Source organism: Salvia miltiorrhiza, chromosome 1 (assembly GCF_028751815.1).
Source record: "Salvia miltiorrhiza cultivar Shanhuang (shh) chromosome 1, IMPLAD_Smil_shh, whole genome shotgun sequence".
In the NCBI taxonomy this organism is placed as follows: domain Eukaryota; kingdom Viridiplantae; phylum Streptophyta; class Magnoliopsida; order Lamiales; family Lamiaceae; genus Salvia; species Salvia miltiorrhiza.
In genome coordinates, this window is record NC_080387.1 from 3746966 (window position 1) to 3819054 (window position 72089).

General features: G+C 40.2%; 2 protein-coding genes and 4 long non-coding RNA genes across 7 annotated transcripts; 4 read left to right on the plus strand and 2 right to left on the minus strand.

The window, feature by feature from the left end:
- Positions 1–19683: 19683 nt before the first annotated feature.
- On the plus strand, positions 19684–20667 carry LOC131007313 (uncharacterized). Its single transcript, XR_009096022.1, has 2 exons — positions 19684–20205; positions 20302–20667. It is a non-coding gene; the product is annotated as an uncharacterized LOC131007313 (long non-coding RNA).
- An 8617-nt stretch (positions 20668–29284) lies between these two features.
- On the plus strand, positions 29285–30358 carry LOC131007315 (uncharacterized). The gene is made up of 2 exons (XR_009096023.1): positions 29285–29806; positions 29903–30358. It is a non-coding gene; the product is annotated as an uncharacterized LOC131007315 (long non-coding RNA).
- LOC131007316 (uncharacterized) lies at positions 30166–31209 on the minus strand. Its single transcript, XR_009096024.1, has 2 exons — positions 30579–31209; positions 30166–30496 (listed from the first exon to the last, which is right to left on the minus strand). It is a non-coding gene; the product is annotated as an uncharacterized LOC131007316 (long non-coding RNA).
- A 5904-nt stretch (positions 31210–37113) lies between these two features.
- Positions 37114–39981, plus strand: LOC131007317 (uncharacterized). Its single transcript, XR_009096025.1, has 2 exons — positions 37114–37794; positions 38250–39981. It is a non-coding gene; the product is annotated as an uncharacterized LOC131007317 (long non-coding RNA).
- Positions 39982–45774: 5793 nt separating this feature from the next.
- On the minus strand, positions 45775–46612 carry LOC131007318 (uncharacterized). The gene is made up of 2 exons (XM_057934453.1): positions 46233–46612; positions 45775–46157 (listed from the first exon to the last, which is right to left on the minus strand). The coding sequence occupies exons 1-2, from the start codon at positions 46332–46334 to the stop codon at positions 45855–45857; spliced, it is 405 nt and encodes a 134-aa protein (XP_057790436.1). The 5' UTR covers positions 46335–46612; the 3' UTR covers positions 45775–45854.
- A 933-nt stretch (positions 46613–47545) lies between these two features.
- Positions 47546–52434, plus strand: LOC131007319 (uncharacterized). 2 transcript variants are annotated; one of them, XM_057934455.1, is made up of 6 exons: positions 47546–48338; positions 49261–49472; positions 50949–51189; positions 51291–51376; positions 51471–51562; positions 51811–52434. In XM_057934455.1, the coding sequence occupies exons 1-6, from the start codon at positions 47934–47936 to the stop codon at positions 52065–52067; spliced, it is 1293 nt and encodes a 430-aa protein (XP_057790438.1). In that variant the 5' UTR covers positions 47546–47933; the 3' UTR covers positions 52068–52434. The 2 variants fall into 2 exon arrangements, with proteins under 2 accessions (XP_057790438.1, XP_057790439.1); XM_057934456.1 differs by having other exon boundaries at positions 47560–48338; positions 51471–51607; positions 51811–51951.
- Positions 52435–72089: the final 19655 nt, after the last annotated feature.

Consider the following 72089-nt stretch of genomic DNA (forward strand, 5'->3'; position numbering starts at 1 on the left):
CCGCATGAGATGAATTACCCGACGCATGATATAGAGCTTGCAGCAGTAGTACACGCCTTGAAGATTTGGAGACACCACCTCTATGGAGTTAGGTGTGAGATTTACACAGATCACAAGAGTCTCAAATATTTCTTTGAGCAAAAGGATCTGAACATGCGACAAAGAAGATGGCTGGAGTTGGTAAAAGATTACGATTGTGGAATCAATTACCACCCAGGAAAAGCCAATATCGTCGCCGACGTGTTGAGCAGGAAGAATCAAGTGGAGTTAGGATTTCTCCTTACTCAAGAGAGGAGCTTGATCAAAGAGTTCGAGAAGATGAAATTAGAGGTAGTAATACCACCCCAGACGGCAGAAAGCATGATTGCTATGCTAAGTATTACCCCCGACCTACGATCGAGGATAGTCACAGCGCAAAGGGAAGATGAGAAGTTTGAGAAGCTACGATCGAAGATCCGAACCGAGAGAGTAGATGGATATCATGAAACGGCCGATAACGCCATCATGTTCGAGGGACGATTGTGTGTGCCTAGTATAGAAGTGTTAAAGAATGAAATCATGAGCGAAGCTCATGACACACCCTACGTTGCACACCCGGGGAGTACAAAGATGTACCAAGACTTGAGAACAAAGTTTTGGTGAGAGGGCATGAAGCGAGAGATAGCATCTTTTGTTGAGAAATGTTTAGCATGTCAACAGGTGAAGGCACTTCACCAACGACCCTATGGCAAATTGCATCCACTAGAGATTCCCGAGTGGAAATGGGACCATATTGCTATGGATTTCGTGACTGGATTGCCGAAGTCGAAAAGAGGGAATACAGCTATTTGGGTGATCATTGATAGATTGACGAAGAGTGCACATTTCATCCCAATTTCGATCACCTATGGATCTGACAAGCTAGCCCAGATCTATATTCGCGAGATAGTGCGATTGCATGGAGTACCGATGACGATCACATCGGATAGAGATTCAAAGTTCACATCGAGATTCTGGATGAGCATGCAGAAGGAATTGGGTACTAAATTGAATTTTAGTACGGCGTTTCATCCGCAAACGGATGGACAATCAGAGAGAACCATACAAATCTTAGAGGATATGCTTCGAACTGTTGTGTTGGACCGAGGAGTCCAATGGGAGCAAGTTTTGCCCCTAATTGAGTTTGCCTACAACAACAGCTTCCAATCAACCATTAACATGGCTCCATACGAAGCCCTTTATGGAAGAAAGTGTAGATCCCCACTGTATTGGGATGAGGTAGGAGAAAGGAAGATACTTGGTCCCGAGGCCATAGATGAGATGATCACCGTTGTCCGACAAATTCGGCAGAGGATTAAGGAAACACAAGACCGACAGAAGTCTTATGCGGACACCCGGAGAACAGAGATTTATTTCGATGTGGGTGATAAAGTTTTTCTTAAAGTTTCCCCATCCCGAGGAGTACACCGTTTTGGAGTCAAAGGGAAACTGAAACCGAGGTATATTGGACCGTATGATGTACTAGAGAAAGTAGGCTCTGTAGCCTATAGACTTGCGTTACCGTCGAGTATCGCGAATGTCCACGACGTTTTCCATGTTTCGCAATTGAGGAAGTATGTGTTTGATCCCAGACATGTCATCCACCAGGAAGAAGTATCTCTTGAACCAGACTTGAGCTATGAAGAGAGACCCGAAGCCATTCTGGACAAGAAAATTCAACAACTACGAAGCAAAGCAATTTCCCTGGTGAAAGTACAATGGAGACATCACGACAGAGAAGAAGCAACATGGGAACTTGAGGAAAAGATGAAGGAGAAATACCCCGAGCTTTTTCCCGAAGGTGAGTACCACAAATTTCGGGACGAAATTTTCTTAAGGGGGGTAGGATGTAACACCCCGTATTTAGTTACCTTACAATAGTATCGAAATACTATCGAGAGTTAAAGACTAACGGACTATAGTCGTGAGGGAGTTATCGATGGATGGTGATATGAGTAAGATAGAGATGTTATGATAATTGAGAATGATGTTAGATTGAGATGGAGATGTTTGTTTTCGAGTTGAGACGAAGAACGAGAGATAGAGTTGAGGTAGTAATTGAGAATTTCTATAGAGAGGATTAAGCTAGAATGACCATTAGATTAATGGCGAGTGATGATCTGTTATAATGTGATAATTTTGTGAGTTATTTGTTTGATGTTATATGATTTATATGTTATGTGCGCACTTATGTTATTTGAGTCAGTTTGATTTTCAAAATCTTGGCTTATATGATTTTATTGCCGTCGCACACCCCTACACTCACAATCTTATTTATAATTCCTTTTCCCACATGTGTGATTAGCCGGATGAGACTTGCTGATTAAGGGGAGACAATTCACTATTCACGCATTTAATGCTTCTAATCCTTTGGGATAAGAATATTGTTAAAACCGAAGCGTCTCTCTCTCTCTCCGTCATTTCTCATCAGTCTCAGCCCTTCAACTTCTTCTCTCTCCCTCACGATTTTTCTCTCTCTCCTCCATTGGAGACTAAGCTCAAAGCTTCACCAGTCACAACTGAGACCAAATACTCCGCTAAATCGAGCATTAAACACTTTCCATGTTTGTTTCAAGAAGATTTGTTGAACTCTAACCGGAAGAAATCGAGAAGAGACGTCTTTTTCTTGAAACTCTTTGCGTAAGTGTTCTGTGTTTTTGGAGTCCAGACTTGTGTGAGAAGTATGTGGTGATTTATGTGAGTTTAAGATGTTTTAAGCATGAGAAACTTCCCCCTTCTTCTCTTTTCTTCATTTTCGAAAAACTTGGGTTTGTGCCCTGTAAAATCCTTATTTTCTTAAAACCGAGATGAAATGTGTTATATGTGTTGTTCTGTGTGTTTTGTGATGTTTTGAAGTGATTAGCATGTGTTTTACAAAATTTAGTCTTGAGCATGAGATTTTGCAAAACTGAGTCTGGAGATGGAGTTTTTACAAAATGAGTTTGATATGTGATTTTGGGAAAAATCTGTTAGTGAAGTCTTGTATGATGTTTTGGTGTGGAGTAAGGATGTATGAAGGAGTAAATGTTTTGATGATTTTGAGTTTGTAGAGTTCTTGAGTGAGTTATGTTGATGCATGCTAAGTTTTGATGTTTTTGAGTGTTTGATGATTTTTGAGGATGACAAAGTTGACGAGTTTTTCGAGTTGCTCTTTAGGGCACTGTTCTATTTTGAGCTTTGTTCTCGAACCGAGAAGTCATTTCTCGGGCATGCCAGAGAATTCGTTTTCCCGCTGGCATGCCAGAGAAATCGTTTTCCCAAGTTTGCCAGAGAAATCGTTTTCGCAAGTTTGCCAGAGAAGATGTTTTCCCGGGGTATCACAGAGAATTCATTTCCTCGCTGCCCTACCAGCGAGTCCTTTTCCTCGGAGTTTGAGTCCTCTGGAGTTTGAGTCCTCTGGAGTTTGAGTCTTCTGGAGTTTGAGTCCTCTGATATTCGATTCCTCTGACGATTGAGTCCTCTGATATTCGACTCCTCTGACGATTGAGTCCTCTGATATTCGATTCCTCTGACGATTGAGTCCTCTGATATTTGACTCCGCTGACGATTGAGTCCTCTAATATTCGACTCCTCTGACGATTGAGTCCTCTGGCGACAGAGAGTTCGCCATTCCTCTGGCATTTCTCCGCTGCTCTGCCAGAGAGTTCATGTTTTCGCTGCCCGGGCGAGTTGATTCCTCTGCCCTGGCGAGCGTTTCTCTGATGTTCTGCCGAGCTACCCCGCTCTACTCGACTGAGTTTTTCCACTCTGACCACCGAGCATTCCTCTGCTCTAGTCTCCGATTCAACTTATGTTTCTTATTTGTGATATGTTTTTAAGTGAGTTATGTGCTTAAGTGTGTATGCATGCTTATGTGCCTGATTGCCCTTAGTCTAGCCTTTAAGAGTTAGGTTGAGAATAAGATTAGAGTTTTGTTATGAGGTTGAGGTTAAGCTTTTTGTGAGGAAGTCTCTAACTGTTTCTCACTTATCGCATGCACATTCCGACGATACAACTACAGAGACCAGCCGAGGACGTAAGTAAAGATCTTTCCGAGGTACCACCTGCACTACGCCAAGTTCCTACAGGTGGGCAGTATGTTGAGAATATGATGAGTATGAAATTACCGAGTTTTCTAAAATGAATTATTGATGTTATGAGCTTATCAAATGTTGAGCTAAAATGATGCTTATGAACTGTTTGACTTGCCAATATTTCTAATGATGAACTTGTGTGTTACCCTCTACTGATGAGACGAATTCGGATCCTGCCACAAGCGGGGTTGTGTACACAGAGGTGACTGTGAGCCGTCTTCGGGTCGGCCGGTCACGGTGCTTGAGAAGGAGGCCTACTTCTCAGTACCTTGATGATGATAATTTGTAGATGCGGTACATACTTGTTGATTATTTTGTCTGCAGACACTTTTATATGATGCTTGATTATGAAAACTGCATACACAGCCTCTTTGACGTTAACTTAATTTTCTGTGTATTGCTGATGTTATGGCAAGCTTCAAACATATAGCTCTAAGAGCACTTTTCTTGTTTTTCGGCGCCTGCCCACTGAGTATTATGTACTCACGCCCTGCATATAGTTCTAAATGTGCAGGTTAAGCATGTTCGGAGGATGGCATGGTGTTGGCAGGGATTGTTGTTTCGAGTGATCACCTTTTGATGCTTTTCCGCCTCTATGGCAGCATGATGCTTTTGAAGTCATTCTTGGCTTAGTTAAGAAATATACTCTCGGCTATATGTCTCCATACATATAGTTTGATCACCTTTGGTTGTGTAACTCTGTATATATATTAGAATCCTTGTACATGTATGAACTACGACCTTTTGTTTATGTTAACCCAAAAATTCCGATGCTTGACCTTTATAAAAATGCCAATGTTTATAATCTAGAAGAATGTTAAAATTGTTACGAGTTGTTTACGCTTCCGCACAAAGACGAGATTAGTTTCCACCCTTCGTTTCCTACTTTCATTTAGTCGTATCGATACCCGGTCTACGCTATCAATGGCTAGGCAGCGGGCTGCGACAATAAACTATTTATAAATTTGAAGAAATTCAAGAACTCCTAAATATGAGTATATACTATTTAAAAAGTCAAATTCAAATTCAAGAACTCCTAAATATGAGTATAAACTATTTAAAAAAAAAGTCAAATTCAAATTCAAGAACTCCTTAATATGAGTTTAAACTATTAAATAAGTTCGAGACTCGTCCATTTCCAATATTCAAGATCTCCATGAACAAGTCTCGATGGGGGCAATTAAATTTATAGCCTATTAAATTCCGCCATGTGGAAATTACAAATTAAATATGAAATTATATATTTTATTTTATATTTTGGAATTAAATTAAATATTATTCCAAGATTAAATAAATATATAATTAATGTTTGATTATGTGGATTTATTGACCAATCACAAATTGACATGTGGAAAATCTACATAAAATATTAAATATTTTATGTAGATAAATATAAATCTTGAGGAGCCAATCAAATCGCGCCACCTCAGCCCTAAAAGTCCAATATGAGGGCCCAAAGCCCACCAGCCCACTCCATTCTTCACCTATAAATATGGGTCATTTGTGGAGTCAAAGAGAACAGAAATCATTTGGAGAGCTCAAGCATTGAAGGAGTAATTCTCTACAACGAAGTCATCTCCAACAATCAAGGCGTTCTACAAAGAAGATCAAAGAGTTCTTCATCAAATTCATAAAGAAGATCAAAGAGTTCTTCATCAAATTCATCTAAGTCAACGTTTGATCAAAGAGTTCTTCATCAAATTCATAAAGAAGATCAAAGAGTTCTTCATCAAATTCATCCAAGTCAATGTTTGATTCAGAAATAAGGTGGAAGCTCTCTGGATTGACGTTATCAAATCAAATTCAAGTCAACGTTCAAATCAAAGGAGATCAAGAAGGTGTACTTCCCTCCAAAGATTTGAAGAAATTCGAAGAGGAGAATCAGAGGATTAAAGTAAAGAATCGCAACCCGCAACAAATTCATCTCAATCCATATATTTTGGATTTGTACACATTTTTGTATTTCATTTATTGAATACAATAAAATTTGTGTTTACAGAGGGCAATTGTGATGGTCCAGCAGCTGAGATAAGATCAAAATGAGAACTATTTAGTTACTGTTGCAATAATTGAAGTATATACTCTAATTAGATTTATCTAACCGTTGTTCAGAGATTGACGCTGCACTTCAACATCCTTAACAGATCCATTTTCATTGTACATAGTGGCAAGAAAGGCTTTTTTAGTAATGATGTGCAACAGCAGTTGGTCATTTGCAGACAACTGAACATACTCTTCAAATGGTTGAATGTTGCTTAAGTACCAAAACCTTTCACTTCCAGATTCATTTTCATACCAGCATAGTTTGATGTTCCATTTCTTTTTAGGAGAGCGAAGTTTTAACTTGAGTGAGTGACTCAAGTTGTGTGCGTTCTTTTCAACAAAGTCATCAGGGATAATCTGAAAATACCATTACAAAACAAAAGTAGTAACTCTCAATATAATTGGAAATTAAATAGCTGGCAATGTAGTTCAGTGTTTGAAGTATGAAATACCAATATTCCTCCACGTCTGACATGAGGATAATTGAAGTTGAGTTTGATGAGGATAGATGGCGAATTCATTGTTCAGCTATCTCTAGAGAAAACAGGATGAATAATACATAAGAACATTGATACGGTTATTTGAATAAGGTGCTTAACAAGTGTTCTCATATCAAATGTGTTCTCTAATTATGTTGAATGCACACAAATATGTAAATATAACGTACATAATAAAGAAATTGATTGCAGAAACAGTATATAATGAGTATTCTCTATATGTTTTAATGATTATGTGCTTGCTCTGTTCAAACTCTGGTATTCCCTTTCATAACTTTAAGTAAGACTGAAAGAAGAAGTCTTTTAAGTCTGGTGCTGTTAATGAGCGAAGAGGAAGTTGATGTAACGAAACTGTTGGATATAAGACTTCAGATCTTTAAAAAAAAAATATGAATCTGGATGCGAGGACTTCAACAGGACTGGTAGAACTTTGATTAATTACTTAGGCATTGGGAAAAGTTAAGTGTGATGTTTTTTTTAGGTTTTCATTACTGTCTGTGCTGTGAACTAACTAACAAATTGTGTTCTTCTAATTTTAAGAACATGAATCAGACAATGTATTAACAGATTAAAGTGTGCTTAAAAAAAAGAGATTACGGTGTTTCTTTTGGAAGGAGTCAGACTCACCCATTGTTCAAGCCGATCGAGGTTTCTGGAGCGGAACAGTTGGTGCCTGAGTGTTGTGATGGAGAAGTGAGGGAAGAAGAAGTTGCAGATTTTTATGGAAGTTTACGAAGTGTATTTTACAAATACAACGTGTCTTTTCATCTTCCTTTAGTTGGTGGCTTCATTTAATGTACTTTGATTTGCCATTTTATTTATTTGGCTTCAGTTTTGCAGAATTCAGATTGGAAATTGAGCGTGGTTCTTGAATCACTGCAAATAGGTAGAGGGTAGTTATTAATGCGGTATAATATAGAATGATATAATGTTAGTATAGTATGGTAGTTATAATCATCTACTAATCTTATAGTTTAGAGTAAAAAAATGAGAAACATTAAAGCTTTCGTAATTTTTCAAGACTTTGAGCTAATGAAATGATGATTTTATTTTATTATATACGTTAAAAAACAAAATTAAGTTAGCTCATTTTCGTTTTTATAATTAAGGACTCTACAAAAGTAATTTGGTTAGCTCAATTCGTTGAGCATTGGTCCAATTCGTTTTATTTGGTATTTACGTGCATTAATTGGTAGAGCATAGGCCCAAATTGAGTTTTGATTGTATTTGCTTTCTCACTTTGTTGTGGGCCTTGTGGCTCATGTTTGCATACAACATTTGATTTTATAATTAAGAACTCGACAAAGGAAATTTTGGTTAACTGAATTTGTACAGCATAAGTCCAATTAGTTGGTAGTTTTAATAAATGGCTAACCAATTAGTTGTGTTTGTATAAAGCCCTAAATTATAAGTTCCTTATGTTTATTATTAAATTAATAAATTTGGAGTAAATTAATTTGTGAAAAGCCCAATAAAAGATATTTGTTGAGCCCAACAAGAAATGATTGATTTAGATGGTAAAATTGTAATGTTTAATTTTTATTGATTTAATATTGGATTAAATACGAATGTTTGATATAATAATTTACTAATGTTAAATGCTTTTGGAAATAATGATCAGATTATTTTGTGCAATGTATAATTATTAATGTTATAGGTTTTTGTGAGCTTTATACGAGCTGCAACATGATATAATTTGAAATCTTTGTTGAGTTTGCATTATTCATGTTATAGGATTGCATTTTATGACAAATAGTCCCCTAAATAAAGAATAAAGACTAAATGAAGGCCATTCATTGAATCTCAAACAACGATCCAGATTGCACCCGGATTGTATTTTGGATATAATTAAAAATAGTTGATTAGCATTTATTTAACTAATCTCATAAATTCCTCTCTTCCCATTGTAGGACTTGATTTATTTTGATGAACATATCGATGAACATTAGTCTGTTCATTTGTTTTTATTCGAACATATTGATGAACATTAGTATGTTCATTTGTCTTAATGAGGATATTTATAAAATATAGCATCATATTTTAATGTAAGAAATATCAAAAATTATTTTGAAATATCTAATAGCTTCATACTCTATGGTTATGATAAACTTATAGTGCATGGTATCAAGCTGAAGAATAATTCTGATATATGACATTGCGAAGGCTGTTCAAATATTGAAATCATGCAATTAAAATGTATTAAGAGTGAAGCTTACGAAGATTACAAACAATAGGTACACAAGTTATGGAATTATGTTTCTATTACATAGCAAAATATTTAGTAGTGCTTTCTATACAAAACAAGGTTGAATATTTAGTAGTCCCTTCTATATTAATTTTTACGATTTTTTGAAGTCCAGTTGTTATTGCCCATAGTGGCATGCTTGTGTTAGCGATGTGAATTATTTGGTATATTTTAAAGTGAATATTTGGTATATTTTATATTTGGTATATTTTAAGATAATCGTAAAGTGAATATTTGGTATATTTTAAGATAATTGTAAAGTGAATATTTGGTATATTTTATTTCGTTTAATATAGTAAATTTTTTCACTTCTATATATGTGTTGGAATTTTACAATTGTGCTGCTAAAGAAATATGTACCATGATATTATATGTGTTTAGTAAGACAATATTTGTCGCCTTATAATAAAAATTGTATAATATGAAAGTTGCATTTTTTTTCTCTTTACATATAAATACGTAAGAATTATTGGACCGTGCGTAGCGCGGGTACAATACTAGTATAGCAGAGTCTAGTAATAAGAGTTTGTAGTTTTTGAAAGCAAGAATTTTGGTTCGTTTTCTAATGATAACGCTACTTTTAACTCTTGATTTTTTTTTTCTACTAAAATATCAATCGAATTTTATATACGGTAGAACATATACAGGAGTGAGCGTAGAAAAATTGTTTGACATGGGTTGTATTTTTTTAAAATTTTAAATTTCAAATTTAAGATTCTAGAAGACATTTTCCCTATGATTCGATTTGATGATATGAATCATTTTCATAAACATTCACATAAAAGAATTGAATTTTATGGAAAAAAAAAAATGATTAGTACTTTTTTTTTACTTAGCGGGAGCTTAATAAGCCCATCTCCCTCTCACCTTATTGTGCTCGTTATTTTTTTTAATTACTATTATTTTTTGATAAATTTATAATATTAAATAATGAAATTAAATGATCGCGCCATAGGGAATTCGAACCCAAGACCTTTGGCCTTAGGCATTAACCCATTACCGCTTGGTCAACACACGCACACTATTGTGCTCGTTATTGAACATATGCGGTGTGGCTCACAAGATGATGTTATTTCGATCAAAATTGTATGATATGTTGGAATTATCTTTTTTCCAAGATGAACATCTTATAACTTATAAAATATGTTGTGTTTTAATTTTATATAGGCACAATTTATTTATTTTATTATTATTAATATTGTTAATATTTTTTGGATTTGGTGGAATTTGAACTCTAAACTTGCATATAGATGGAAGTCTGCACCACTTGAAATTCTCCTTTGGAACTATTATTAAAATTGTTATTTACAAGAAAACTTAATTAGCGATCCATATGAGTATCGACATAAAATTAAATAATAATGTATTAGTATTATTTTTCCTTTTGCCTATTATTCTTTAAAACTTGTTTTTATATACACTTTTATCCTCATTTTTACAAAATGCAATGAATGCAGATAAACGAAAAATAAAAATGTTGTCATGATAGCTAGTTTATTAAGGGGGTATTGGCCAATAAATACATCAACTTTCCCAATTTTCTAGAATATAACATCACCTTTAGTTTTTGCTCCATAATACACCACCTTTATGATTCTTCTAGTTTCTCCCATGACTATTTTCTGAAAATTCTAAAACTACCCCAAAATAATCAAAATTGCAGAATAACCCCAACATATTACAAACCAAGACAAAATACCCTTATTATGATTTCTAAAATAGTTTAACAATTTAATCAGGCCCAACATGCTTCCGTAACACTTCGAAATAATTCTTAAATTTAAACCAACATTATACCTTTGTCGACTGGTCTTCTTCAGGAGTCAGTTCTTTTGCGTTTTACGGCTCGTCTGCCCACCCGGCACGCGCCAACCACACACTCGCAAGAGATGGTTGCAACCCTTCTCCTTCACTAAGTGCCGACTTAATACTTTGTTGGAAAAATAAAGAAAATATTTTTACTCAACCCGGAATAGTTGGACAAAAACTAAGCGTTTATAGAGGAATTATATAAAATTTAATTTATTTCATAAAATACTCCCCAAGGGAGGAGACTACTTGTTTAGCTATACATAGCTAATACTTGTGTACATAAAAATAAAAAGGAACTAAAACTAAAACGAAAAACTTTGAAAACAAAATTAAAAATTACAAAGATAATTTCTAGAGAGAGGAAGTGGTGTGTGAAAAATGTTGTGAATTTTCTGATGATCTTCTTCTCTCCAGCACTTGGGTTTATATAGAGGTTTGCTCCCCTCTATAATTGCTTGGTTGTTGGCCTCGGATTCCATCCTCGTGGCCAGCTTGCTTGAATATGACATCCACCTTCTTTTGTCGGCCTTGATTGCCGACACTTGTTAGTGGCATCACATGGTGCTGGACCCTTGCTTTATCGTCTTGTGATAATGCTGGTAGGGACCGGCTGCTTTTCTCTCCACTCACTTTTGTCCTGGAATGTTTGGTGAGTGGTCCTCCTGTTCTTCCACCCACTTTTGTCGTTTCTTTTGTGGGTGCGATCCTTGCTGTGAATCACATGATTCACTTAGCTTTGTCGGCCACCTTCCTTTTTTGGTGCCCGAGGTGTCCTTCCCTTTGGAGTCTGATGCTTATCATGTTCATCAGACCGGAACCTCCTTTTATCCGGCTTTGGAAAGAATCCTTTGCCGAATTCTGGCTCCTTCTGCGATGAGCATTGATCGCAGACTTTCTCGATCCAATGGCCCAGATGAGCCATATTGCAAAACTTGCGACGAGTCTCCTGGCTCCCCGCAATCTTGTTCTCCCACAACATTAGCCGTTTCTTCTCGAAAGATTGTTCGGCAAAATGAGTTGTTGTTCCTGTCATGGTATTGACTAGGAACGTTCCCAGATCCGAGCTTTGGTAGAACTTGAATCTGGACTTCATTTTGTCCATCTCTGTGAGACAGACCCATAGACCCCATGCTCGTCTAGTGGAGATTTGATCCTCCGTGAATGTTGAGACGATTGCGGCCTGGAAGTCGGGAACTTTGATCCGGTTAAGGGCTCCCGTATCAGGTCTCCGAAGCTTGATAAAGTGAAAAGCTTCACGGATTCCTTTTCCGACTGGCTCTGGCGCTGCACTGAAACAATACAATTCCAGAACATCTCCCCTTTTGAGGGACTCGTTGTTTTCCCATGTGTCGAACACCGTTTTCTGGATCCATTTTGGTAGACCCTTGATTTCGGTGAAGGCTGGGGCGGTGGTATAAACTGAGGCCAAAGCCCCAAACTCATACCATTCCTTGACATCGTTTGGATTGGCTCCTGGAGTCGTCCAAACCCTTGGATATTTTCCGGCAACATCAACCCGACAATTTCCCGGATTAATACCCTTCCTTGTGAGAAGTTTCTCCCACCTGTCCTGGTACATCTGCCAAGAAGGAGAAATTTCAATAAAGTCAGTATCAATCTTAACTTGGCCTGTCATGGGCCTAAGATTGATCTCTCCCTCTTTTACCCCAGAGGTGGAGGGTTGACATGTTGATTCAGGGTGTGACCCCTTAACAACATCTTTTCCTCGAGAGTCTGGCTGTGAAACCATTGTCTCAGGACTTGTGCTAGGGGTACTTGAATCCCCTGCTACAGGTAATCCGCCCTGTACGGAAAGCATTGCTTTAGCCCGATTTTCACGGACAGCGCGCAAGAGCGGCTTGTTGGTTGCTTCCTGAAGATTGAACATCTTCATGAAACATACATCGATTTGGTTAGATACTTGAGCTTCATCAGCCGCTTGTATCTTTCCTGCTTGTTTAGCATGTAGCACACACTTGTGCCACTCTTGTTGTAGCAGCTCTAGACTTTCAAAGAGCTGCCCCTGTATTGCCTCGATGGCCTCCACTTCAGGGAGCTCCATCCCTTGTAAGGAAATCTGCAAGAACATTCTGATCAGATTTCAAAACGACAATATCATAATCATAATATTGGCATTCTGCTTGCCATCTAATCAATCTAGCCTTTTCAGGTTTAGATTCAATCTTTTTAGTTAAGAAAGCTTTAACGTTGGTGTTATCTACTTTCAAAACAAATTTTTTAGCAAGTAAGAATAGCGGCCATTTTTTGAACGCCTTCCTGACTGCAAAAAACTCTTTCTCGTTTATGTGCCATCGCACAGCCTCGTCGTTGGAGAAAAGACCGCTACAGTATCTGCAAGGTTCTTCTCCATAAGGGGTGATCTTTGTGAGCACTGCTGCCCACCATGAATCACTCGCGTCGGTATAGAGGATCAAGTCATCCTCGTCTTGTGGTATTGAAAGTTTCGGGAGATTTTTGCAAATCTCTTTCAACTTCTTCATACCCTCTCGATGTTCCTCCTTCCATATGAATGGAACATCTTTCTTTAGTAATGGACTGAAGATCTTTCTGTGTTCTGCAAGGTTTTTGATAAACATCCCTGCAAAATTGACAACTCCGAGAAAACTTTGGAGCTGCTTCTTCTCCTTGAGATCCTCCGGAAAATTCTGTACCTTCTCCACAATATGGCCTTGTAGAATAATTCCAGATTCATCGATCTCAATCCCCAGAAACTCTATCTTCTGGGTGGCTATGACTGCCTTCTTTTCAGACAGCACTAGTCCTTCTTGTTGACAAACATCCGCAAAGATCTCCAGATGCCTGACATGTTCATGAATGTTTTTTGATGCAATAAGAATGTCATCAATGTAAACAAACATAAACGAAGAATAATCTTTAAAGAGATTATCCATCTTCCTTTGGAATATCTGAGGCGCGTTGGCTAACCCCATTGGCATGACATTCCATACATAATGTCCTTGTGGAGTTGAGAAGGCTGTAAACTTCTTACTCCCTTCCTCCATGCGAATCTGGTAGAAGCCTGATTTGCAATCGAACTTCGAGAATACCCTTGCACTTCTGATGCAGTTGATGAAGTGTTCTCTACTTGGGATGAAATATCCGTCAAACTCAAGAATGTCATTAATCCCTTTATAATTAATGACCAATCTTGGCTTTCCTCGCTTGATCTCCCCATGATTTCTCACTAGAAATCCAGGACTGCTGTAGGGTGATCTTCCTTCTTCGATTAGTTTTAAATCAAGGTGTTCCTTGATTATACTCATCATATCCTGTTGATCTTGAGGATTCATCAGGATAGGTCTGTACCTTACGAACTCATGCTCCTTTCCAGTTTTAACTTTCAAGGTTGCTCTGAGCTGGTTCTTGTCCCACCATGCCAAAGGATCCTCGTGGTAACACTTCTGGATTCTCCTTTTGACGTCGGCTATGGACAACTGTTCTTCTTCCTTGATATCTTTGTGTGATATCAGGGATACTTTGAGGATTTGAGTTTCTTCCTCGGAGAGATCTGGGAATCCCTCAGTTCTGCATTTGAGCAAAACTTCTCCGAATCTCCTTTGATCCTTCATTTGGGGTCTCCGGAGTCTACCATCATCACCACGCTTGCTGCGAAATTTGATTGGCATTGATCGATGAAAGGCTCCATTAAGCCTTTGCACAATGATCTTGTGGTCACAATTGGTTGTGAACACTAGCCTCCTGGCTTCATTGTCTTGTATGTATCGCTTGAAGCTTTGCAGAAAATTATTTCCGAATAATATATCTGCTCCAGTATCATGGAAATAAATTGGTGGAGTTTTAACCTTGTACCAAGGTGTCTGTCCTGCTCCGCCGATCAATATTTCCGTTTGTTTTACTCCCTTTGATAGAAGCAAAATCTTTTTGGAGAAATCCCTTCCTGCAATTCGAGGTAGATCTTCTTCAACTTCTGCTGGAAAGACTCCTCGTTTTGCTGTACAGATTCCTGCTCCTGAATCCACATAAACAGCGAAATATTCTGCTTTGTATTTCTCGTATAACATCCCTACAGAGATGTATATCGAGAATGGACTTGTCATTAGATCATCAATCTTTGCCGTCCGATTGTGATCTCCATTCTTCCTGATTTCCATGACCATGGCTTATATTTGTCAAGGAAATCTCGTCCTAAAATTAGGACGTCTGCTTCTTGTCCGGCTTGGCCTTCGGTCTGAATTTCAAAACCTCCAACCTCCAGAGTTCCGATGTATCGGTTGTCACCTGGATTTGCCAAATAATACAACGAACTACAAGGAAACTGGTTTTCCCTGCTTGTTGTATCAAATCTTGTGGAAACTTGTCTCCATCCTTCGGGACATTTGAGCTTAATTCTCATATCCTGAGCTTGTGTTTCCTGGATCGTCTTTCTCTCATATGATTGAGAGAAACTTCTTGTTATAGGCCCTGAAGTTAGCCTATTTCCTTGGAATGATAGCCTTGGTGCTCCTAGTCTGAGACTCTGAGTATGGCTAAGCACTGGCTTGTCTCCAAGGTCGATGTCGATTTCTCTGATCTGAGGAATCTCCACTCGGTTTGGATTGACTGCCTTGGCAACCTCCTTGAATATTTCTGAAATTTCAATATATTCTTTTCCCAGAAATAATTCCGTGTGATGGGAATTTGATAAGGCATACGAGACTTGATAAGTCAGTGAGTATGGCCTATTTCCATCTGTCATGTATTCCTTCTTCTTGTAGTCCTGATAGAGAGTCAGGGCTCGGCTGAAGGATGAATCTTGCAGATTATAAGCGATTTGTGGATAGAACTCGGTTATAATCTTCTTGGCATAGAGATTGCCCGAAAAAGCTCCAAGAACTGATTCTCTGGCATCTCTGACCCTTTTATCGCAGAGTGCGACGTCAATTGGTTGGTCTGTCCCTGGGAAAAGGGAAGATTTGATTACCAACTGAATTGCTCCAATATGAATCCATTTCATCGTACTTGCGACTTCTGGCTTCATTTTCTTGAGATCCTGCTTAATATCTTCGGCAGGAACCAGCTGGATTTCCACCTGATTACTTGTGATCTCAATTGGAAGCGCCATTTCTTGGCTTGTAACGCCAAAATAGACATGATGCTTCCTTTTGGTTGGAATCAAGCTATGAAAAACTCGATTCAATCTCCCATTGGAAAATCCTTGGTACGCTTGCACCTCTTCGGTTTCCTTCTTGAGCTTTTTCACGAGCTTCTTCACCACTTCTTCCTGTGGAATCAGAAAATGGCTAGTAAATCCATTCTGATCCTCTTTCTGGGTGTGATGAACCTCGTGCTCTTCTTTAGTCTGACTCGTCTCCGGTTGATCCATCGGTCATTTCCGAATCTTCAGAACTAAAGACTTCTTCCTGCTCATATATACTCTCATCAGAGGATATATCTTCGAACTGATACACGGGTATCAATTCTTGATGATAGATGGCGTCTTCGATATCCGGTGTGGATTCGAATCTTCTTATCATCTTTTTCTCGTTGTCTGGGCAATTGGTAGATATATGCCCTTTTGCACCGCATGTCCAGCAGTTGCAATCTTTAAAACTTTCATTTGTTTTGGCCTGGGTACGCCTGAAAGTTTTCCTTGTCGGGATTCTTTTCTGAGATGAGAATCGGTTTTTTGATGGTCCGCTCCGTTGGCCTGATTTGTAGGAGCGTGCCTTCTGTCTAGTCCACATAGTTCTTGGCTTCCAAGAACTTCTTCTGGACTTCCTTTCATAGGGTTGGTACCTATGTTTCTTTCGGCTCCTCTTTTGATACAGCAACTCAGCACCAATCTCTGTTGGAAGATCAATGTTGTCGCACATCAATGGGGATTTCTTGTTGAGTCTCCTCAACCTTTTGAGATTCCTTTGGTCCGCTGCCTTTTGGCACCATTCGGACAGCTTCTTGTGAACATAAGACATCCTCCTCGAAGCACTGTCAAGTGGATATCCTCCTGGTGAAACATACTCATTGATGAGCATTTCCCTCCATGGACTTGGAAGCTTTGGAAAGAAAAGGTCCATGGCCGTCTGATCTTCCACTTCCCCCATATGGACATATAGGGTGTACAGACGCAGAAATTCATTGAGAGCTTTTGGCTCTAGCACTATCAACCTTAGATTGTAAAGTGCCTGTTGATATTTCTTGCGTTTCTCCTCTGCGGATCCTTCGAAAAAACCCATTCCCAAGAAATGGATTTTAATCTGTTTAGTAGTTTCCTTAATGACGTCATATAAGGACGTGCTACTAAACAACTCCTCCCTGGTCAAAACTTCAAGTTTTTCCCAGTATTGTTTTGCCATCCCTGCCAAGCTAGCTTCGAAGACTCTGGCAAATTCTTTTTTGTCGTAATCAATTGTGGCAATCACGACTTTTAATGATGAAGCCCATTCGTCGATGAGACCTTCCCATTCTTTGAAACTGGCTTCGTCGAGGTTGAGAATCAATCCGTATGGATGGATTGGTTCCAGCGTGACCTTTCCTACAGGAGTATCCTGCATCTGATGCTTCCGTCGTCTAGTTCGTTGGAACTGGCTTGCCTCGTCTTAGGCTGACCCTTTCTTTGACGATTCTTCTTCTTGAGGCTCAGTTTTAGGAACCTCATCTCCTTGGTTCATCTTTAGATCCACCATATTGAGGTTAGCAAAAGATTCTGCTAACTCCTGTAGATCTTCTAATCCGATTCTGTCAAGGCTCATGATATTTGCCTTTCATGATTCGGATTATGTCCTTCGGCTGCAACTCTTTGGGTGTTGCATCAAATATGGATGGATTCGTCGGGTCTTTAGACCATTGGTTCCGAATTTTCCCGGAACATGGTTTTCGCCTTTCGATCTCTTCCACCTTCTTCTGGATATCACGCAAGAGGGTTAGGATTTCCTCTTGTTTGAGTGATATTTTGCTCATCTCCATCGGTAGCTCATACAGCTTGTTGCCGTAATACTCCACCGTCTTTTGGATCTCCCGTAGGTTAACATTCTCGGAAGAATCTGCCTCGATCTTGTGGTAGCCTGGATAAGCTACTCCTGCCTTGTTTTTTGGTTCCATCAAGTATGATATTGTTGATGGAGGTTGTCTCTCGCTCGTCGGTTTGCCGATATGGTGTCACAGCCCACTATCCCAATGACGGGTTAACCGGGGTTATGACTTGGGTGAACAATAAGAAATGGAAATTAAAAAGGGATTTACTAAATAACCAACATTAATAACAACAAACTAGTGGTATATATATATATATATAACCACTTGGGTAATTAACAAATGAGCCAGCCATAACGACTAAACCCCAAATGAGAGTTAAACAAAATGAAGGAGTAATAAGTTCCACAATACGATAACAAATTCAGAGTGTTTGTAGCGGAAAAACGTGTGAGTTATGCATATGGAGATGCATACTCAAGGTTTCATTACATAAACATCAAAAGGGAAATCCGCTCAACACCGATCCATTCCATCGCCTGCTCAACCTGCACATTTAGAAATACATGCAGGGCTGAGTATAAAAATACTCAGTGACATAAGCCGAAAATACAACATGCATACATATATAAATTGAACTGCCATAACAGTAACACACAGGGGTTTTCATAAATGACCTGCGCTTACTAAAACATTTCATTCATTTTCATAAAGGTGGATGCATCCCATTTTCAGTCTATATGATCCATATCTGTCCTTTCTGTCACGCGCCGGGAAGGAGGCCTCCTTACCACGGACGCCAAGACCGGTCGCAAGCGACTCGCGGTCTCCATGAGTGTACACGTTAACCCTAGCTAGCGACCTTTGTCTAGCATAGGATCCCAATTGGATTTCCTTTAAAGTTGGCGAACCAACACAGATAGGATACATATAAAAACATAAACATTTTGGCAGTCAATCATTTCATAAACATTTCATTTTCATAACATTTTCATTTTCATAAAGGGCATTAAACATATAAACATTTCATAAGAACTGAATAAATAGTCAAAACATATCATGCATATATATTCGCATATGAGGCCTACGTCACGCAGGGGATCTCTATATACGTAATAATAAAATAATGCCCACCTCAATTGTTCTTAAAGTTGGCGTGGAATCGTTTCTTCTTCTGCTTCACTTTCTGTCGCTCGGACCTTCATTGATGAAGAGTCGATAAGTTCGTGAAGAAATTGTCATAAGACAAAGTCTAATTCTACGTGCCTAAGGTATCTTTTAAAGTTTTAGGGTTCTAGCATCCATATTAATCTCGTTTCATTCAATCAATAAAATGTAACCAATTATCATGTAACTATCATATAGGTTCGAACCCATTTGTTCGAACATCAACATGTACATAATCCATAACCTCCCTCTATACCCGTCATTTAGTCAAGTACTCCATCAATTAAGAACAAGCCATATATTATCACCCTGAAAATTATAAATCATGCTTTCCAATACTTCGCACATTTTCATCACTTAAATAAATAAATCATTTAAAAACACATGCTTAGTAATTTAATATCTCAATTAAATCCCAAGCTCATTTGTTAAAGTAAATCATATACTTAATCATTCTATAACACAATTCCACATTTTTTTTTTATCATGAAAATAAATAAGAAATTCCATTATTCATTTATAAATAATAAAACATTTTAAAATCCATTGATATGAAATAAAACATTTTAACCATAAACAAAAAATCCATACTCGTAAGCTTTGAAAATAATTTTATCATATAATAAATGGGGCTTAATCCCAAAATATTTGCTTTAAAGTCCATTAATAAATTTAGATAAAAGAACGGACTTCATTTAAAATAAATAGTCCCAATTTTCAATATTAAAATTAAGTCAAGAGATTTAAATTCACTAAAATAATTTAGTGAAAAAAAATCAAGCATTTTTAAATTAAATTAGGCCAAAATTCGTAGGCTTCATTAATCAATAACAGCCCAAAATTAATTAAAATGAGCCCAACAGAAATAAAATCGGCCCACTCGTTTTTTTTTTTTTTTTTTAAAAAAATTTCGGCCCATCCTCATTATAGGGCTTTGAGCCCAAGCCTAACCCTAATCATACATACATATACATACACACACAAAACACATAACACACGCACACACACAGCACGCCTCACTCTCCCTCTCTCTCCCTCTCGGTCTGCCTCCCTCTCCCTCGCCGGACGACAGCGGCGCCGTCAGCAGCGAGCGCCGCTTCGCCGGCCGCTTCTCTTCCCTTCCCCTATTCTCTCTTTCCCCTTTGGTTCTTCCCTTTTCGTCCGTCTCTATCTCTCGGAAACAACCACACGCCGCCTCTGCCTCCTTCGCGTGCCACTGCCGCCTCCGCCGTGGCCAAGCACGGCGCCGCCTGGTCGTCCCCGGCCTTGGAACAGGGTGGCAGAGGCCTCTCCGCCGCTGCATGTGCCTTCTCCGGCCGTTGTGAAAAGCCGAGCGTCGCCGCGCCGCTTCCCCTGTTCTCCGCCGTCTCCGCCATGGCCGGAATCGTGGTGGATGGCCGAGCTTTGTCTCGCCGGAAAGGTAAGCTCCAGATCTGAGCTCCCTTTCCTCTCCTTTCTATTTTAAAAAAAAACAGATCTGAACTCCTCCCTTTTCTCCTCTTTTCCGGCCGAACAGAACCGCCGTTCGTGTCGCTGCGCCGCTGCTTCCGCCGCGTCGTCGGAAAAGATAAGTCTCTCCCCCTTTTTCCCGTATCTCTCTCTCTTTTTTTTATTTTTACAGAAGCCCTAACCATCTCTCTCTCGTTTCAGATAGACAAAGGAAAAAGGCGGCGGCTGCCGCCGCGCCGCCTCCGGCCGCGAGCAGCCGTCGGCTGCTCTCACCCCCCCCAAATTCCAGTCACACGCACAAAACACACATAGAGCACTTAGGGTTTCAATTCTGTTCATTTTCATTCATTTCTATTTACAAAAACTGATCTGTACTTGTAATAGATAGAAATATAGTAAAATGTGTGCGTGTGTATTATTCTGTTGGTGGTTCTCTGATGGTGATAAGCTAATGTAATTGAAACAATAATAGTCTAAAAGAAGTGGTAATGGATGCGTGTGTTCTATCTGTTTTCATTTGAATCATAGTTTTGTAATTTAACAAATGAATGTATGGAAAAAGTAAAGTAGGAGGTAACCTTGATAATTTTCTGAACTCACAAAGTTGGATCTGCGAATCAACAATTTAACAATGAATTTGGATCTGAATCTGCTTGATTACTGGAATTTGGAAACATAAACATAGTTAAAATGGAGGGTTGTATCCCCAAGGAAGAAGAAGAGAATTGGTTGGAACACTTACCTCTGCACTTTAAACTTTGTTGGGTGTGTTGAAAAGAGAAGGAAAGAGCGGATGAACTAATAGAATGAAACTTAGCTTTTAAAACTTGGCTTTTGTCTAATTGAAATGGCAGAGGATTGATGATAAGATTTGCTAAGATTATGAGGATTTGATTGTCTGCATAAAGGAGAGTTGGTGGTGAAAGTTGGTAGTGAAGTGGAAGATTAGGTGTAGTGGTGGGGAAAAAGAAAGAAGAAGAAAAAAAAATGTAATGGTGGGGAAGTAGGCTACGGTTAAGATGTATCAAATTTAAATAGAGCTCTTGACTCTGATCAATTAAAAGATTCTTTATGAAATCCTTGCAGTAAAATTATTGAAGTAAAACACTTTATAAAACTTAATATCCCATTTAAAGGAAATTTCATGGCTTCATGCCCACTAAAAAAAAAATCCATAAGGCTCATATAATATGCTCAAACCACTAATTAAACTTGTGCACCATATTTATAAAGATCCTTTAAAAATTCAAACGGATTCAAATAATAATAAGAATTAAGCACATCAAGACACATATAAAACAATTAAATGACATCTGATAAATCAAACCATTTTTATTATTAATGGATGCCGAACCCTAATTATTAAGTCTTTAATCAATGATTAAAAACTGGGATATGACATACTATCCCCCTTAAAATAAATTTCGTCCCGAAATTTGTACCTCAGGAAATAATTCTGGGTATTTCTCCTTCATGCTAGACTCGAGTTCCCACGTCGCCTCTTCTTGATCATGGTGCTTCCAAAGGACTTTTACTAAGGGTATCGACTTATTCCTTAGTACTTGAACCTTCCGATCTAGAATAGATTCGGGTCTCTCTTCATAGCTCATATCTGGGCTAAGGATAACGTCGTCTCTTTGGATCACGTGTTTTGGATCATAAACATATTTTCTCAACTGCGACACATGAAACACATTATGCACATTCCCAAGGCTTGGCGGCAACGCCAGCCTGTAAGCTACCGGGCCCACCCTTTCTAGGATCTCATAGGGTCCTATAAAACGGGGTCTAAGCTTACCCTTTACGCCAAATCTTGTAATCCCTTTAGAGGGAGAAATTTTCAAAAAGACTTTATCCCCACACTCAAACTGCAAGTCGGTTCGACGTTTGTCGGCATAAGACTTTTGTCTATCCTGGGCCTCTTTAATACGCTGTCGAATCTGACGGACGATTTCGATCATCTCGCCTACTGTATCTGGCCCCAAGATTCTTCTTTCGCCGACTTCATCCCAGTAAAGCGGCGATCTACATTTCTTCCCGTATAACGCCTCATAAGGTGCCATGGCGATAGTTGCTTGATAGCTGTTGTTGTAAGCAAATTCGATTAGTGGCAACACACGCTCCCAATCTTCTCCTCTATCTAGCACAACAGTCCTTAACATATCTTCTAGCGTTTGAATTGTCCTTTCGGACTGACCGTCGGTCTGCGGGTGGAAAGCTGTGCTGAAATTCAACCTTGTTCCCAATTCCTTCTGCAAGCTTATCCAGAATCTGGAGGTAAACTTCGAATCTCTGTCGGACGTGATTGTCTTCGGCACCCCATGTAAACGCACGATCTCCTTGATGTAGAGTTGGGCTAACTTATCTGATCTATACGTGATAGGGATAGGCAGAAAGTGTGCACTCTTTGTGAGTCTGTCTATAATGACCCATATTACCGTGTTACCTCGTCTTGTTTTTGGCAATCCTGTAACAAAGTCCATTGCAATATCGTCCCATTTCCATTCTGGAATCTCCAAAGGTTGTAGCTCGCCGTAAGGTCGTTGGTGTAAAGCCTTTACTTGCTGGCAAACTAGACACTTTTCGACGAATAAAGCCACGTCTCGTTTCATTCCTTCCCACCAGAAATTTTCTTTTAGATCTTGATACATCTTAGTGCTTCCCGGGTGGGCGACATAAGGAGTGTCATGGGCTTCGCTCATGATCTTGTTCTTGAGTTCATTGTCATGAGGGATGCATATTCTCTTCTCAAAGAAAATAGCATTGTCGGCTTCTTCGTGATAGTTCTTGAGATTTCCTTCTCTTATCTTAGCTCGTAATTTCTCCAATTTATCATCCTTCCTTTGAGCTTCTACCACCAATTTCCTCAAATTCGGTATAATCGCGACCACCCCCGCTATTGTAGCAGGTGGGTTTATCACCTCTAATTTCATCCTATCAAAATCTCGTATGAGCTCTTCTTCCTTTGTAAGGATGTATCCCAGTTTCAATGGGACCTTGCGGCTCAATGCGTCGGCTACTACATTGGCCTTCCCCGGGTGATAATTTATACCACAGTCATAATCTTTTACTAATTCGAGCCACCTTCGCTGTCTCATGTTGAGATCTTTTTGCTCGAAGAAGTACTTCAGACTTTTGTGATCGGTGTAAATCTCACACCTGACACCATATAGATGATGTCTCCAAATTTTTAGTGCGTGCACTACCGCCGCTAGTTCAAGATCATGGGTCGGATAATTCAATTCGTGTGGCCTAAGTTGCCGCGATGCATATGCAATCACTTTGCCTTCCTGCATCAAAACGCATCCTAGTCCGTTCTTTGATGCATCCGTGTAGACCACATACTCCTTGTCTGGTTCCGGAATTGTTAGCACTGGCGCTGTAGTTAGCTTTTCCTTGAGCAGCTGAAAACTTTCTTCACACTCGTTAGTCCATGTGTATTTAATTCCCTTTCGGAGCAATTGCGTCATCGGCCTTGCTATCTTGGAAAATCCCTCAATGAATCTTCGATAGTAGCCAGCCAATCCCAAGAAACTTCTGATCTCGTTTGGGGTAGTTGGCGACTTCCATCCTTGTACTGCTTCCACTTTGGCGGGGTCCACCTTAATACCTTCTGAAGATACAATATGTCCCAGAAATGTAACTTCTTTGAGCCAAAACTCACATTTGCTGAATTTGGCATAAAGGCATTCATCCCTTAGCGTTTGTAACACAGTTCTCAGATGTTCCATATGTTCTTCTTCATTCTTGGAGTAGATGAGAATATCATCAATAAACACCAAGACGAACTTATCCAAATAGGAATGAAATACTCTGTTCATGAGGTCCATGAACACAGCTGGTGCATTTGTTAGTCCGAACGGCACAACTACGAACTCGTAGTGACCATATCTTGTTCGGAAAGCCGTTTTGGGTATATCTTCATGTCTAACCTTTAACTGATGATACCCAGACTTCAAATCGATTTTGGAGAAAACACTCGCGCCCTTGAGTTGGTCGAATAAATCTTCAATTCTGGGCAATGGATACTTGTTCTTAAGCGTTAGCTTGTTCAGCTCTCGATAATCGATGCACAATCTCAAGGTGCCATCTTTCTTCTTGACAAACAGCACCGGCGCTCCCCATGGGGACACACTAGGCCTGATGAAGCCTAGGTCCAATAACTCTTGTAACTGGATTTTCAACTCTTCCAATTCCTTCGGGCCCATTCTGTACGGTGCTTTTGATACCGGCGCCGCTCCTGGCTCTAGATCGATGGTGAATTCTACTTGTCTGTCAGGTGGTAATCCTGGCAAATTTTCTGGGAAAACATCTTGAAAATCCCGCACGATCTCTACATCTTCCATTGTCTTTTCGGTCTCAATTCCCCCGTTCAGGTATACGAGGAAGGCTTGGCAGTCTTTCTTGTTCATCATCTTCCTTGCCTGTAAAGCTGAAATAGTCGGCACTCTGTTCCTCCTGCATATTCCGTGGAAACTCAAAGCGTCCCTTCCTGGAAAGTTGAAACCGATTTTCCGCTCTTGGCACAATATCGTGGCATAGTTCTCCGCTAGCCAGTCCATTCCCAGGATTATATCAACGTCCTCCATCGATATGACGTGCAAGTTGTTTGCTATAACCTTAAACGATCCTATGGTCAGTTCTAGGTTCGAGCAAGCATGTGTTACTACTGCTATTCCTCCTATTGGTGAAGAAATTCTCAAGTCCTGATTAGTCTTTTCAGGTTGGAGCTTTAAAGTTTTTACACATACACTTGCAATAAAAGAATGCGAGGCACCCGTGTCGAACAGAAGTATAACAGGTGTGTCAAGTAATGTGCCCATACCTGCCAAATTCCCTTGGTTATTTCCTTGCTTATTCTTGTGCAATGCATAGGCTCTTGCCTGTGGAATTTGCGGTGGACGTGCCGCAGGTCGATACTGTTGCTGTGGTGGTGGGTAGAGTAACTGTTGGCCTTGGATAGCCCTGAGTGGTTGTACTTGGCCCGGCTGATTCGGCCCTTTCATTCCTCCTTGTGGTTTTCCTTGGCAGTCTCTGGCAAAATGGCCCTTCTGGCCACACTTAAAGCAGGTATTGCTGCCAGCCAAGCATATGCCGTGATGTGACTTGGAGCATTTGGGACACAAAGGTGCCCTGAGCTGGCCCTGATTGTTTCCAGCTGATCCTGGATTGACTGGTCGTCCTTGCCATTGCCTTTGTGGCATCATGTTTCCTTGCCATGGCCTCTTGTTATCTTGGTTGTTGTAGTAACCCCTATTATTGTTGTTGTTGCCTTCCCATTTTCTCTTCCCACGATCGTTGTTTCCCGGAGCTTGAGTCTGGGTTGGGCGGTCTTCAGGCATTGCTGCTTCAACATCCAGGGCTCTGCTAAGTGCTTCAGAGTGGGTGAGATCACCATGACTAGCAAGCGCCATCTTGATCTCATGCCTAAGGCCTGAACGAAACTTCTCGGCCATCTTTTCATCAGTGTCGATCAGATGAGGGGCATAGCGAGACATGTCGCAGAAAGCGCGATCGTATTCCGTCACGGACATCTTGTTTTGTTTCAGATTGAAAAACTCCGTCTCTTTCTTCTTTCTGTAGCTCTTGGGAATGTATTTATCGTAGATCTCCGTCTTGAAGTCTTCCCAAGTCAGGTTTTCCAATTGTTCGAGGGTCATTGCCCTCTTCTTGGTTTCCCACCAAAAATCTGCCGACCCAGTTAGTTGGAATGCAACACAAGAGAGTCTCTCTTGATCAGTACAGTGAAGAAAGTCGAAAATCCTTTCCATTGCTCTAATCCAGATTTCGGCATCAGTCGGGTTGCCGGTCCCGTTGAATGTTGGTGGGCTCTGTTTAAGAAAAAGTTCCTCAACCCTTCGTGGGGGTTCGTTTGCGGTTCCCACATTGTTTCTTGGGGCTCTTCTGGGAGGCATTCTGTGCTTCAAAAATAAAAGATCCTCAGTATATTCCTTACCTCAATTCATAACATATTCCTCTTGATTTAATCATGAAAGCATCATAACAAAACATCTAAATCCTTATTGATCACAAGAGGGTACTAGGACAACTCAACAATTGTAAGGCTCAATTCTTGAACGATATCAAAACAAAGTGGTGCAGAAAAAAAATTTGTTGAGAAACTCAAACGAATAACCAGATGGTAGAAAGGAGTAACTACTAGGTCGAACAAAATGATCTAGAATAAAAACTCATCTGGCTTTTCAACCGAAAGTTGAAACACATGGGTTTTCAACCCAAAAGACGTCGACTGATATTTGGATCATGTGGACTGGCTAGGTCCAATCATCATCACCTCCCAATCACACGGAAAACATCATCCCAAACTTAGAAAGCCGTGGACAACTATTCATAATAATAAAACTCAAGTTCGTACTGGCAAACCAAAAGCTTAATTTAAAGTTCTATGTCCTATTGGACCCAAACCCCCGCTATAACATGTACACAAATATATACATATATATATAGGCAAAGCATACTGTTCTTAAAATCTATCGTGTACTAAAAGTCGATTCGGTGTTCCATCGCGTGTGAACATTTGAACGTAGAGACTATGCTCAAACCCTTGATGCAGCGTTTGCCTTGAATTCGTCTTGTATCATCATCCCGTGTTTTTCCTTCAACGTGTACATGTCTTTTCATTCCTCTTTGTAGTTCAAAAGAACCATTGTTTTCTTGTGGGAGTTTGAAATGCTCTAAGTTCTCTTTCATTCTTCTACATCATCACTTTAAGAATCTAGATTGTAGAGATATCCTACTAATCCAGCAGTCTATGTTCTTTTAGAATAGTGATCATGCAACTTATAGCAATCTATGTTTTCTGGGGAAAGCATGTGTCAATTCTCTATCATTCTTCTCTTATCATAACATCATAACTGCAATGATATGCCATGAAAGGCAAAACATTCAACATTTCAATGAAAGGCAAAACTTTCAACATTTCATCATAGCATGCTCTTTACATAAACATTTTCATGAAACAGTTTAGAATAATAACATCTTTAAAACATTGTAACTGCAGTTACCTTTTTCCTTGATTGAGCACGATGCAATGGAGTGTTGAGCGGTGTCGTATGATCCCACATATGTCAAGTGAATCAATCTAGACATGACTTTTTAGAATAAGGTTTCTAGGGCCAGAGCAAATGAACTGCTCTGATACCACTCTGTCACAGCCCACTATCCCAATGACGGGTTAACCGGGGTTATGACTTGGGTGAACAATAAGAAATGGAAATTAAAAAGGGATTTACTAAATAACCAACATTAATAACAACAAACTAGTGGTATATATATATATATATATAACCACTTGGGTAATTAACAAATGAGCCAGCCATAACGACTAAACCCCAAATGAGAGTTAAACAAAATGAAGGAGTAATAAGTTCCACAATACGATAACAAATTCAGAGTGTTTGTAGCGGAAAAACGTGTGAGTTATGCATATGGAGATGCATACTCAAGGTTTCATTACATAAACATCAAAAGGGAAATCCGCTCAACACCGATCCATTCCATCGCCTGCTCAACCTGCACATTTAGAAATACATGCAGGGCTGAGTATAAAAATACTCAGTGACATAAGCCGAAAATACAACATGCATACATATATAAATTGAACTGCCATAACAGTAACACACAGGGGTTTTCATAAATGACCTGCGCTTACTAAAACATTTCATTCATTTTCATAAAGGTGGATGCATCCCATTTTCAGTCTATATGATCCATATCTGTCCTTTCTGTCACGCGCCGGGAAGGAGGCCTCCTTACCACGGACGCCAAGACCGGTCGCAAGCGACTCGCGGTCTCCATGAGTGTACACGTTAACCCTAGCTAGCGACCTTTGTCTAGCATAGGATCCCAATTGGATTTCCTTTAAAGTTGGCGAACCAACACAGATAGGATACATATAAAAACATAAACATTTTGGCAGTCAATCATTTCATAAACATTTCATTTTCATAACATTTTCATTTTCATAAAGGGCATTAAACATATAAACATTTCATAAGAACTGAATAAATAGTCAAAACATATCATGCATATATATTCGCATATGAGGCCTACGTCACGCAGGGGATCTCTATATACGTAATAATAAAATAATGCCCACCTCAATTGTTCTTAAAGTTGGCGTGGAATCGTTTCTTCTTCTGCTTCACTTTCTGTCGCTCGGACCTTCATTGATGAAGAGTCGATAAGTTCGTGAAGAAATTGTCATAAGACAAAGTCTAATTCTACGTGCCTAAGGTATCTTTTAAAGTTTTAGGGTTCTAGCATCCATATTAATCTCGTTTCATTCAATCAATAAAATGTAACCAATTATCATGTAACTATCATATAGGTTCGAACCCATTTGTTCGAACATCAACATGTACATAATCCATAACCTCCCTCTATACCCGTCATTTAGTCAAGTACTCCATCAATTAAGAACAAGCCATATATTATCACCCTGAAAATTATAAATCATGCTTTCCAATACTTCGCACATTTTCATCACTTAAATAAATAAATCATTTAAAAACACATGCTTAGTAATTTAATATCTCAATTAAATCCCAAGCTCATTTGTTAAAGTAAATCATATACTTAATCATTCTATAACACAATTCCACATTTTTTTTTTATCATGAAAATAAATAAGAAATTCCATTATTCATTTATAAATAATAAAACATTTTAAAATCCATTGATATGAAATAAAACATTTTAACCATAAACAAAAAATCCATACTCGTAAGCTTTGAAAATAATTTTATCATATAATAAATGGGGCTTAATCCCAAAATATTTGCTTTAAAGTCCATTAATAAATTTAGATAAAAGAACGGACTTCATTTAAAATAAATAGTCCCAATTTTCAATATTAAAATTAAGTCAAGAGATTTAAATTCACTAAAATAATTTAGTGAAAAAAAATCAAGCATTTTTAAATTAAATTAGGCCAAAATTCGTAGGCTTCATTAATCAATAACAGCCCAAAATTAATTAAAATGAGCCCAACAGAAATAAAATCGGCCCACTCGTTTTTTTTTTTTTTTTTTAAAAAAATTTCGGCCCATCCTCATTATAGGGCTTTGAGCCCAAGCCTAACCCTAATCATACATACATATACATACACACACAAAACACATAACACACGCACACACACAGCACGCCTCACTCTCCCTCTCTCTCCCTCTCGGTCTGCCTCCCTCTCCCTCGCCGGACGACAGCGGCGCCGTCAGCAGCGAGCGCCGCTTCGCCGGCCGCTTCTCTTCCCTTCCCCTATTCTCTCTTTCCCCTTTGGTTCTTCCCTTTTCGTCCGTCTCTATCTCTCGGAAACAACCACACGCCGCCTCTGCCTCCTTCGCGTGCCACTGCCGCCTCCGCCGTGGCCAAGCACGGCGCCGCCTGGTCGTCCCCGGCCTTGGAACAGGGTGGCAGAGGCCTCTCCGCCGCTGCATGTGCCTTCTCCGGCCGTTGTGAAAAGCCGAGCGTCGCCGCGCCGCTTCCCCTGTTCTCCGCCGTCTCCGCCATGGCCGGAATCGTGGTGGATGGCCGAGCTTTGTCTCGCCGGAAAGGTAAGCTCCAGATCTGAGCTCCCTTTCCTCTCCTTTCTATTTTAAAAAAAAACAGATCTGAACTCCTCCCTTTTCTCCTCTTTTCCGGCCGAACAGAACCGCCGTTCGTGTCGCTGCGCCGCTGCTTCCGCCGCGTCGTCGGAAAAGATAAGTCTCTCCCCCTTTTTCCCGTATCTCTCTCTCTTTTTTTTATTTTTACAGAAGCCCTAACCATCTCTCTCTCGTTTCAGATAGACAAAGGAAAAAGGCGGCGGCTGCCGCCGCGCCGCCTCCGGCCGCGAGCAGCCGTCGGCTGCTCTCACCCCCCCCCAAATTCCAGTCACACGCACAAAACACACATAGAGCACTTAGGGTTTCAATTCTGTTCATTTTCATTCATTTCTATTTACAAAAACTGATCTGTACTTGTAATAGATAGAAATATAGTAAAATGTGTGCGTGTGTATTATTCTGTTGGTGGTTCTCTGATGGTGATAAGCTAATGTAATTGAAACAATAATAGTCTAAAAGAAGTGGTAATGGATGCGTGTGTTCTATCTGTTTTCATTTGAATCATAGTTTTGTAATTTAACAAATGAATGTATGGAAAAAGTAAAGTAGGAGGTAACCTTGATAATTTTCTGAACTCACAAAGTTGGATCTGCGAATCAACAATTTAACAATGAATTTGGATCTGAATCTGCTTGATTACTGGAATTTGGAAACATAAACATAGTTAAAATGGAGGGTTGTATCCCCAAGGAAGAAGAAGAGAATTGGTTGGAACACTTACCTCTGCACTTTAAACTTTGTTGGGTGTGTTGAAAAGAGAAGGAAAGAGCGGATGAACTAATAGAATGAAACTTAGCTTTTAAAACTTGGCTTTTGTCTAATTGAAATGGCAGAGGATTGATGATAAGATTTGCTAAGATTATGAGGATTTGATTGTCTGCATAAAGGAGAGTTGGTGGTGAAAGTTGGTAGTGAAGTGGAAGATTAGGTGTAGTGGTGGGGAAAAAGAAAGAAGAAGAAAAAAAAATGTAATGGTGGGGAAGTAGGCTACGGTTAAGATGTATCAAATTTAAATAGAGCTCTTGACTCTGATCAATTAAAAGATTCTTTATGAAATCCTTGCAGTAAAATTATTGAAGTAAAACACTTTATAAAACTTAATATCCCATTTAAAGGAAATTTCATGGCTTCATGCCCACTAAAAAAAAAATCCATAAGGCTCATATAATATGCTCAAACCACTAATTAAACTTGTGCACCATATTTATAAAGATCCTTTAAAAATTCAAACGGATTCAAATAATAATAAGAATTAAGCACATCAAGACACATATAAAACAATTAAATGACATCTGATAAATCAAACCATTTTTATTATTAATGGATGCCGAACCCTAATTATTAAGTCTTTAATCAATGATTAAAAACTGGGATATGACATATGGCCTTGGCATTCTCCAATAGGGCATCAAGGTATCCCTGGATGTACGTGATTAACTCACGCACAGTTTCCTCGTCTTCGTTTATGTGAACCGCTAAGGCTCGACAATACACTCGTAGGGCGCCTAGTAGGCGTTCATTTTCTCTCTTCATGGATTGAAGAGAAATCCTGTAAACAAGACATCTCGGACATTCGTCCGGATCCATTTCAATTTAATGGAGTCTCCTCCCACATGGGTTAATCTTAAAATCAATTAAAAATTATATAATTCCTCTATAAAAACCCGCTCTGATACCATTTTAAACAATGATCTTTTAAACTGTTTTTTGCTCGAAAGTACGTGGCGTTGTCTCACAGTCCAGACCCAGATTACGAAGTAATCTATCGGGCACGAGGAAAGTTTCCAGCCGATATACCATTCAAGCCCAATCTTATACATGTTTTAGGTATAAATTGTCTTTTAGTCAAAAACCAAAAGTTTTAGGGGTCAAAATACAAAAAAATTTATAATGGGGTTATTTTTTGAATATTCCAAATTTTTGCCATGGGAGATTCTAGAAAAAATTGAAAGGTGATGTATTATGGGGCAAAATCTAAAGGTGGTGTTATAAACTAGAATTTGGTCATAGTTCATGTATTTAGGGGCAATAATCCCTTTATTAAGCAATGCCCAAAAATATATTCAGTTGAAAAAGTGCACTGTAGATGTTGGTGTATTTATTTCTCGAAGACGAAGTATAATCAACAAAAAATGTAAAGCTTTTACTAAAACGAATAAAGTGAACAAATACTGGTATATAGTAAAATATGTGACAGGCCTTCAATTTACACGGCCCTAAATTTTCACCATACCAAATAGCTACTCCCTCCGACACACTCTAATAGATTCGTTTTTCTTTTTTAGAACGTTCCATTAAAATAAACTCATTTTTTATTTTAAATAAAAAAAATATTTAATTTGTATGGACCACACTACTTTCCTCCTAAAAATTATACTCCCTCCGTCCCATTAAAGTTGACAAGTTTCTTTTCGGCACGGAGATTAAGAAATAGATAGTTAGTGAAGATTAAGTGTGGTCCCTACAATTTGATGTAGTTTGTGAAACTTAATTAATTTGTTAATCTCAACCAACTTAACAACCATCTTTTTCACTTTTTATAAATTTAATTTATTTTATTCATTAAATTAAAATCAATATTTACAATTTTATTTTATTTACTCAATGAATTTAATTAAGTACTTCGTCTGCTGTACCTTTTCAGTCTACTCATTCAATCTATGAAAGTCAATATTTTTAACAAAATTAAACATCAACACTTGAAATGAGAAACGGGGAAAGAGTGTCGGCTGCAATAAGCCCAGACAAACCATCAACGCTCTCCGTCGATCCAGGCGGAGATGGATAGCTCAACGGAGGCGGCCGATGTTCTGGAGAGGTCGGAGGGTCGGTGGAGGCGTCGATCTGAGAGTTTTTCTCAAGAAAGGGCGGATCGAACACCAGTCGACGCCGACTCGACGGCGAGAGGTGAGCGCGGCAACTGGACGCCGCTCAGAGAGGGGGAGCCTTCGATCTGACTTTCTTCCTCACAATATGGCCAATTTGGCCAATCGTTGCCAAATAACCTCGGAAATGACGGCGATTCAACGGCGAAAGGGGCGTCAGACGAGGATTTGTTGTTCTTCATCGCGGCGGTCCAATTTCTTTCGTATCAACGTGAATCGAAATGACGGCGATTCAAGGTTGAAACGAGATGAACGGAGAGAGTCGGCGAGAGGAGATGAACGGCGAGACAACGGAGATTCAACGGTGGCTAGGATTAGAACGCCGATTCACCGTGAAATAACCCTAGTGGAACTGATGAGTCGAGAGAAGAGAGAGAGAGAAAGCTTGAGGCGGCTAGGGTTAGAAAAAATGAAAGGAGAAAAAGTAGGTTTTTAATAGGTTAAGTCATTAGGATTTAATTAGTATGTTAATTATCTGCTTTAATTAAGAATAAACTTTCCTTATTTAGAAACTAGCCAACAATAGTGGGACAGACTAAAAAGGAAATGTTGCCAACTTTAATGGGACGGAGGGAGTATATTTTAATCTATGCACCTAAAATAAGCAAATCTATTAGAATGGAAAGAAGAGAAGAAGAGAGTAATTACTAACATATTTATGCACGTGTGATTACTATTATTGATTATTGAATACATTATGTCTTGCTAAAATAACAAATAAATAAAATTAATAAAAGTTGCGATGAAAATATTGAGTCCTAAAAAAGAAGGAAAAAAGGACACAATTTTTGGAGCTTGAGGCTTCAAACCGGCAACAATGTTTTTTCTCAAAGAAAAAAGGGCTATTTAATAAGCCCAACAAAAATTCAAGAGCGGGATAATATTTGATTAGCTTTCATCGTAGCTATAAGCTCATAATAGATAAAGTAGATAATATTCGGGCATTAAATAATATTTTACAACATTTAAATTTTTAATTCATAAAATTTATCCCTTAATATAATTAAAATTAGTAAGATTCATAATATCCCTTAATTTACTCTCTTCTCTCTCCTCTCTCCTCTCACGTCACCCCTCACCTATCTCCTCTCTCTCTCTCGTCCCCTCTCTCTCTCTCTCTCTCTCTCTCTCTTAAAATCAAAATACATAACTAAGTTCATGACAAGTTCAACACAAGTTCAGAAGTTCAGAAGTTCAACAAATTCAGAAGTTCAGAAGTTCAAGACAAGTTCAACACAAGTTCAACAGAATTATACGTATAAGTTCAACAAATTCAGAAGTTCAGAAGTTCAAGACAAGTTCAACACAAGTTCAACAGAATTGTACGTATAAGTTCAACAGAATTATAAGTTCAACAGAATTATACGTATAAGTTCAACAGAATTATACGTATAAGTTCAAGTCCGTGAACCCGCCGTCCGCCGCCATCCCCGCCGTGGCCGAGAGCCCCATCCGCAGCTGCATCTCCACCACCATCGCGTAGCACCGCACCTCGCGGTAGATCACCTCCATCACTGGCAGATAGACGGCGAAGGAGATCCCCGCGCCTAGAATACCCGTTACAACCTTTTGTGTGTGTTCTGTGTGAGAGACGAAAGAGAGAGAGAGGGAAAAAGGGAAGGGAGAGAGAGAAATGAGAGAAGAGAGAGGGGAGAGGTGATGAGGACTGTAATTCCCATCAGCGCTGTGCTTAGCAATCTAAGCCTATTTTACCTTATTATTACTATTATTATTATTATTATAGAAACTAACAGCGCAGGTACGATCGGATATCTTAGATAAAAGAGTAAGAAATCCACCTAAGTAGATGGAGTGAAGAATGATCGCACACAGAAACCTTCCCACGCAGCCAAGGTGCCTTCCTGCACAGCCAAGTAGCTTTCCCGTGCAGCCGCGCAGCCAGACCAGAGCAACGCAGCCGAGCTGCACAGCCAGACCAGAGCAGCGCAGACCAGAGCAGAGCAGAGTAGCGCGGCAGCGCTGCGCAGTCAGAGCAGCGCCACCAAAGTGCCTTTCCTGCGCAGCTACGTATGATAGTTCAACTTCGGGAATAAGACCATTGTACTGAGTTTTGGGCCCAATTGACTAGATGAGTGGGCTTTTAGAATTAGGGCTTGCTCACAAACTATAAATAGCACATCTATTGGAAAACTAGGGGATCAACTCATTCAAGCAACACACTTGTAATATGTAACTCTCTCTCAAAGTATAGTGAAACCAACGAAGAACCTCTCGTGGACGTAGGTCTTGATGGCCGAACCACGTAAATCCGTGTGTCATTTATCGCTTTCTAATTTCTAGTTTAGGTGTTGGTGATTCAGTGCTTCACCAACTGGCGCCGTCTGTGGGAAATCGAGCTAAGGCGTGAGATTCATGGTTTCCGGTTACTGTTCATCGAGTAAAGGGGAGAAGTACTGTTCATGGAAGCAAAATCACTGTTCATCGCAAATTTGGGAAATGGGGGATCTGGTCACTGTTCATCAAAAAGAAAAAAAAAAGGAAAAAAAGGGAGGGCTCCCACTCGAACTACACCACCACTGCGCAGGGACCACTACTGCGCGAGAATCGCGCGCCGCCGCGCACCACTGCCGGATTTACGGCAAGGGCGACGGGGCTGGAGTTTTTAATCTCGGCTCCCTAAATCTGGGCTAAAGCCAGTACACCTCTTCCACATAAAATCCGACAAATCCAGATTCGATTGAACCTCCTATCGTCGATCTCTCTCTCACAGATCTAGATCGGATCTTTCTCAGCTCCAACTTTCACTCGAAAAGCCGAGGTCAACCACCATGATTCACTACTAACGGGCGCACACTACCTTCCTCTCTCTAAGACGCGGCTTGGCCAAGCCAGCTGGCTCAATCGGTGCCGACCTTTGCCGGAATCGCGCCAGCGGGGGTTCTAATTTGACTGGGAAGATTGTCATTAGCGATTATTTCCATCTATTTCATGCTGGATTCAATTCCCCAATTTCATTTGCTTACTTTTCCTATAGTCTCTATTGATTTTGTTCAATTTTTTAGGGGATTCATTGTTGTGCTCGTAATGGCGACGAAGAGGAAGGGACGCAGGTATTGCACCCCTGAAATGGCACGGAATCTGGCGACGAACCGGAATCACGATCTCTGCTTGAATCGGAGGTTTTGTCAGCCGCCAGTCAATAGCTCCACTCTGGCTTCGCTATTGCTGATTAGATGGGATGAAAATGGATTTGTCTATCCAGGACTTGATCGCCTTAAAGAATTATTGAATGATAAAGAGGAGTTCAGCGAAATATTATCCGAGTATCGCGGTCGAACCCGAGTCCAGCCTTCGTGTCGGATATCTCAGCTATGACTGAGAGACATACAACTGGATCATTGCCGAAGGCATTTCCAGCCACCTCTGCCAGAACATCTCTGCCTCTCAATTAATCAAAAAGCTAACCATGTGCCTCGACGCAGCGCCACTTCTCTGCTCAGCCTGCGCAGCCAGCGCCACATCTCTGCTCAGTCTGCGCAGCCAGCGCCACCTCTTTGCTCGGCTGCGCAGCCAGCTCCATCGACCTGACCAAGCGCCTGGTGAAGATACCGGGGCAGCGCAGCTATCCAATCAGCGCTGAAATGTCACTCGAGGATCGAAAATAACACTCTGCTTCCAGAGAGGCCTGCGCGAAAAGTCTATACTGATCGATCGCTGCTTGCTGTTAATTCCAAATTGCGAGAAAAAAGAATGAAGGCTAAGTCTTTGATTTCCTTGCTCTAACTCGAATATTGCAAAATTGGTTTAACTTTGATCGAGAGTCTTTCGGCATTATCTTTAATGTTGGGGCTGATGACATTATAGTTTTTGCTTTAATTTCAGGATTGATCTCTTTATGTTTCCGCTCTGATTTTGGGATTGCTAATGGGAATAATTTCATTATTTCGGCTCTGTTTTTATTATGTTTATTGTATGTGATCTTGTTTGACGGAGGAATGGGCTTTTAATCCAAGTATCGTTGCATTGTTTCAGTGTTTAGGGGACTCCAGCGCTGATACAACTCTTAAGCTAAGGCATTGCTGCATTAATTCAATTTCGCGAGGGTCATGCGAAGAAAGACAAAATAGCAAAGGAAAAAAGATGAATCAGGGGAATAACAAGATGAAGATGAATTATTAGGCTGCGCAGGAATTATATATATACCTATCTCAGCGCTGAAGAGGGCAGCGCAGGCGAGGGCCTTTCAGGGCAGCGCAGGCATGGCAGTAAATCCTCGAGGGCAGCGCAATACCGTAGTCTTCGAGGGCAGCGCAGGCGAGGGCCTTTCAGGGCAGCGCAGGCATGGCAGTAAATCCTCGAGGGCAGCGCAATACCGTAGTCTTCGAGGGCAGCGCAGGCGAGGGCCTTTCAGGGCAGCGCAGGCGAGGGCCTTTCAGGGCAGCGCAGGCATGGTGGTAAATCCTCGAGGACAATGCAGTACGGTAGTCTTCGAGGGCAGCGCAGGTTCACGAAAAAGACTAAATAGGCAGCGCAGGCTCACAAGGAAGATTCAGTCTTGCTACTCAGCTCGGGAAGAGGTTTTCAATCTTCAGCGCTGTACTCCAGCCCTGCGGGGATAAGATAACTGATGATTGGGAGATGAACACATTCACGAATCAAAATTTCGGAATGCTACGGGAAAATTTTGAGAGCCATGGTTCATCCTAATTTGATGGGAAGTGCCTCCATTTGCTAGCGTTTTTCAATTTATTTTCATGTGATTATTTTGCCTATAATCTCATTTTTGTTCCATTTATCGTGCCAGGAATATCGATCAAAGCTCAAGTGTTCAAGGGAACTACTAGTGAAACCTGGGGAAATGCTACCGGAGCATGATGTTCGACCAAAGAGAAGGAAAAGCGCCGCACAGCTCATTAGCTGCACCAAGACTGCGCAGGGAGGAAGATGGCAGTTCACTAACTGCGCTGATGCAGTATGCTGATGCAACGCAGGAACTCTACATTATCTCAGCGCAGAATATAATAGTCGTGTCCAACACAGAATCCCTCAGCAGTCTCCAGTGCAGAATGTCTGAGCCATAATGTAACGATGGTAACCCACTAACTAGTGGTGATCCAGGTACTTCGCAGACCTATAATTTCTCACTACATGATCTTAGATCATTTTATCGAAGCATGGAAGCATGATTAGGATTTGGGAAATGTTATAGTACTTTACCACTTGAGAAAAATCATGATTTAAATTATCTCTTGAAGGGATTTGGGAATTTGATATTATGTCTTGGAAGCTGCACACCTTCTGCATACGTGCTAGGGCTTGGAACATAATTTGGATAACATACTTTGGGACCATAGAGTCATACTAGCCCTGTCACTAGCATCACAAGTAGGAACACCAATCACAAGCATACACATAACATGTTTATTTTAATCATGCACATGTTACTAAGAGGGAGGGAGTAGGGTATATGTTGCCATCTGTATTTTTCTTGAAAATTTACAGCACATCAGTAATGGTTAACAATGCTGGAAAACCTGCTTCGGCAGAAAATGAGCTTTAGTGGCAATTCAGCCACGCTTCGGAGGGGAAAATCTTAAGTAGAATTTGGGTCTTCTCAGCGCAGTCAGGATATTTATCTCAGCTACCTCTGCGCAGTTATCTCAGCGCAACTATCTCAGTTATCTTAGCTACCTCAGCGCAGCTATCTCAGCGCAGCTATCTCAGCACAGTCAGGGCAGTTATTTCAGCTACCTCAGGGAAGCTACCTCAGCGCAGTAAGGACATTTATCTCAGCCACTTCAGCGCAGCCATCTCAAGGCAGCTATCTCAGCTATCTCAGCGCAGCTATCTCAGTTATCTCAGTAGTTTTCAGCGCAGAATGTCCGAGCCGTTGTCAGTTCAGATTGTCTATGCTCCGCGCAGGAATATCGTAAGCCGCGAAAGTTAGACAGGGGTGTACCACCTTAAGGGCCGCGTTGCGGAAGTGTAATCTTAAGGGCCGCGTTGCGGAAGTGTACCATCTTAAGGGCCGCGTTGCGGAAGTGTACCATCTTAAGGGCCGCGTTGCGGAAGTGTAATCTTAAGGGCCGCGTTGCGGAAGTGTACCATCTTAAGGGCCGCGTTGCTGAAGTGTACCATCTTAAGGGCCGCGTTGCGGAAGTGTACCATCTTAAGGGCCGCGTTGCGGAAGTGTAATCTTAAGGGCCGCGTTGCGGAAGTGTACCATCTTAAGGGCCGCGTTGCGGAAGTGTACCATCTTAAGGGCCGCGTTGCGGAAGTGTAATCTTAAGGGCCGCGTTGCGGAAGTGTATCATCTTTGTTAGTGCAGGTAGTGCAGCGCAGTCAGCGCGGGGTTGTCAGCGCAGTCGGTGCAGCGCAGTCAGCGCGAGGTTGTCAACACAGATCACTTGAGTCTTCCCAGCACAGGTTATCTAAGCCCTTATTATCTTTAATGATGTTCGACGAATCAAAAGGAATAATTGCTATCTCTTTTATCTTAGCTTATTTCTAGCATTAAAATACTTTGTCTTTATCATTTTTGCAAAGATTGACAGTTCTTGTCTAATAAGTCGCAGGGAATCGTGTATGCTTAATTGACACGGGAGAGCAGCACAGCGCTGACTTCACACCACACACCACTAGTTGAACAAAGAGAACGCTGTTCAACTAGACTAGGGGGGAGTAGCTGATGAGGACTGTAATTCCCATCAGCGCTGTGCTTAGCAATCTAAGCCTATTTTACCTTATTATTACTATTATTATTATTATTATTATTATAGAAACTAACAGCGCAGGTACGATCGGATATCTTAGATAAAAGAGTAAGAAATCCACCTAAGTAGATGGAGTGAAGAATGATCGCACACAGAAACCTTCCCACGCAGCCAAGGTGCCTTCCTGCGCAGCCAAGTAGCTTTCCCGTGCAGCCGCGCAGCCAGACCAGAGCAACGCAGCCGAGCTGCACAGCCAGACCAGAGCAGCGCGGCAGCGCTGCGCAGTCAGAGCAGCGCCACCAAAGTGCCTTTCCTGCGCAGCTACGTATGATAGTTCAACTTCGGGAATAAGACCATTGTACTGAGTTTTGGGCCCAATTGACTAGATGAGTGGGCTTTTAGAATTAGGGCTTGCTCACAAACTATAAATAGCACATCTATTGGAGAACTAGGGGATCAACTCATTCAAGCAACACACTTGTAATATGTAACTCTCTCTCAAAGTATAGTGAAACCAACGAAGAACCTCTCGTGGACGTAGGTCTTGATGGCCGAACCACGTAAATCCGTGTGTCATTTATCGCTTTCTAATTTCTAGTTTAGGTGTTGGTGATTCAGTGCTTCACCAAGAAGAGAGAGGGAAAAAGTGATGGAAGAGAGAGAGAGGAGAGAGGGATGTGAGTAATTTAAGGGATACTAATATTAGCTTTTAATCTCAGCCCTTGATTAAAATCGATCTAACGAACGAGATTATGACTCTAGATTTTGCAAATATTTATGTTCTTGTTGAACTCTTCCCTATATATATATAGGGTTGGGTTCCGGTGGATCCCTATGCTTATAATAGATCTGTAGATCCAAATCTAGACCACACATTTATGACATGTGGCGCATCAAGATGGTGACACGTGGCAAGGCATTTCAAGGCAAAATCTGGAGAGGGGTAAAATTGGAATGTAATTTTCGGAATTAAAAAAAAAAATTAGATTTTCTCAAAATAGGTATATTTTAGATGCATAAAGTTTCATACGAGAATGCATGAACTTTCATATAAAAATGCATAAAGTTTCATATAAAAATGCATAAGATTTCACCCCACTCCAACCCCACCCCACCCCACCCACCCCCTACCCCCCCCCCCCAAATTTTTTTTTTATTTTTTTAAAAATTGATTTTCTGACCACTGACCCACCCCCACCCCCCCACCCACCCACCCACCCCCCGCACCCCACAAATTTTTTTTTATTTTATTTTTTATTTTCTCAAAACCTGATTTTCTGACCACTGACCCCCCCACCCACCCACCCCCCAAATTTTTTTTTTGAAAATCAGTTTTGAAAAAAATAAAAAAATAAAAAAAAATTTTGGGGGTGGGGGGTGGGTGGGTGGGTGGGGGGGTGGGGGTGGGGGTGGGCCAGCAATCAGAAAATCAATTTTTGAAAAAAAAAAAATTTTTTTTGGGGGGGGGTGGGGGGGGGGGCAGGGGCAGGGGTGGGGTGGCGAAACTACCAGATTTATTAAAATGAAATGCATTTTTTGTATAATTTAATGCATTTTTATGTGAAAACTTTATGCATTTTTGTTTGATTTTATATGCATGTGAAACATGCCTATTTTTGGGGGGTGGTAATGGGGAGGGTTGGGGGGTGGTGTGGGCTGGATTGGGGGGTGGTATGGGGTGGGGTGGTGAAAATACCAAAATTGGAAAAATTAAATGCATTTTTCTGTTCAAAGTTATGCATTTCATGTGAAAACTTTATGCATCTTTGTGTGAAACTATATGCATCTAAAATATATCTATTTTGAGAAAATCTAAAAAAATATATATATTTTTTTAATTATTAAATCCGAAAATTACATTCCAATTTTACCCCTCCAGATTTTGCCTTGGAATCCTTGCCACGTGTCACCATCTTGATGCGCCACATGTCATAAATGTGTGGTCAAGATTTAGATCTAGGGATCTATTATAAGCATTGGGATCTATATAATCCCATTCCTATATATATATATATATATATATATATATATATATATATATATGTGTGTGTGTGTGTGTGTGTGTGTGTGTAATAGCACGCCAAGCATAATAATTAAAAAACATAATTCTAAAAAAAATAATTAAAAAACAAAAAAGCAAAGCATACAAAATGAAAAATAGATAGTATATGATAAAATAAATAAAGGGTTAATTGCCGATAAATCCCTGACAAATTTTCATTTTCCTGGTTTTTAACACCACAAATTAAATTAGATGTAAAATACATGATCGGAGTAATTAATTTGATTTTTCCCCCGGCGAACACTTACGACTAAATGTGCGCTGATGTGGCAATCGGAGTTCATACGTGGCAACGCCGGACCGTAGAACTAAACGCTGCCGTTTCAAATAAGAACAAGTCGACGTCGTTTTTCTCCAAACGACGTCGTTTCCACTACTAAAAGTGAAAGGTCGCCCTTTTTACCGCGAAAAAGGTTGCTCTTTCACCATTAACCCTAACATTTTACAACTTCTACATTCCCACTTAGAATGAAAAGGTGACAGAGTTCTTGGGGAAAGTTTGTCAGTGTTCTTCGAGAATCGAGGGCTTCGTTTGGTGGAGATTAAAGTATTGAACTTGGTCGGACTTTTGGAGTCATCTGGAAAGAAATGTCCCAAAGGTAGGCCCTGATTCACAATTTTTTTAACGTAGTTACAAAGTTTGAGAATAAAAGTTTTGTTCTTTTTTGCATGGCTTAGAATTCAGTTTTTTTTTTCGTTTGCAGTGATTTCTTTTCCGTTTTCCTTCATCATGGTGGTCGCTTTATGGAGTTGTGTGGTAAAGAATCGTATGTAGGTGGAACTGTAGACTGGAAAACTAAGCTAGATAGAGATAAGTTTGGATATTTTGATATGATGGAGTTAGTGGAGGGCATAGGGTTTCCTGCATCTACCAAAGTCTGGTACAAGACTAGTACTGATGAATATAGGGAGATGCTCAGTGATAAGGAGGTAATGGATTGGTTTACCACTATTTCTGATCACACTAAAGTAGGAAACCTGTTTATTGTTGGTGAGAAAGATGTGAAAGGGAAGGGTGAGATAGATGTGAAAGGGAAGAGTGTGTCAGCTGTTAAGAATAATTTATTTGTGGGTGTCATTGAAAAGAGCAACTTAATTGAAGAAGAAAAGGGTAAGAGGCAGCTGTTTGGTAGTAATGAAATTGGGAAAAATGACAAGGGTAAGGGTAAGTTAATTCCACAAGAATTGGAAAAAACTGATACTGATGATGAACAACCCCTATCTGACCACTACAATGATTGGTTAGTGTCCAGTGATGATGACAGTGAGGATGGGTCTTATGAACCATCAGGAGATGATCCTTCTAGTGATGATGATGGTTTGGATGATTTGGAATTAGCCTCAGGTGATGAGGAGTACATTCAATCTAGAAAGAGAAGAAACCTAATTGCAAATAGGAAAATTTTTGACATGATAGATGATGATGTTAGGACTGAACAAGACTTACAGGGAGAGGGCTATGAATCTGAATATGATTCATCTGATGGGGCTGTCAACTCTGATGAAACTGATGAAGATGAACAATTCCTGAAACGTAGAGTGAAGAGGGTAGTCTATGACCCAAAATGTGACCACAAAAACCTAGATGTGAAGCTTGGTTTGAGATTTCAGGATGGTTGGGAATGTAGGGCAGCTCTGACAACCTGGGCAATAGAGAATGGAAGGTTTATACATTTTAAAAGGGTAGCGGTTGATAAATGTGAAGCCTATTGTGATCCACCTTGTAAGTGGAGGGTTTATGCCAGTGAAGTTAAGGGGGAGGGTTCTTTCAAGGTGAAGACACTGGGTGGGAGGCACATCTGTACTAAGTCGATGAACAATAAGCTAGTTAGTAGCAAGTGGATAGCAGAGAGATATGTTAATGTGTTTAGAATTAGGAATAATATCACCATTCCAGAATTGAAAGATGACATCTGGAGAAGGTTTGCAACAAAAGTTGGCAGAGATAGGCTTTACAAAGCTAGGTCTATGGCCCAACAATTGGTTAGGGGGACAGTCACTGAGCATTATGGACTTGTGAGGAGTTACATTGCAGAGTGTAGAAGGGTAGATCCCACTGGTAGATTTGAGTTGATTACTGGAGAAGGTAGGGTGTTCAAGGCATTGTACATGGGTTATACTGCTTTGAGGAAGGGTTTTCAAGTGGGGTGTAGACCAATTCTTGGTTTGGATGGTTGTTTTCTGAAAACTTCTTTGGGAGGGATACTCCTTTCTGCAATTGCCAAAGATGGTAATAACCAAATGTACCCTGTAGCTTGGGCAGTGGTTGACATTGAAAATGAAGTGAATTGGGGCTGGTTTATCAAGTGCTTGTGTGAAGATTTGGAGATTACAGATGGACAAGGCTGGACATTCATTTCAGACCAGCAAAAGGTAACATATTAATTCCTTTGTTTCAATTCTAACAACTAAGTATTTGTGGTGTTACACAACACTAATCTTATAATCTTTTAGGGTCTTGAAAATGCTGTTGCCACCATTGTTCCTCATGCCGAGCACAGAAACTGTGCTAGGCATGTATACATGAATTGGAAAAAGCAAGGTCACACTGGAAGCACTTTGAAAAACATGTTTTGGAGAGCTGTCCGAGCCTCTTACAAGGATGAATACAAAAGGTCTATGGAAGAGATGAAAGCTGAATCAGTTGCAGCATATCAAGACTTTAGAGAAAGGGATGTACACAGGTTTTGCAAGGCATTTCTTCCTACTACTACTTTCTCTGATATGATTGACAATAATGTTGCAGAGACCTTTAATGGTTATATCATCAATGCAAGAGGCAAAATGGTGATACACATGCTCGAAGAAATCAGGACTTCAATAATGGTGAGGCACGTTAAGAAACTTGAAACAATTGGTAAGGTGACTGATACTCTTTGCCCTGAAATTAGGAAGAAGTTAGAGAAACTGAGATGGTTGAGCAGGCATTGTATTCCATATCCTGCAGTTGGTGGAAAATTTGAGGTTCTTGCAGATGTAGATAAGTTTGTTGTAGATGTTGAAATGCGTACATGCAGTTGTAGGATGTGGCAGTTGACTGGTATACCATGTGTTCATGGTATTTGCTCAATACAATACATGGGTCTAGATGTTGGGAATTTTGTGGCAGGTTGGTATGGTGTTGACAGGTATAAGAAGTGTTACGAGTTCGGATTGCCACCATTAAATGGACAAAGGATGTGGCCAGAGGTAGGTGATGATGAGAAAGTGAAACCCCCACTTGTCAGAAGCATGCCTGGAAGGCCAAAGAAAAAGAGAAAGAGAGCACTCGAAGAGAAGGACCCCAAAAACCCAAACAAGCTTAAAAGGCATGGACAGATAATCACATGCAACAACTGCAACAAGCTTGGCCATAACTCAAGAACTTGCACCAACATGACAGTTGTAAGGCCTCCAAAAGAGCAGGTACCTTCCAATCCCACATTGTCATTACAAATGGTTTAATATTAAGAGCCAATAGTAATAGCTTCATACTGAATAAATGTATATAGAAAAAGAGAGGTCGCCCGAGGAAGAAGGCTGACAAGGATGGTACTTCAACCACAACAAGACAGGAGTCTAGTCAAGCCATTGCAGCTAGGGAAAGGAATTTTGCCAAGACTGGTGCAGGAGTTTATACAAGCTTGGTGACAGGAAACATCTACTACCATGTTAGTCTAAATCTGACCATTTTCATACATAGTGACAACATTATTCATTTGCTGATTTTCACATTTTGTTTGAATTAGATGCCAGAAAGCACAAAAGTAACTCATGTGAACAGTGCAAGCAAGGGCAGTAGAACCAAGGGCAGTGGAAACAAGGCAAGTGCAAGCAAAGGCAGTGGGAGCAAAACAAGTGCAAGTAAAGGAAAGACAAAAGCAACTCGAGGACCAGTCCCAATGGAAAGAGAAGGTGAAGGCCCTGCAGCCCCCAATGTAGGAATGGTTAACACTCAAGAAAGCAGGTGTTCAACTGGAGCTGGTGGAGCAGAAACTAACATTTAGATATAGTAGATAGGTGTATGAAGGTTGGATAAGGAGTTTTTGTTGCAACTGTTGTGAAGTTTTTTTTTGCCAACAATGCTTGGGGATACAAAACTTAAACTTCTTTTGGTACTCATTTTCTGTTAAAAACACTTATGCAGTAGTATGTGAAGCCTTTTGATCAAGTTATTTATGAGTTGGGTTTGTTATTCATAGAGTCCATTTTTTCTTGTCAATTCTTTCATTCATATAGCAATTTATTCATTATGAACATGTCAATTGAGGTAAATAAGGTTTCATTAATTCATATACCAATACATATTTGAAATGGTTGTAAAAAATAACCAAAATGACAACCACTTAATGAAACCATACCAATATCTACTATTTCTACAACCACTAGACAGAATTCTAAACATGAACAACGACTAATACACCAAGCAAAAGCCCTATCACAGCACCCCTCAACCAACACTTTCTCTTCAATTTGGTTAGCTCCTCCTTAAGTTTAACAATTTCTTCACCCATTTCATGATGCTCCACGATGTAGGTCTCTGCATTTTCCTCGGCCTCCTTCAAATCAAGACATTCACAGGTTTTCCTACGAAGCTCGTCTTGCAGTTGATCTCTTTCGCGTTTGAGCTTGGCAATGAAGTTCCGTTGCAACTCAGTAGGCCTCGGGTCGATGAACTCAAAATAAGAACAAGAATCAGCCTGTCATTCACCAAAAAAAAAAAAGTTAAATTTTTTAAAATTCAAAAATCCTCCGTTCAACTGTTGAATACTTACTTCTTGTAGGGGACAACGATAAAATCGCATGGCCGGGTTGGCATCGGTCCAAGAAGTCCTGATTTCAGCAGGGAGCTTATGGTTGCACTGATGCTCAGACATGGTGTAGACAAGAAACGCTGCAAACCCTAGATCGAAGAACCCTAAAATGAAGGCCGAGTGGGGGAGAAGATACTTTAAATTAACTATTAGTAGTGGAAACGACGTCGTTTGTAGAAAAACGACGTCGACTTGTTCTTATTTGAAACGGCAGCGTTTAGTTCTACGGTCCGGCGTTGCCACGTATGAACTCCGATTGCCACATCAGCGCACATTTAGTCGTAAGTGTTCGCCGGGGGAAAAATCAAATTAATTACTCCGATCATGTATTTTACATCTAATTTAATTTGTCGTGTTAAAAACCAGGAAAATGAAAATTTGTCAGGGATTTATCGGCAATTAACCCATAAATAAACTCGTAATCATATTTTCAGTAAAGGAGTATGAAATGCATTGACACTTTTATCATGAGGGCAAAAAAATCCAAAAGAACAAAAAAAAGGGACAAAGATTTCATCAAATTCACATAATATTGATAGAAAGTACTTATTAATTACAGAAATATAATTTGATTATGTTCATCACCTATGAGCAACTAGCATTATCTAAATGTATATTAATCACAAAGTGAAAATTTCATTTAAAGTAACAAGTTCATTTTTAATAAATCGAAAATAAAAATAAAAAATTGATTGCAATAAAATCTAACAACCACTATCTGAAACCATACTTTCCAGATCCCACCGAACGTATTACAATTAATGTGTTTTTCATATTATAAATTATAATATTATATTACATCTCGTCATATTTGTGCATTAGATTATAATACAATTCACATTATATACACCGATAAAACATGATGAAAAAACGTAAAATGAAACAAAACAGTAAGGTAACAAGAGGTTGATTTTTTTTTTTAATTAAAAAAAATGCAATCGCTTACTGAAAAAGTAAAAATTACAAGAGGTTGAGTTGTTTGTTTTTTTTTTTTCAAATTATAAAAATGCAACCGCTTACTTTTTTTTTTTTTTTTTTGAAATAATACAATCGCTTACTTAAAAAGTAAAAATTGCGAAATGTTCCTTTTTTTTCCCCCTTTTTCATAAGTTTAAATTCAGCTACTTCCATTTTCGGCAACGACGAGGGAAAAAAGGCACTGCTGGAAATAAAATTGCTCAAAGGGGCAATTCAGTAAAATCGCAGCACCCAGAATTGGCTCTAACGCGTAAGCATGTTTACATGTGGAAGGAAAATAAAATTTTGGTAGTTCAAAATTGCCGTCTTCTTTCTCCCCCCAATTTTACAAGCAGCCATTAATTTTTGCTTTTCCAAACATACCCCCAACTGAGAAACAATCCAAAACAGGCAACGGAAAAAGCACACAGTCACACAGTAGTAAGTCATAACCTTCCAGGCTTCCACCTCCTCACACACACACACACACACACTAACAAACCCTTTCAAAAACCTCCAAGAAATTCCAATTTCCCAAATTCACTTTAATTCAATCTCATTTCAATCACATCTGGATTTCTTCAATCCTTCAATCGCAATTTGGCCCAAGTCAAAACGCATCCTGGAACAATTTACTTTACCTATAAATAGGCGCACATATTTTTTTTCTTTTTCCAGTCTAATTGAGTCTGCAATTCAAGATTAATGCCAAGTAAGGGAGGGTACGCGGCGGCGGCGCTGCCGCCGCGGCAGGGCGGGGACAGGTTCTACAACCCGCCGGCGGTTCGGCGCCAGCAAATACTTTTGCAGCAGCAGCAGCCGCAAGTGATGCAGGGGCAAGTGCTTCAACAACAGCAGCAGCAAGAGCAAGAGCAACAATTGCCGCAGCAGAAGCGGAAAATGCAGCGGATGGGGAGGGCGAAGGTGAAGGCGGAGTCTGCTTCCTCCACGTTGGCGGTGGAGAAGCCGGCCGATGTAGATGATTCATCAGTGGTGGCTGCATTGACCGTGCCGCGTTCTGTTAGCCCTGCTTCGTCTTTGAAAGTCACCAACTTAGATCGTTTGATGGAATCTGTTACTCCATTCATCGAGGCGCGTTATTCGTCAGAGGTATAAAGAAGAAACGGTTGGTTATGTTTATTTGGCCATTTCGGAGTTAGAACCCTAAATCGCTGTTTTCATTACAGGATTATGATAATGCATGCAGGAAATGGAATGCAAACCTAGATTTCTATGTGAATTAGTGTTCCGTTTGATTAAAATAAATCAAGATTTTTGGCTAAGAAGGCTACTTGAAATGATTCATTTTGAAAATGCCTGTTCAATGTTTTCTTGAATTTTGAATTCCTAGGAAAGATTTGTTGCAAGCTTGTTTTAATTGTTGCGCCAGAGTATTTGCATGTAAAAAATGTGTTTTGGAATTGAGTGGATTTTTTTTGGACATAAGACCCTAGCCTAAACCAAATCAAATGCAGCCTATATGCAAACAAAGTTGAGTATTTGGAAAATCTTGTTTCTGAAATCTTGATTTTAGGTGGTGCTTCCTGTGTCATTCCTGACAGAGCTTTGAAATTATTTTTCAATGGCCATGTGACTTTTGGCATAAGTGCCTATCAGAAATGATTCTTGATAATTTACACAGTTCTTTTGAAGTGTTTATGCTTGTGTAGTAGTTTCAAAAGGTCGTTAGGTTCGCGGTCTTTTTTGAAAAATTAGTTATGTATTTCTCTAAAAGGTCGTCAACCAATGTCGTTTTGTGAAAATGTGTTTTTGGAAATTTGTAATTGATGAAAACTGTTTTTTATGATCTTTTAAATCTTCTTTGGATTGCTTGCTATCGTGCAACTTTTCAAAATATTGTTGCTTCGCGGGCTGTTTTAATATTTATGAAACCGTTACTTATGGAACTTTGATTAATCTGTGATTGCTCATTTATACGAAAAAGTTTGTTGGCCGCCATCATTAAAACAAAAAAATTGAGCGAAAAGCGACAAAAAACTAATTAATTGCACATGTCTCGTTTTGTTGACAGGTGTATGCAAGGGGATTCAGGACCACGGAGGTGGATTCACATACTTTTTTTTACTTGGAAGATCTATGGGAATCTTTTAGTGAATGGAGTGTGTATGGAAGAGGAGTACCTCTTTTGTTATACGGAAGAGACCCTATCCAACAATACTATGTTCCGTTTCTATCTGGCATACAGTTGTACATTGATCCATCAAGGGCTTCTACTCGAACTAAGTGAGTTTAACTCATTTAAACTAGGTTCTCATAACATTCATCAGTATCCAACAATACTATGTTCCGTTTCTATCAAGGGCTTCTTACTAACCTTTTAACTTGCTGATATTTCTTATCCATAATGGTAACGCTTGTTTCTTTTGCTGCTGTTGTGAATTATGACATTGTGGTCCTAGAACCTGTTTGGTTTACCATTGGTTGATGGTCAGTACCAATTGATGCCTCTTGATGTTGAATTTCCTCGGTGCTGGTTGTGTATCACCTGAAGCTTTATATTCTATGATCAATTCATTCTGCACTTTGTCCTTATGCCACTCTTGGTCTACTTCCAAATAATAGTTGTGTTTCACTGTAGTTGCAGTTTGTAGACATCTTCAGAACATGGCTGATGGATGTGTAACTTATGAAGATAATTTTCCTCAGTTATACTTTTGGCTTGTTTCTCAGTTATTTTTTTGCTGTCTCCTTCAAAACTTTCAAGATTTAAAATACTTGTACATAATGGTTTGTTTAAATTTCTTTATGTACACATCTTATTTTATTTAAAACTTTCAGCTTTATTGTTGAACTGAAAAACCTACATACAGGGTTAAATTTTGACTCGGAATTTTTGTGGATGTACACACTATAGAAGTGAAAATGAACTGCCGAGGGAAGTAGAATGTTTCACAGTATTATGCAGACCTTTAGAACTTACACCAGATCCTGATATCACTCTAACAATGCAGTTAACTAGTCTAAATTACAAACTGCTTTCTATTTCCTGGGGATTGTTGGACAGGGAAAGGGTAAATAGGGATAGCTTGGAAGGGGTGGGAATTTAGAGTAGCAGGTGTCTTTTGCTTATAAAGGTGCAGAATCTTTACAAGTCACTTCTGAAAATAGACACTCATAATACTTATCTATATACACATATATACACATGAATGCGTGTTACTCTTGCTTCTCCTTTTGAGTAGCTTAATAGTTTCAAGATTTGTTACTTAGAACCTGGGAGGTGAGTCTGGTGGAGCCTTCCATAGTCCATTCAATACGTTTCCTGTATACCTTCTTTTGATGACCTGTAATACTGTCTTTTGCTTGTTATCATATAGATGCATTAATCTAATTATTACGTTAATGAAATGATGTTAATAATCTATGATGACTCCCAAGAGTGTTTTCTTCATTTGCTTCAAGTTGTTATGCCCTCATATATTGGCATCTTTGGACAAGAGTTTGATTTAGATAGGGCAATTGTTTGGAAAGAGACTTTGTATCCACAGTAAAGCATAAACAGGTTCCTAAAAGTAAGTATCTGTTTGCACAGTATGTTGCTTTTCTCTTTCTCTGAGACATTTGATTGTTATATAGCATGTGGCATATTTACCTATTTGATTTTCATAAATGCTAAAAATAGTAATAATGATACTTCTTATGGACAGTGTGCTCTTATTCCATAATTCATATGCTGATATTATCTTAATCGATTTCCAGTGGAACCACTCAGGAGCACGCCCACTTACGTAGGTTGATGAGTACTGTTGGCAGCGGCAACTGTGAAAGAGATAGGGATGCTAATTATGTTTTTGATTTGAACTTACAACATCTAAGTAGTAGGTTCTCAGTGGGAGATGGCGTAAGTTCTAAAGCTGATACTGCTGATTCACCTGGCCTACCATTATTTCAGTTTTTGGAACACGAACAGCCTTACAATCGTAGACCGTTATCTGATAAGGTGAATCTTTTTTAAATCTAAATGCTGAAATATTGTCTTAATTTCCGTCCCATCAAATGATTGTGGACTTATGGTTGAAGACGTTGCCAACTTGTGTGCAGATATCATTACTTGCTTCTCAGTTTCCCGAGCTTAGTAAGATCAGGAGCTGTGATCTGCTCCCGACAAGTTGGATTTGTGTTGCTTGGTCCGTACCCCAAATTTTACATTATTCTTGTGAAGTAATTGAGTTTCACGACTAATGTATGCTCTTTATGGATAAACAATAATACTTGTTGCAGGTATCCCATTTATAGAATCCCAGTCGGCCCAACACTGCAAGATTTGGATGCATCATTTTTGACATTTCATTCCTTATCAACACAGTCTAGAAGTATATCTTTCTCTCTCTATCCATGCCTTTGACATCAGAGTGCATGTAAGAAGGGAAGGGAGTCTTTTGTGGTTTTATTCTGTTTCCATTATCCTGCTGCAACTTTTTCTTTAGGGGCTTTGTGTTTTTTGGTGGGGGAGCGAGAACAGCTTAGAGTGACTTCGTCTGCTTGATGAAGCATGTCATTGCATTTTCAAAGCTTAATTCCTACTCTAGCTTACATGGCTAACTACTATTTGTCGATCCAGGTAGAACCCCACCACCTCAGTTCCATCAAGCAAATACTAGAACTGGTCGTGGCTTTGTTGATCCAACCGCTAGAATTTCCTTACCAGTCTTTGCCCTCGCTTCTTACAAACTTAAAGGGTCGATTGTCAGTCCTTGCGGACCTCAAGAATGTGAGCAAGAGAACAGTCTTTTGCAAGCTGCAGAGGATTGGCTTAGATGTTTGCAGGTTATGCTGCCTGATTACCAATTCTTCCGTGCTCACTCTCAATGGAGATGACCGGGGCTCAAATCTGAGCACCCATTCTGATGTGTCATGTTTTGAAAAAGACGCTCTAGAATATACATCCCCTTCTCCTGACCACCAAATATCCAGGTAAAAAAATGTTGTGCAGTGTTGTTCTAGCTGTTTGGAAGGTTGTTAGTTTTGTATAATTACTTGAAAAAAAAAGCCCCCCGAAAAGAACAAAAACTATGTTCTTGATAGAATAGCATAAAGGATGCGGCATTTTGGCCGCGAGTTGGGTCGATTCACAGAGATGATACACAGTTGAAAGTTGTTAACATGGGAATGGTGAGATATATGTAAGTTGTACCCTTAGAATGGATATAAAGCTGAAACATACATGTGTAGAATCTGTTGTTTGTTGTGTTCAATTTTGTTCAGTATATAAAATGCATTTAGATTGCTAGTTTTGGTTCAATATTTGATTGCCGATTTGTTATTGGATGGTTATGTTTGTCATGGAAAGATATTCTAATTGTTTCACTTGTCTTGTGTTCGGAAAGTTGATACGCTGCCCATGAACGGGAGCTATGATTTTAAAAATTGATGTGCCAAATTACATTTTTGTATTTAGGAACTAGTTTAAACGAAATTAAAATTCTGTGAAACAAAATATAAATCAAATATAATAATTAAAAAATTATAAGGGTGACAGGGAGGTTGTGCCTAGGCTGACGCTGCTAATCAATTTCGCCCTTTAGTACGAGCACCATTCATTGATGTGTCATCGTATAATCAATTGTTTTAAATTTTCAAAATATTTATTGGGATAATGAAAATTATTAGGTGTTCATTTAATATTATTTTAATAAATTATAATCATATTAAAGTGTTGTAACAAATTTGCCCTTGCGCATTTGTACATATAAAATATGTCGGATATGTTCTTTTTTTTTTTCTTTTCTTTCACACACCCTTTCTTTCAAACCCAATCTCGAACGGCTCTCTCTCTCTCTGATAAGTCTTTCTCTCTATGATGATCTCTTCTCCGATTTTCTTGTTTGCTACAGTTGCCATCGTCTTCTCCATATTCACTCGTACGTCGCCGTCAACATCTTTCTCTCCAAATCTACTTCTGTTCTCTGCAATTTATAGGTTTTAGAAGTTCTCAATGTATGAGAATTATGAGATCCAAATCCAAAAATCTATGAAGATTTGGAACAAAATAATTTACTTTCGTACCATTTGTTCTAAAATATGTCGGCCCAATCAGAGGAATGAATGGTATAAATGCACCCATTAACATCATCCACTCTGTTTGTTCATAGATCCGATGCATATATGCACTACACGAATGGTATGAAAACACTCATTCGCACCATTCATACGAAGTATATCGACGAATACTTTTGGGGTGGTGAAAAAACTATTCTCCAGCCTTTCTCATAATATGTGCCCTAAACAAAGATTCCCCATTGCAGCTAGTGGTATCCGTTTAAAATCATTCAAAATTTAGTTACATTTGCGAGATTTCATGTTATTTTGTGAGATTTGTACTTGTATTTGTAGTTGGATTTGTTGTAAACTGAAGAAGATGAATAAAATTTTTATTCAAATTTGTGTTATTTTCTGTTGATTCGAAAACTGCAAGGCTATGGTACGAATAAGCCATTTCGTAGCATTCATTCCAATATACGTCGTTGTTGGTCCCGAGACGAATATGTACTTAATGTATTTGGAGGGAGGGGGAGGGGGTAATACACAAGTTAGCGTTTTTGCTCGTTTTCTCAGAATGATTAAGTGTTGAACAACTCAGCTGATAATGAGTCAACTAGGTTGATTCATATCAACAAGTTGATGGCAAACTGACTGATGTCTAGAGCAAGTTGTTCAAGCTGTTGGATCCGTTAGTAATCTTACTAACTGCTCGAAAGCTGATTGTTAGATTGTTAACTAGAGTGCGGAATATGGTGGTTCGTAAACTCACTTTTAGAAAATCCTTTTTAAATTAAGTTTTAAGCTTGACAAGATTTAGTTTAAAGGTCAGTTTCTTGAGTCAGTTTGATGATGTATGCCTTTAATATTTTTTTTGAATGTGAATGTGATGTTAGTTTGTGAGGCAGTCAGCAAGATAAAATTAAATTGAAATGTAAGTGAAGAAAATAAACAACACAATCAGTTTTACGTGGTTTAGAGAAAACTCCTATGACCATGGTCTTGGTTTACAGGAGAATCACTTAACTTTAGATTCTTTGCTTTTGTAGCTGCAAGATCAGCTTGATCAGTAACTTGCTTTAAACTGATCACAAAGGTTAGATTTTTTATCGCTCGAGACCTGGATCTCGTTCGACGTGTGGTATTGATGTTGTTGTCCCGAGATCTATCATCTCGAATAGGCTCACAATAACTGGAATGAGGGCCAAAACTCTTGCATGAGGTGCAAATTTTTGGGATGTGTTCATAAATCACATTTCAAAGCTGTTTCTCCCCATTTGGAAGAAGAATCTGGATGGAAAAGGTTGGCTCCATGGCAGCGTCTATTTCTACCAAGACTCTAGCATGGGCAATTCTTCGCCTCTCAAGGGTGTTATCATCACAAGAGATTGGACATATATCCAACACTAAATGTAGTTTTGCTAAAGGTATTTGAATTCCAACACTCCAATGGAAGATCCGGATGAATGAATATTAATCTTAATTAATACTCGATATGCCCGAGGATCATCTCTTGAATTATCTAAATTCACCATACATCGATTAAACCTAGCATGCTCCTATTAATTTAAGGGCAAATGTGCATATTAGCCCCTAAACATGACACCCCTATAGCTTTTACCCCCCCAGGATCGGTCAAGGCACATTGACCTCCCTGAACTTTCGAAAGAAGGGTGCAAATAACACCCCGCGTTAAACGGTCGTTTAATGCTGTTTTTCTTTATTTTTTTTATGGTCATCTTCTCCGGCTGAATTCCTTCAATTTTTCGGCAAAACCATCCCACTCCGACGACGACGACGACGAACAATGAAACAAGGAGGAAATTTCTAGCTTCCAGATGTTTAGAAACTATGGCGCTCCCACATGAATCAGGAAACAAACAGGAAACTTCCAAACATTAAAAAATAATTTATGAAGCACGAAAGAAATTTAGTCACATAAACAATTGCTCGTACATTATTTATTTCTTCCCCTTGTTGAATATATACACTTAGGTTCTCCACCAATTCTCGTTAAACAAAATCACAAATCACAAACATATTTTGTGGGGCCTAAATTTTGAGAAATGGCCGGCATGCTCCCCGGCATTGAGGCCGCAAGAAGACGAAGAATTCACATAAACAGTGACAGTATCCGGCGGTCTTCTTTTTGTCTGTACGCAACCAATCAGAAGGAATTCCACTTCAGTTCGCACGAATATGTGGAGAGGAACCCCCTAAGGTGTGATGATGAGATGATTGATGATGCGGCTAGAAAAGCCAAGAAAAGATTGAAGAGGCAATTTGAAAAGCAAATTGATGTACCTATCCGACGAACGACGACGACGAATTCAAGCTTCTCCGCCGTCGATCCACGGCGGCGTCGCTCCAGAACTCCACCCATCGTAGTGTCCACATGCCAGGATCGAGGCTTCTCCTCGAGAAATTCACCGCCGATTTCCCTATAGTTGTTGGTGAATCGTGATTTCATCGTGGAAGAGTGTGGATTCGTGGAAGGAGATGGAGACGATGGGATGGTGTTCTCCGATAGATGAATGTCGCCGGAAAATTGAAGAAATTCAGCCGGAGAAGATGACCAGAAAAAAAAAGGAAAACAACGTTAAACGGCCGTTTAATGCGGGATGTTATTTGCACCCTTCTTTCGAACGTTTAGGAAGGTCAATGTGCCTTCACCGATCCCAGGGGGTAAAAGCTATAGGGGTGTCATGTTTAGGGGCTAATGTGCACCTTTGCCCTTAATTTAATTACTGCACAGAGGAGTTTAGAAATACCTGAAGAATTCCTAAGAATTCATCAATTAATTGTTGAACACGATAGAATACTTCAACGAACCGTTTGACCCCTCAAACGATCTCCAATCTTATTTTACCTAGAAATACGACTTCTTTCTCTTTGAAAGAGATTTTCGTGGCTTCCTGTTTCGCCTCAATCAGAGTTCTGTAGAGGAAGTTATGACCGTTCTTCGGAGACTGCCAAAATCTTCTAGACTGTATCCCGCTCAATCTCTGACGTCGAATGGACGACGATCTTCAGAGATTCCCTGGAGAAAACTTCCACTTAATAGGTGCCGCTCAAATATCATAGAAAACTTAATTCTTTGTAAATTAATTACGTTTGATGTGTTATGTTCTGAAGAGATGAACTGTATTTATAATTATAAATGCAGGATATGACCAGACTTATGAGTTAGGTTATTTTTCTCCTACTGGGTTCAGGAGTCTTTGGGCCAGCCCAGAGATCAAATACAAGGAATAAAGATAGGCCTCAAATAAATTAATTCTTACAATCAGCCCAGATCATAATTAATTCATAAATATTAATTCATTCCACTAGAGAATCAATATTGACTTACCCCTTTATTGCCAATGATGAGTCGGAGCTTGTGTTTAGACTTATCAAACCCTCGTATTTAAGATATCCAACATCCATTAATTAATTAAAGCTTCTAACAACTTATATTAATTAATTTCTTATTAATCCTTAAGTAGTACTACTCAACCTTATTATTGCACCTGAACTTAATCAATCTGCAGGGTTTAGTGCAATAAACCTTTTGAGCTCCTTATAGGGATGTTATCATCCTATACCGGATACGGTCACCTAATACAGATTACCAAATGTCATATATAAATTGCTATTACCCAAGATACAGAGTACTCAAGTTAATATGTAACTCTCACCAATAGTAAATCAAAGTGATACCCAAATTTCTATATACACCTGAATTCTTATTAGGATTTAGGTCTCGTTAAGTTATCGAGATTTTGATTCTTCACTTAGGTCAGACAGAAGAATACATCTCACCATCTCACGGTGATCCTATCAATACGTTTACACGTACCAATATAGACAAGTAGTCAAGACAAACTACTTACATCTATACTGCAGCCTAAAACAACAACTCGTCCTAGAGTCATCTAGGTTGTGATCAATTTTATATTTCATAAGGTTATTCTAATTATATGGTCTTCTGTGATTTACAACATACCATATAATCTACTTATATAGAGATAATTGGACATACATATGCAATTATAGACAATTCAAATCGGAGATAAGATAGTGAACTTAAGAATCATTTTATGCAAGCATAAAAGTTCTTGCTTTCAGTATACAAATCCAACACCGGAAGCCTAACCCATATTGGAACGTGAGTAATCTCCATATCCTTTTTTTTAGACGATAATATCCATATCCTTGAAGGTGAAACATGCTGGCATTTACTTGAGTAGAAGAGCCCCGCCAAACAAAGATGGCATGTTACTATGAAGAATGTTGTTCATGTCTTTGTTGGCAAATTTGAAGACAATCCACCCGGATGAATATGTGAGGACCTGGAATTTGGCCTTGCATCTTTTCATGAGAGCAAGGATAGCTTTGATACTTGGGAATCTTCCGACAAAGAGACCCAAAAGATAGTGACCCTAATCGGTATCCACATTATAAAGCTCGTCTTATTCAAAAGTTACTGCTGGTCCTTTATAGTGCGTCGCGCTTAAATTGGTAGAGAGTTAGCTAAAAGATATAACCACATCGGCATATGAAGTTCCGACAAAAGTAATAGCCCGACCTTTGCCAAATGAAAAGAAATGAGATTTTTTGGCGAAGTCGATGTCCTTGTGATCTCTATTTTTATAGCAACAAAAATTGTAACTAACACAATGTAATTGTAGCAAATAAACAGTAACCGAGTATCGTAGCCACAGGGACTGAAACAACGAAATAACTTTATCTATTTCCTAAACAAACTATCACACTAGACAAGCAAACATAATATGAAGAAGATTTAACTAAAACTAAACTCACATAACAACAAATAAAATTCAAGAAGAAAAATCAAATAATGAAAATGACTGATCCTAGGGTAGTAAATTCATTAACTAAATCCACATAATCAATCTATTAATCCTATTAACCAGTTTAATCCAGTTATGATGAGAGATCACTTAATTAATCAATTACTCTCGCTAGAGCAGCAACGATCGTAGATTAATAAATTCTCTATCTCCGCTAGGTCTCAAGAAAATCTATTAACTCCCAATAGCTCATAAGAATAGCTCTGTATGATCCACCTATCTCCGCTAGGGCTGCCATGGGCTAACCGGGCCCGGTGGTTTGGCCCAGAACCGGCTCGTAAGTCAACGGTTTCGGCCCAGACCATTGACTTCCGAGCCGATTCCGGGCTGAACCGCAAAACTAGAAGGGCGGGTTTAGGTTCATGAAAATCTCAACCATGAACCGCTAGTTCGACCCTGAACCGGCGGTTCCAGTCGAATTTTCAATTTCTTTTTTAAATTCAAATTCATATCTTACATTTTTCAATGTAGAATAATTTCAACTAAAAGTAGCTTCACTATTTATATTGTGCTACACATGGTAGATAATCTTACATTTTTCAATATGTGATAATTTGAACTTAATGTAGCTTCACTATTTATAGTGTACTATACATGGTAGAGAATGTTAAATTTTTCAATGTGAGATAATTTCAACTTAATGTAGCTTCACTATTTATAGTGTACTACACATGTTAGAGAATCTTACATTTTTCAATGTGGGATAATTTCAACTTAATGTAGCTTCACTATTTATAGTGTACTTACTGTACTACACATTGTAAAGAATCCTACATTTTTCAATGTGGGATCACTCATGACTCAACTTAACTTATAAATATATAACTTATATTCGTGTAATATATAACTTATAACTTATAAGGTCTAGGGATCAAACCTCACCGCTCCCCCTCCCCCAAATGTAAAAAAATAAACTTATAAATATGTAACTTATATAATAACTTATAAATATATGTTGTATTTTTAAAATTTTGCGTATATATATATATAGATATATATATATATATGGTAAAGCACGAAACCAACACCTAAACTAAACACTCAAACACAGGATAAAGACCGACCTGTTTACTTAAGAACTCTTCAAACGCAAACTCGAACTTCTGAAACCCCCTTCAACACTTAGAGAATATCGGCTATTTCTATTAAAGATTGTGAGAGAGCCTTCGAAGAGGATTACACAGAGGATTTATAGGGATTACAAGGGCAAAGGGTACAAAGGTCCTTTTACATTTCGCACGTCTCTGCATGTACTAATATGGGCGGCGGTCACTATCTAAGAGGTTGCTTGATTTTAACTAACTTGCAGCTTTACGATCGCAGTGTTGCAGGTTAATGTTGCGCTGGTCAAAGTCTCAGATGTCTGCGCAGGTATTTCTTGTTCTTTATTCCATCCAACCATCTCTGATGACCTCGAAGGATGACTTGCCTCTTTAGTTGTCTTTCTTTATTCTGCGCTGATGAACATGACTACACAAACTTCGTTCGCCTTTCCAGTTGTCCTTCAATCGTAGCTGTGCTGCCGAACCTGGCTGCATAGACTTCACTTACTTCTCCAGTGGTCCTTTAACATAGCGGCGCTGCCGAACCTTCTGCGCAGACTTCGCTCCTTCAGGCTCCGGTCTATGAGGTTAGCTTGCGTACCTACGCAGTTAACACAATCTAGTATCTATAGATATAAGAGGTTCTCGTCCCTCATCAGCTACTCCCCCCTAGTCCATGAAAAGAAGTATGAGTTTTCGTGGACAAAGTATTTCTGAACTTTCCAGCGCCGGTCATGACAGCGCAGGATCCCTGTGAAATAGGTCTTGTCATATTAAATGCCCTGACACCTCCCTTACGTATTTATCACACTTTTCCACGTACATATACATTTCGGTTTTTGTATCCATTTGATCTCGGCCTTCCATTTATAATCGCTAGTTTTGGGGATGATCTGGGCCGTTCTTTTTTCATTGCACGACCTTCAACCCTAATTATTACTCCCTCCTTTCATCTTTTCAAATTTTACTATATTTACTCAACCGTCACCCTTCTTTCTTCTTCTTCTTCTCCTTCCTTTTTTCTCTTCCTTCGCATTTTCCATTGACATCTGTTTAGCCCTATTTTGTGATGAATTTGTGGGTGTTTACGTCTTATATTGACTTTTATTTTGGTCTCTTTCATTCAAGAGTTGATTGATTTGAGCTTTTGTGCTAATTTTGTTGTCTCAGGATTTTATGCTCAAATTGATTGATATGTGGACAAAAACAAAGTCAGAATTTAGTTGAATGGTCTGAAGAAGAATCGAAGTTCATCTCGATACGAGTTTGTAGCCGAAAACGGATCTAAAATCTGACTTGAAACGAGGGAGAACGGACCAAAACAAAAACACTACGCATTGCAGTGGCCGAATGGCATAAGCGGCGGCGCCGCCCGACGGCGGCCGCCGTCCGGACGGCCATGGCCGTCTGCACGGTCTGCCAGTTACGTTTTTGAGGGTTTAAAACCCATTTTTAGGGTTTTGGCCCCCATTCTCGACCCATCCAGCCTCCAGCTCCATTTTTACTGTATTTCCTTAGAGTTTTGGTAGGGAGAAACACATTAGAAACTCTCGGATTACGCTAGATCGTCGTTTCCTTGAATCAATTGTAAGTTCTGTCTATTGATTTATCGAATTCTACAAGCTTTCTTGGTTGCTCTTTTCCTAGATAATTGAATACGTTTTGATAATGATATTTAGCATTGATTTATGCTTTGTTAATCTTATTGCCTAGTTAGTATAGTTAGATTGTTGGTTGATTTGTTAGAGTAATACTCCGTTGAATTTGTGTCGCTTTTCATTTACATGTTCCTTAGGAAAAATCATGATTAGTGTTTGCCATAGATTTGAATGCTTGTTTATTTTCCTTGCCTAGATAATTGTTGCTTTATGATTTTGGATTTAATTATTGATTTTTAGATTGTTAGATTAGAACCCTAGTTCTTTATGTTGTCTTATTGCTTTCTTTACCTGCTTCCTATCTTTCGCCTAGATAAATTTATATGCTTTATTTTAATTACGAATTAGTTAACCGGAGAGAGAGTGTCAGACCCAACCTTCTGATTAGAGTGTTTAGGATATTTCCCGTTTTCTGTGCGTAGCATGATCAGAGCCCTGTTTAGCCTTCCTTGAGAGACGACTTGGGTTAGCTTATTACACTAGGACGACCTCGTACGATTGCGAGTCAATCCCTTAGGTGTTTTGGGTTGAGTCAACATCCCTTGCTGATCTGTCAACGTTTACGATCTACTACCGTCGTCCGGCTTATCTCTCCTTCCCCGTTCGATCCTTACCCATTTCAGGTATTGGGCTTCTTCTTTTTCTCCATCTTATTTCTTTTCATTTTCCTTTGGTCATTCCCTAATTTCTGTGAAATCTTTTCGATTTCCCCGGTGTATATATATACGTTAGTGTAAGTATGTCGACTGTTGGGGCTCGACAACAACAGATAAATCAGGATAATGGCATGAGTTTTGTTGGGTTCCCCCGATCAACTATCGACGCTGCCACGATGAATGAGATGCGAAAAATTCTACGTATTAGCTGTGAGGATCCAGAGTTAAAGGTTCGGATACAAGCGCCGGACGTCGACATACCGGACGCCGACAGGGGACATCCACCTCACACCATCCCAGTGTGGGTGAACCAAGTAGAAGCTGGACTTCGTTTTCCACCCTCTAGATTTCTCATCGACGTTTGCGAACATTTCCATGTTCCTTTCTTCCAAATTTCTCCCTTATCTCTTTGTCGAGTCCACATTCTTCATATTATCTGCACAACCAATAATTACACTGACAGCGCAGAATTATTTTGTAAGACCCACATTTTGAAAAGGACACGGTGCCACTACAATTTTACCGAGAAGCTAAATTGTAATATTGGTTTCCTGGGAGGTTTGACCTCTCTTGATAAAAGTTTCAATGACAAATATTTTTTCTATCAAGTGAGGAATGGGGAGTGGGCTTCTTACGCCGGCACAACCAAGGTTGAATGGCACCAATTCTAGTACAGAACCCCTTCTCCTAAAACTCGTTTAGCCGACACTGAATTCTATCTCCTTGAAGCCATAAATTCAGCCCACGCATCCAAACAATTTGATATTGTCAAACTTGTGTCTTCTCCTTCTGTGCTCACCGGCGTAGGCTTATTCTCCAGATATCCTGCTTCTGCTGTTGGTATAGTTTATATTGTGATCGTTTGGTCTTCCTTCTATAGATAATGTACTCGTGAGATTCATTCGTTTTATTATATTTTTGACTATGTCACTTAATGTAGGCATGTGGAAGACGGCCCAACATGGCAAGGTTGCCAGTTTCACTTTTGTGAACGAGACAGCGCAGGTAGAGACCAGTGCTGTTCAGTAAGTCGACTCGGCAGATTTTGACCCTGGGCAACCTCGTTCTTCTTCGCTTGCGCAGGATCCTCTTCAACTCCAGCTTCTGGACGAGGAGGAAGATTTTGATGATAACGTCTCTTTACTTGAGAGGAAGCGTCGGAAGGGCCAAAAGGTTTCCTCTTCAAGCAAGAAGAAGAAAATGACATCGTCTGCACCGGTTGTAATCGAAGAGCGTGACTTCTCCTTTGAGGAGTTTTCAGCCAGCCCCGCTCATCTTGATAAGTCTACAGGCAGTGGTGTTCTTCGCCTTGGAGCCGCCGGTCCTCGTGCTCTGCAAGACTTGATCGGCGCATAGTGCTGGTCTCATATGGAGGCCCAAATCGCCTCTATAGATCTTCAAAAGTTTGATTCTATGGAGCTGGTGAATTTTGTAGATGAATTATGTTTGTCTGCTGAGACGGTATTCTGTTAGTTTTTTCCATTCATTTTGTGTTTGATTATTCCGTTTGATGGTAGTGAAACGTTAACCATCGATTTCCCATGTTGGTGACTGCACAGGCAAGGGTGAGACATCTGGCTGCTTCCCGCCACCTGATAAGGGCAGCGGCTGATATTCAGGCTAAGGAGAAGGATCTTTTATCTGCGCTGGGCAAGTGCACTGATTTGGAAGAGGAGTTGCGTCAGTCCAATGCGGAGAATGCTAGGTTGAAAGCGGAGAGAGACTCTCTTAATACTGAGTTGGAGAGGGTGAATAAGAGCAAGGCAGAAGAGTTTGAAGCACTCCGTCATTCTCTGTCTGAGGACTTCGAGAGGCATCTGAACAAGTTGAAGAAAGGTATTGTAGAGAAGGAGAACAAGGCTTTCACTCGGAGGGTTCATAAGCACAGGCTCCGTTATTTTCTTTCCAGGGAGGGTCATCAGTTCTTACGAATTATTTTACTTCAAACATTGGAAACTTTTTGTAAGATGCCCGAGGTACTCTGGGTGCTAGGCCCCGGCATGAAATACTTGGTGGGGGATGCCTGTCGTGTTTTGTTGGATCTTATCAATGCTTCTCCCGAGCAGCGCAGCCAATATGCTCTCCAATCAGTTGTTGACCAGGTCAATGACAAGGAGCTTGACCAACTGCTCGGCATCAACTCCGAGGCTCCCAAACTGCCCGGGTGGTGGGTGCCAGTTCTAGACAAAGCTCTCCATTTGTTTATAAACGGCGTGTGCGATGACCCCCTGCCTGCGCAGCCCTTTATCTGGACTCCCCTCTTGGATCATGTGCGCTAGACTGCTATCCGTTCTCCTCGAGGCAACTACCCTGGAGGGAGTGTTTTTTATCCTCCACCTCAACCCCTCGTGGTCTCTGGTGACGCTTCCGAGTCTGCGCAGCCTACCCTTGTCCCTGCTCAAATGGTGCCGACCTCTGCTCTTACAAATGAAGAGATGCCCCTAGACAATCCTTCTTCCCCTCCCTCTTGAAATGAAAGTTTGTAGTTTGTTTAAGTATTGTTAGGATTTTCGACTGATTTTGTAAATTTTTGAATGGCTTGTAAAAATTGTGACTGGTTGGATTGATATTTCAGAACAAGTCTTTTTTCCTTATGAATTTATCGATGCTTCATTTCTTCTTGCTCGCCTTTGTATGTGGATGATTCCACCTTAAAACATGACTTAAATGATTTGTGCTAGAAAACCTTTTGCGTGATTCTGCTCTAGAGCTATGTTTATCGTATCAATTATGTATCTCGAATTATTCCTTATGGTTTTCCCTTTCATTATTGTGGCTGAGTTGCCAATTAGGACTCAAATATCCGCAGAGCGGCTGAGTTGCCACTTACGGCTCAAATATTCGCAGAGCGGCTGAGTTGCCACTTAAGGCTTGAATATCCACAGAGCGGCTGAGTTGCCACTTTAGGCTCGAATATCCGCAGAGCGGCTGAGTTGCCACTTAAGGCTTGAATATCCGTAGAGCGGCTGGGTTGCCACTTAAGGCTCGAATATCCACAGAGCGGTTGAGTTGCCACTTGAGGCTCGAATATCCGCAGAGCGGTTGAGTTGTCACTTAAGGCTCGAATATCCGCAGAGCGGCTGAGTTGCCACTTAAGGCTCGAATATCCGCAGAGCGGCTGAGTTGCCACTTAAGGCTCAAATATACATGAGTATGCATTCAGAATAAATAGACAGACAAGGCGAGCTTTCCTAAAACCATAGATCTTTTTATTAATCCGACTATGGTCTCAGACCTCATTAAAACCCAGTGGGAAAAAGAGTATCTGGTCTAAATAATGTTACATGCGCTGATAGTTCATACATAGAATTTCTTTAGATGATTGATATTCCACGGCCTAGTGAGAGGCCTCCCTTCTTGGTCTGACAGATGATAAGCTCCTCCTCCTCCCAATACCTCTGTTATGATGTACGGTCCTTCCCAATTAGCCTTGAATTTTCCTGTTGGCTTCAAGGCATCTACCCTCTTTAGCACCAACTCCCATTTCTGAAACCTGCGCTGCTTAACTCTCTTACTATATCCTGCTTTGATTATACTTTTGTACTTAGCAGTCCTCACTCGGGCCTCCTCCCACTGTAACTCAACTAAGTCTAAGTCCAAGCGGTGCAGTATCTCGTTCTGCGCAGGATCATAAGCTGCGATCCGATGGGACTCCAATCTGATTTCTGTGGGAATGATTGCATCTGACCCGTATACGAGCGTAAAAGGGGCTTCCCCCAGTAGCTGTCTTGGGACTTGTTCAAAGGGCCCATAACACTGTATCCAATTCCTCTGCCCATCGGCCTTTGCTTATTTCCAACCTTTTCTTGATACCATCACATATAGTCTGATTTGCTAATTCGACTTGTCTGTTGGCTTGGGGGTGTGCAACCGACACGAATCTCTGAGTAATCTCCATCTGAGAGCAAAAAACCTCAATTCTTTTACTTGTAAATTGTGTACTATTGTCAGAAATGAGAATCTTGGGTACTCCATATCTACAGCATATATTCTTCCAGATGAACTATTCGACTGTGCAGTTGTCGATCTTTGAAACAGCTTCAGCTTCTACCCATTTAGAGAAATAATCAACATGTAGTAACCTGCTCTTTTATCAGTATTTTAATTACAGTATTGTGTGTTTATTTACCTATCTGCCAGCAATTGAAGTTTTATGTTTTCTATTATGTTTCTGAATTTATGAATCTTGGTGACAAAGTCACTTAGCTTACAAGATGCTTTATTTATCTTCGCGTGTTTAAGACCGCGATGAGAATCTTTGAGTTGACGAATGATTTATTCGAGTTATAACCAACTTAGCTAAGTTGTGTTATTTACCAAGATAGAGTTTATCTTCGCATGATTTACCAAGTCGTGAATTAATTCCGACTTTGAGGATAATTAAATCCACGGATTTAATTTAAGTATTAGAATGACGAACAGATTGAATCTACGGATTTAATTTAGCTTTATCGATGTTAGCAAGCACGAAACCAGTATTTTTAATACCGAGAGTGACCGACACTGAAGGATTTTATTTAGATCTTTTATTAGATCACATCACACACCTACCCTATCACCTTTTTCAATCTACCTACTACTTTATCAAAAGAAGGATAAAGGAGTGAGCAAGGAGTGCTGCGAAAGCAACCCCTTCTCTATGGCCAAGGCAGCGGCAGCCCTGCCCATTGGCTGGGCAGCCGAAGGGCCGCCTGCTGCACCCCTCTCCAACGCCAGCGCTGCCCAACCATCCACGCCAGCGCTGCCCAACCACAGCCGAGTAGACTGGGCTGTCCTTGCAGCCCTACACAGCAGCAGCAGCGCCCCCTTGACTTCCACGCCAGTGCTGCCCAACCAGCCAAGTCCACGCCAGCGCTGCCCAACCACAGCCGAGTAGACTAGGCTGTCTTTGCAGCCACCCTACGCCCTAGCTCCCAGTATAAATCCCCCTTCGACCCTTGAGCCCCCTTCCTCATTTTAGCACTCAAGCTTTCAGTAGCAACAGCAAGAAAATCATCCCTCTACACGCCGTGCACGGAGACGAGTAGAGCGAAGGTCAGCGCTGCCCACGTACAAGTTTGAACCTCGACGATCGAAGAAGCGAGGAACCATCGTGCTTGTCCGACCAAAGCGCGCGACAACAGGTAACCCTCGACCTCTGTTACTACTCTTTTCAGCATGAAACACTCGCTCATAGAAGCATGATAGGTCACTTCTCCGGTAGAACCCACGGCTTGAAACTTTGATTAAACGACGAGAACTTTAGCTCAAAACGTAGATGAACTTGAACAAGCACAGCATGCTCACATAGGTATAGATTTAGGCCGATGTACGAGTGAGAATCGAGGCAAGAAAGGACGGAGAACTCTGGTTTGGAAATTGGAAACCCTCGTCGTTCTGCCCAGAAAATGCCAGAGCAGAACTGGAAAATGCCAGAGCAGAGCTGGAAATTACAGAGCAGAGCTGGAATGGCCAGAGCAGAGCTGGAATGGCCAGAGCAGAGCTGGAAATTCCAGAGCAGAGGTGGAAATTCCAGAGCAGAGCTGGAAACTCCAGAGCAGAGCTGGAATGGCCAGAGCAGAGCTGGAAATTCCAGAGCAGAGCTGGAAAACGCCAGAGCAGAGCTGAAAGGCCGAGCAGAGCTGAAAGGCCGAGCAGAGCTGAGATGCCAAGCAGAGCTGAGATGCCGAGCAGAGCTGAAAGGCCGAGCAGAGCTGAAAGGCCGAGTAGAGTTGAAATAGAAATTTTATTGAAAAGAAGAAAAAAGAGTGAGAGATCCTTGAGAGCACAGGCGCCACCAAGGAAGGAGCAAAAGGAACTCAAAAAAACAAACAAAGACCAGAAAAGAACCAGCCAAACAGACACCGTTCGAAACAAACAAATCCGAGCGAAAACCCACTAAAGAAAGACCCCAGACATGGCAGGCCCTCCAGTGCTGGGCAACCATCAGGCGCAAAGCAGGATTCCAGAACAGAGCAAACACCAGACCAGCGCAAACGTTCAGTGCGACGACTCGAGGGCGTCTGACGGTGCCGTGCCGCCCGCACAGAACAGACCAAGGACACAGACGGGCTGGTTGATCTCCAAGGCGGACAGCCTATCCCCTTCAGCGCATTGCGGCACGTCGAGCTCGAGGAGATCCTCCATGCATGGCAGAGAACACGTGCAAGAGGCACGCCGATCGAGAGAATGAACACCAACTGACCTGCAAACATTAAAAGAAAGAGCAGCAGCCCGGGAAAGAACAGACGACCAAAGAAAGGAGAGAACGTGAAACGTGAAACAACTGTCAGACAAGAGATAACCAAACCAAAAGGCCTCCTCGAACCTCAACCACTTCCCCGATGAAAGGGGATCTCGGATAGTCACCAAACCAAACAACAAGCAACCTGACCCGGCTCCAAAAGAACCCACAGCCGAGCAGAGCTGAGAGGCCAAGCAGAGCTGAAAGGCCGAGCAGAGCTGAAAGGCCGAGCAGAGCTGAAAGGCCGAGCAGAGCTGAGATGCCGAGCAGAGCTGAGATGCCGAGCAGAGCTGAGATGCCGAGCAGAGCTGAAATGCCGAGCAGAGCTGAAATTCCAGAGCAGAGCTGGAATCGCCAGAGCTGACTTTCGGAGGCCAGAGCTGACTTTCCGAGTAAATCGCCAGAGCTGACTTTCGGAGGCCAGAGCTGACTTTCCCGAGCAAATCGCCAGAGCTGACTTTCAGAGGCCAGAGCTGACTTTCCAGGGCTAAGCTCGCCAGAGCTGACCTAAATCGCCAGAGCTGACCTAAAAGCCAGAGCAAATTTACAGAATAGAGAACAATGAGACAGAGCAGACTTAGGGTGTTTGAGTTTCATTTCTTTTCCGTTACTCACGAAGGGAGTTTATTATTAAATTAGCAATTTAGAACACCCTAAAGAGAGCAAATCAATATAGTAATTACTAGATCTCACGAGACGAAACCTAGTTGGTTTAATTGCTTTAATAACAAGGACTAGAGATAAGATTTCCCTTAGTATCACCTTAGTCTAATAAACAGAATATGAGCCATGCATAATTGCATTACGCATCCTCATTTATGATTAGATTTTCCACGATCTAAGATCTTGCGTTATTCTTTTCAATCAAGGTTGAACGCAAGAGTTAAGGCTTAGTCGTGAGTCACCACTACCAGGTGAGGCTTTCTTACGTATAAACTAAAACCATATCTTAGAATTGTTAAGACTTTATGCTTATGAGTTTTTAAATGATCGTCAACGCCTAAATGCTTTATGTTTTGTTGTTAATTGCCTATCTGATGTTAATCGAATTCGGGTCCTGAGCAGTTGATAGCTATCCTGCCAAGGCTAGTGTACACCCTTGTGATCGTGAGTCATCTAGCGGGTTGGCCGATCAAAGTGTCCGTAGAGGGAGGCCTACATCTCGGCACGAGTTACTGATATGGTGATTAATGATGTTAAAATGCCTGCGCGGGTTATTTATGAAAGAAATGGTATTTTTGTAGTAAATACGAGTCTTTAAAGAAAAACCCTCGTATCTTACTACCGATGAAAGGCTTGACAATAAAATATTATGCATGTATGTATTTTTCGGCAAGTGTCCACTAAGTACTCCCGTACTTAGCCTTGCATGTATTTCTAAATGTGCAGGTTGAGCTGTGATCGGGGATGTGGTGTGCAAGCGGAGCTTTTGTCAATCTAGGCCGAGAGTTTCAGAGCTGAGTATATGTCTTCATACATATACTCGAGTTGTTGTTTTTCCGCTGCGAACACTGATTTTGCCAGATATCATGTCATTTATCAAAACAATATGTATGGTTTAACAATGTCCTCAAACTCCTTAAGTACCCGTTTGGGTTAATATTATGTATGTTTCCTTTTGACCTCCATCAATATCTGTTTTTAATTTGCTTTTCTTATACAAACGTCGAGTCATCAAGAGGTTAGATATGCCCCTTTCTAATCCCGCTCCTAAATCCCCTCCCCTCGTCGCGATTTCCCCGAGTTCGCTATCCCTAGCGGGCGCGGCCGCGACAGAGTGGTATCAGAGCATTTCTTCCGCTCTGAATACTAATCATTCCTTCTAGGTTGAGTCTAGATTAAGTAAGTCAATATGCTCATGAGCTAGTTGACAAAAGCCTGGCACTACATCTCGTCACGCTCAACGAAGGTTATGGTAAGTGCTTTCAAGTTTTATTAAGTTAATTTCTTGAAATGCGTGAAACATGAATGATTATGATTGTTGTATGAATCACAAGGACTTAGAACTATTAAGTTAGACATATACTCACTTCACGATGAAACGTAGAAGAGTACATCATCACCGCATGATAAGCTTTAAGATCAGTAGACGACAACACTAGAATGTTTTGATTGTCGAAGTCTGGACCTCTTTAACACAAGTTATGATTTTGAGAACTGGATTTAGATCACCCCTATGATAAGTGCCTGAAAGCTAGATTTAGACGATGTTGTGATGTCTAGATTTTACGAGGTATGATCTTCGAATCGATTTTGATGACCCTAGTATGGGTTTTTGGTGACAATTTCGCATATGTTTTATGTTACCCTACGAGTTTTATTCTTCACAAGTCAATCCAGGAGGTAGTATCTATGACTTTGCGACTCGTGCATACCAGCAGCTCTTTATAAATTGCCTTAGAGACTCCCATATAAAATGTGTTAAGAAGGGATGTTCGTAGTTTGCAGAATGCCGCCTAGACGAGGTCGCACCGCTAGGAGAAATGTTAACAACGGTAGGAATCGAAATGATATACCTGAGGAACCACGAAACGATAGGGAACCAACCCCACCCCCTCCACCCCCTGCAAGGAAGATCGAGGAACTCTTTCTTCGATAGAATCCGCCCACATTTAATGGAATAGGCGACCCAGCCAAAGCTGAGGCTTAGGTACGCGCATTGGAGCGCATCTTCACTTTTCTTCGCTGCACGAAAGAGGAGCGACTCTCGTGCGTGTCTTTCCAGCTAACGGCAGCGGCTGACTTTTGGTGGAAAGCCCGCCGAAAGACACTGACTCCCGAGCAATGGGCAGCCTACACATGGGAAAAATTTAAGACTGGGTTATACGATAAGTATATTCCCAAGAGTTACCGGAAGAAGAAGGAGGCTGAGTTCTATAGCCTGGAACAAGGAAAGAAGACAGTGGCAGAGTATGACAGAGAATTCTGCAATCTATCGCTTTATGCTCCACAGCAGGTGGATACTAATGAGAAAATGGCGGAGAAGTTTTGTGCCGGTCTGAGGCACGAGATTAGGATGACTCTAGCTAGTCATGGTGGACTCTCGTACACTGAGTCTTTGAACAGGGCACTGGACATCGAAGCTGCTATGCCAGTAGAAAGGTTGGCCCCGTCACAGACCACAGCACCAGCCAACCCACCTGCACGCCCTCAGAACTTTAAAGGGAAGCGCAACTGGAACGATCAGGGAGGGAGTGAAAACCAGACTAACAAAAGGCCATGGCAAGGAAGTGCACCGTTTGGACAATACCAGCAACAAGGACAAGGGAAGCAACAAGGCCCTGCCCCGGCTGTCGCAGCCCGCTGCCTAGCCATTGATAGCGTAGACCGGGTATCGATACGACTAAAAGAAAGTAGGAAACGAAGGGTGGAAACTAATCTCGTCTTTGTGCGGAAGCGTAAACAACTCGTAACAATTTTAACATTCTTCTAGATTATAAACATTGGCATTTTTATAAAGGTCAAGCATCGGAATTTTTGGGTTAACATAAACAAAAGGTCGTAGTTCATACATGTACAAGGATTCTAATATATATACAGAGTTACACAACCAAAGGTGATCAAACTATATGTATGGAGACATATAGCCGAGAGTATATTTCTTAACTAAGCCAAGAATGACTTCAAAAGCATCATGCTGCCATGGAGGCGGAAAAGCATCAAAAGGTGATCCCTCGAAACAACAATCCCTACCAACACCATGCCATCCTCCGAACATGCTTAACCTGCACATTTAGAAATATATGCAGGGCGTGAGTACATAATACTCAGTGGGCAGGCGCCGAAAAACAAGAAAAGTGCTCTTAGAGCTATATGTTTGAAGCTTGCCATAACATCAGCAATACACAGAAAATTAAGTTAACGTCAAAGAGGCTGTGTATGCAGTTTTCATAGTCAAGCATCATATAAAAGTGTCTGCAGACAAAATAATCAACAAGTATGTACCGCATCTACAAATTATCATCATCAAGGTACTGAGAAGTAGGCCTCCTTCTCAAGCACCGTGACCGGCCGACCCGAAGACGGCTCACAGTCACCTCTGTGTACACAACCCCGCTTGTGGCAGGATCCGAATTCGTCTCATCAGTAGAGGGTAACACACAAGTTCATCATTAGAAATATTGGCAAGTCAAACAGTTCATAAGCATCATTTTAACTCAACATTTGATAAGCTCATAACATCAATAATTCATTTTAGAAAACTTGATAATTTCATACTCATCATATTCTCAACATACTGCCCACCTGTAGGAACTTGGCGTAGTGCAGGTGGTACCTCGGAAAGATCTTTACTTACGTCCTCGGCTGGTCTCTGTAGTTGTATCGTCGGAATGTGCATGCGATAAGTGAGAAACAGTTAGAGACTTCCTCACAAAAAGCTTAACCTCAGCCTCATAACAAAACTCTAATCTTATTCTCAACCTA

Bases quoted from the DNA above. Each gene is read 5' to 3' on its own strand.
- LOC131007318 (XM_057934453.1), bottom strand. From the start codon at position 46,334: ATGTCTGAGCATCAGTGCAACCATAAGCTCCCTGCTGAAATCAGGACT. The intron at 46,158-46,232 runs GTAAGTATTCAA...GGTGAATGACAG, and splicing joins ATCGTTGTCCCCTACAAGAA to GCTGATTCTTGTTCTTATTT.
- LOC131007319 (XM_057934455.1), top strand. From the start codon at position 47,934: ATGCCAAGTAAGGGAGGGTACGCGGCGGCGGCGCTGCCGCCGCGGCAG. The intron at 48,339-49,260 runs GTATAAAGAAGA...TTTTGTTGACAG, and splicing joins AGGCGCGTTATTCGTCAGAG to GTGTATGCAAGGGGATTCAG. The intron at 49,473-50,948 runs GTGAGTTTAACT...ATCGATTTCCAG, and splicing joins AGGGCTTCTACTCGAACTAA to TGGAACCACTCAGGAGCACG.